This window comes from Acipenser ruthenus, chromosome 6, assembly GCF_902713425.1.
Source record: "Acipenser ruthenus chromosome 6, fAciRut3.2 maternal haplotype, whole genome shotgun sequence".
Classification (NCBI taxonomy): domain Eukaryota; kingdom Metazoa; phylum Chordata; class Actinopteri; order Acipenseriformes; family Acipenseridae; genus Acipenser; species Acipenser ruthenus.
Window position 1 is genome coordinate 59,276,225 of NC_081194.1, and position 72,089 is coordinate 59,348,313.

A 72,089-nucleotide genomic window follows, 5' to 3' on the forward strand; every position below is an offset into this window, starting at 1 on the left:
CTTGTAGCGTGAGTACCCTCCTATAAAAAAAATGCTTTCCTGTTAAAAATGTGCTGACAGTATAAAAGTTCAAAATTCTGCATGTGTCTGTCATTTATTATACACTACTGGGAATGATGGTGAGTTTCTCTGATGGCAATGTGGTAGTGTCCATGGAAAACCATCAATACGGCATTTAAAATTGAAAACATCTTTTTGTTTTTTAAATCTCAAGTCATGTCTACACAAAATAGAAATTTAAACAAGAGACAATTAAATTAAATCATTGTACAAAGCTAATCTTTGTACTAATCGGATTACATTTTTTACATTATTGTATTCTTTTTTTTTAATTTAAATGTAATAACCACTTATGGCCACTGTAGAGTGACAGGGCCCATATTTGTGACTCAAGACAGAAAATTGAGAAGACAGCATGACCTAGTGGTCTAAAGTACTGTGGTCAAGTCTCTGACACATCTGGGATCACATCTTCTAATCCCTGTTAAAATAGCAGGGTGATATATGTCCAAAAAGATTTACATGTACAAAAACAGTCAAGTTAGAATAAAGGGACTAGCCATATATAGATATGGTATCTACAAAGGATCAGCACTGTAAATATTTAATGTAAATTTAAAGGTTAAACAAGATACAATTGGGACAAACATGCACAGGGAGTCAAGTTTGACCCAATTGTGTCTTGGTTAACGTAGCCACTTATACATTAGCCCATTTATTCTAATATGATTGTTTTTGTACATATGAAATGAAATCTTTTCTGTCTAGTTTACCCAGGGTACTACAGATACTTCTCTTCATAGTCTTCAATATCCCTTACTGGAGATGCATGTACCCTCTGGGGAAATAGGGGCAGTGGGCATACCTACAGTACATATGTAGCATGTTTGCATATATCTTGAGCTTCTCTTGTCAAATTGTGATGGAACTTGCTAGGAATTTTTCTTTCACACAAATTATTTAGTATAAGAATCTGGAGTTACGGTATATGGAGGCACCCTGTTTTTTCTATCTGTCTCTCCATCGGTATGTTACACTAAGTTTTTACATACACAGTGTGGCAACTTTACTAGAATATATCATATTGGATTTGGCATTGAATTAGAATTGTAAATTAGGTATGATCATGTAATGTGACATTAAGTCTATAAAAAAATGCTTCACTTATATCCTGATGGTTATGCCTGCTTTCAAGATAATATTGCATCCACCATGCCAGAATTGTCTGTGAATGGTTTGAGGAGCATGACTGAGACCTCAGGTATTTTCCTTGGCCACCACAATCCCTGGATCTCAATCCAATTGCCAAGGGATGAACAACACATTTATCATCACAATCCTCTATCAGAACCAATTCCATATATAATTAATGACTGACTGGATTCATGAGACGCAGCCAACCAGGAAACTTACAGAAATAATTTGTAGACTTTATATGGAGTGGTAAGTAAAGTTTTGGACACAAACAAAACAGTAAACAATGCAGACAGATGGACACCATTGCTCGGAGTTCATTAACAGAGTGTTGTATTTGTACTTTCTTTGTTATCCTAAATATGGATATACTGTAACCATTGATATAAAAAGCAATATGTGAGCAGTTTGATCACAAAACAAAAAACCGTGTGAATTTGCAATACATATTTACTATTCTGATCTTTACATTTGTGGTTCAATAGATTGGAAGCAAGATATTTTTAGTTGTTACAATGAAACAACTCCTTCACAGGAAATATGTACACATTAATAAAAGATTCTTGGATCTAAATTACAATGATGTCACAAGACCTTGAAAGACAAATAGACAGACTGAGTAATGCATATATCTGTTCATTGCTGTAACACTAAAAGTTAGTCTATTGATAATTATGTATTTATTATTATTTTATACACAAAAAAATAAGCACCAGGTTCCATAATAATCGTGGAACAACTAATCAAGTCACACATAAGTGTTCATTGGTGACAGTGATTCTGCAATGCCATTGTATTATATAGTATACAATACAGTGTCCTGTCTGTATTTCAACCCCCTGATGTGTTTACATCTTCAGTTGGAATTACTATAGAAAGGAAAGAGGTAAGTTACAAACATGCAAGTTTCCAGCAGCAACACAGCCCTTTGCTAATTCATTGGCAAACGGTATCTATACATATTTATCATTTTAATCGCTGCTTTTTATACAGAACTGAGCAGAAAGACCACATGCACTTTTTTAATGCCTATATTTAACCATGGGCCAAACATTATGTCTAAATCTGTAAACATAAATCATGTGTAAATTATGTAGTTCAATTTTGACTATAATCCTTGTAAAACTCGAGTTCCCAGATCATATGCTGTACAAGGAAACTTGTGCTTTATGCATATTGCGACAGAAAAAGACCATCAAAAGAACATCAAACTGTATTTTTTATATATCTGTGTTTTGGGGAAATTATACTATTGGCGAATTTCTTTGTTCTGTTTGCGTTGACCCATATAAAGTAAACCTGTACGCTAAAATAAACGAAACTACTAGTAATTACCATAATTTAAAATACTCATCTTATTCTTTTAATCGTAAGCAGGTACTACTTTGATTATATATATATATATATATATATATATATATATATATGCATATGCATATGCGTGTGTGAGACCTACAGTATGTTTGCATATAATACACTATAGCTAACTTTTTATATGAAACATTTGACTGTATTGGACATTCCTTATAACACAACTAATCAGTAACTTTCGTGGGTTAATAAACCCTCACTGCATGTGAGTTGGTAATTTTTAAAGTGTGGTAGACACAGTTTACACTGCTGCCGGTTACACGATCGTATTAAAATTTACTGTCCCGAACCTTTATGTGACATTCACCCAGTGGCACGTTCAGACTGACAAAACGCACAACCATTCACGTGCACACAGTGACATCAGCAAGCCAGTGAGCACTCTCTGGAGGCGGGCTATCTGCAAAGCCACCCAAGTCAGTATACCTATTGATGAATGCTTTTCAAACCAGAGTGATAATATCAAAGGGTTCTCTCTGTTTCAAACAGGCATTATTTTAAAATGAATGTTATTTAGGGGAATACCGTAATTAGAAGACGTAATATAACTTTAAAGTTCCATTTGAGTAATGGCCAACAGATAGCACAAACGTATTTTATTCAAAGGACTGATATATTAATTATATTGTGTTTTAAACGGTTGGTTCTATAAGAGCACTCATATGTGTGTCGTAAATTTCCGCTCCTCGTATATGAAAACGTGTTGTTGAATTTTCTACAAAAAAACCCTAATATTTGAAAACCCGCAGCACATTATACAGTTCTGTGAGTCCTGAAACTTAAAACTAAAGGCGGGGATCGAAAACCCAGGTGTCCTTATCTTCTGCTATTGAATACAATTTGCATAGTGGTGTCAGAGAGACAGGGTGGTCTGTTGCTTAAAGGACGGCTATTGCACCAAAGGCAAGTGCTGAAACGTGGAGGTGCTGCCCTGTTTTCAAACCTTGGAGTGCAGCCAGTGGCTCTGCAGAGTGCCGGAGGAGCCAAAAATACCGGTGAATATTATGCATCTCGTTTACTGCTGGACACCAGAGCTGTCCAGGGTCCTGAAAGAACTGTGCGCATATTATCATTTCAAAAGTAGGTTTTAACCACCGCGATCTATTCATAGCGTTTTTGTTTGTTTTGCCAGTTGAATATAGTACACATAATTGGATTAAATTAGACTGATCTGCCTTGAAAGTGCAAATCTTTTTTTTTTTTTTTTTTTTTTTTTTTAGAATCACTGTGGAACTCATTCTTTGGAGAACAAAAAGTGCTAGAACTGCGCTGAAGCTACAATGAATATATGTGTTGCAGGACCGAAAAGATTTTAAAAGATTTTCACCATGCATTTATTATTTGTTTTGCTTTAAAACATCGAATTATTTAATTCAACGGTCCTACAATTATGAGACCGCCACAATCCCAAATTAAACTCTTAAATATTTTCTGACTGAAATACACTGTTGCGCCTGCTCCAATAGCTTTGCGTGTGCGGTTTTGAAAACCAAGTATCAGTAGTGAGAAAGGAAGATACGATTTATTTTAACTTACATTATTGCAGTTAAAAATGCATAATATGTAGGATGTTTTCACAACCAATGGTATAGGGCTGTTGGATCTTAGTTGTTACAACATTCTTTTATTTAAGAATAAGAAGAAACTGTTCTACAAGACGGCATGGCATATCTCCCTATTTATCTGAACTCTGCTATTCTGGTGCTGTTTCGTTGTGACATCTGTTTGGTGGGAGCAAGTAAGTACATCTATGAATTTTATCTTTAAATAATACAATGATAGCCTTGCAGAAACTACTTTATTGAGAAAAATTAATGTATAATGGTCTGTTTTTAATTGTGGTTTCCGAGCAATACTTTAAATGATAGTCGGTTTCATGTACTACTTTGGAAATTCACGTTAGGAAATAATTAATGCCATGTCAGCATTCACATGTAAGATACTTATAACGATGTTGAAGCTATATAAAGTTGGCTTCAATACTAGCTCCTAGGTTGTTTGTCTATTGATTAATTGTGTACTATACTTTTCGTGTTTCGTGTTTTATGTGTGTGGGTGGGGGGGGGGGGGGGGGGAGGTCTGTATATATGCATACAGTAGTGGCCCTATATATACTGTATGTGTGTGTGTGTGTGTCTGTGTGTGTGCGTGTGTGTGTGTCTAAGAAGACAAAAATGCTTGATCTTTAGAGATGGGGTTATTTAATATGACAGAATCATAAAGCAGACAGTATGCTGTATTGTCATTTCAGCTCATAACAGCTGGTAACTATTCTGCAGGGTGACAGGGGTGAACGCTTCATTTAGTATTGTGTAAAATATACACTTTGTTAATCCCATCATATGCAGAATCATCATGCATACAACCTGTCTTGGAAATAAAACAGGTCATATTTTTTGTAGATTCCAAATTAATGAGTGCATGTGGTTGAATTCTGGAGGAGAATCTATCTGCAGCAAAGCAGACACAGCCTATAGATTCTGCTACTCCATTCCTTTGATGGAGTGGAGTTAGGGTTGCAATAGCCCCTATTGCACTGACTTTGGACTCATGAAATGGTCACTGACATCACTGTGATACAACCATCTAAAATGTATGAAGCCACTCATCCCTTTGTGGTACTATCCCAGCTTATGTTGTACAGCACCCAGCTATATTCTGTATATATTGCTGATTTTATCCTTTAGAATCTGACTAACATACTTAATACTGTTAATTGTATGACAACACGTGACATCATATGAAGAGCTTATATCAGACTGTTTCCAGGTTTGTATGTATATTTTGTATCTGGGCATTTGCTGGTTTTTAATACTTATTGTTAGTACCCACTTTGTTTTAATAATTAATATGTATCATATGGTCATTTACTAAAGGTAACTACTTAGGCAGATTTCAGTGAAGGGTTTTATAGATTATAGTTGTGATTTGTCTGCAGTACATCAGTTTTGAACACCAAGGGCCTCATTTGCAAAGTGTTTACCATACACAAAACATGATTACTGTGTGCAGTTCTGTCCCCGGCCTATTTACTGTTCTGATTTATATGAGTAACGAAACTAACTAAACTAACAAATAAATAAATAAATAAATAAATAAATAAATACATAAAACCTCCTAAGATAAAGAAACACCTCCCCATAAACTTGAAGACATTTTTTATTTTCAAAATGTGAATATATTCTTAACCTCAAACAAAAAAAATGAAACAAACAAAAAATAGGTCTGACCTACAATTGAACTCGGATCTGGAGTTGTAGTCCTGAGAGCTACACATTATGCATGTGCGCGGTGTGGAGTAGTGGTTAGGACTCACTGTAGTCCTGAGAGCTACGCATTATACGTGTATGCGGGGTGGAGTAGTGGTTAGGACTGTGGACTGTTGACCAGAAGGTCCTGGGTTCAATACATATGTAAAATAACTAATTGCTTTGGAATAAAATAAAAACAGTATTTGCTTTATGTATTTATTTATTTACTATGGTTATTATTCTACTGTGTACACAGTACATAGTAAAGTATGATGATAGAAGACAAGAAATCTGCAAGACATACTGACCCATATTCATAAAAGATGGCAGTAATTTCCGACCATTAAAAAAATGACTGGGCAGTATTTTACACTAGATTTATAAAACTACGGTCTGGTTACTTTACTGGCCAGTAACTGGTTTAGATGGGATTTACCGTCACAGATAGTTACTGAGAGATTTTATCTAACCAGTTGTCAGAGGTATACAAATGAGCTGTGTCCTCTACTTAAGACGTGCTTGGGACATAACATGATGTTTTGCAAGCCAGCACTTGTGCGGATTGATTTTAAATTTGATTCACAGTTGGTCTACGGCTAGAACTGGAAGCTGACGGTACTGAATCAATTTAGAATCTGAAACTGAGGGGGCACTGGACCTAAACTGGGCGGGCCAGGCCCCCAAAGGCCCACCCATAACGCTGGCCCTGAGAAGGAGGGTAATTTGATTTGGTGTCAGATTTCGATGACTCGCCTCAGTCACGTTTATGACATAATCTCATGTGAGGGAAGTCAGGAAATATACCCACTAGACTTTCCTGATGAAAAACGAATGGTGCTTCATTGCACTAAATGACAAGTATACCAAGGTCAACTGTACATATTAACATTGCTTATATTAACATGGCAACAGTCCTATATATAGTGAATAGGTACACTACAAACACTATTTTATCTCCACACTTTATTATATAGACATAGCCAACATAACAAATCTAATGCTGAGTCCTTGGTATACAGTACACACAGGCAGCATGCATATACACCTCATTGAATACAATTATTATGTATTCTATCTATCTATTTAAATGAGGAACACAATCACATGTGAAAATAATATAGATTTCACAAGCTTAAACATATTCATATATGCATATTCTTTTAACACAATGTTAAGGTCTGTAGCAACTTATGAACAAAATGAATGGTTCTGAAATGTATATATTCAAAGCAAGCATACACTAGTTGCCTATTCAATACTTTCTTGCTTCACATTGTACTGTAGGCTATCATGCTTTCAGTGCATTTATTGAAAAACGAAAAAAAGAACTGCTACATAAACTGTGACATGCATTAAAAGATTTGTAATACAAACGAACCACTTTTTGACAGCATACCATTTTCGGATCTTACGCGAGTCATGTTTTGGTATGCGTACCACATTCTGATGATGTACCACTTTCTGGCCCTACACCGGTAACACAAGACAAATCATGCTGCTGCATTACTCATACTGTACAAAAAACATGATGTTAAATTGAAACTAATCGATTTTAACGTATTTTCTTATAGCCTACTTTGTACACAAAACAGATCATGGTGCTGCAGAAATAAATAATTTTGAAATGTACATATTATTATTATTATTATTATTATTTATTTCTTAGCAGACACCCTTATCCAGGGCGACTTACAATTGCAAGCAAATACAAATACATTCAAGTGTTACAATACAGGTCATACAATAAGAGCAAGAAATACAATAATTTTTTCAAGTGTGACAAAAAACAATTCAATAATACAGCAGATAATAGTGAAAGTTACATCAGGATATGACATAGAAAACTGTGCAGCAACAGGTGGCTACAAGTACCACATAGCCTACCTACTGATTTTGTTTTCTTTTGGAATGAGTCAAACTTTCTTTTCTTTGCAAAAAGTAATTAAAGACTTCAGAGTCACAATACTGTAGTCCACATCTTGCATTTCGAACCAGTGGAGTCCAGCAGTATTTCTGAAAGCTTCTTGCCCTTTTCGAACCGATCAATCACAGTTTGTTTAAACGCTGTAGAGTATGTTTATATACCCTCTTGTAATCATTTTATGTTGTTGGGTTTATTTTCCTCCATTCAGTATAACAGTCATTTTTTTTTTTTTTAAATGTATCTCTTTGGGATAATACAATTCCTAGTGTCATACTGAATTGATTATGATCAGCGATGCTGCACTGTCAGCTACTTCTGGAGGGAGTGGGGTATTGGGCTCCCCTGGTTGGCAGTGGCTGTGGCTGTGGCAGTGGCACTGTGCAGGGCGATGCAGCACTGTCAGCTGCTTCTGGGGGACATGGCCTGCAGCAAAGCTATGAGTTCCAGGAGCCAGGTGGGGGTGGACTGGCGAGCCTCCAGTAGATGAGGAAGGCTCGTCCAGGACTGTACCAGGATCTCCTCCAATTGACGTGGCTCGCTAATAGCATCCCACAGGTTCTTGGGCTCTTGAAGGAAGAGGTGGTGCTGCAAATCTATCCTGTCCACTGACGATAGCGTAAGGTCGCACTTCTGAGCTTCCCCTTCCAGCGCAGCAATCAGGTTTCCCCCCTCGTTGACCTCCGCAATCGCATCGAAGTTGGCCTAGAAGGCCTCCCTGTTGCCCCGTCCATCAAATTTGCCAGTTTTGATGAGTCCTACTATTTGAGAAAGCGGCACATATCCACATGTCTAATATATGCACGGTCTTGGATATTAGAAATACAACTGCATTAACAAAACAAGCAAAACAAAAAAGTGTCAAAATAGCCTGGTGTTTGTCTTTCGTCGCCACAGGCATGTCTGCAATATAGCTTTTGATACGCTGCAGGGTAGTGACCTTCTCCAGTACCTAGAAGGCTCTGTGTGACGACCCAACTTGATAAACTTAGTGCTGCTCTTGAAATGAACATTTTCAATCAAACTAAAAATATTTGTAAATGATATAAAACTCATATTTCATACTTGTGTGAAGTAATTCATTCCAAACTGATTCATTTTATTATAAACACATACTGTATCCATGGCACATGCATGAATTTTATTAGGAAGTATGAAGTGTATTTTTTTTTTTTCTTTTTTTTTTAAAGGTTTTGTTTCATACAAATCTACATTTGCACAGCACCATGTAGTAGAGATAGAGTTTCTGCACTCTGCCCAATATAGGCTCCCATGGTGTGCTGTTTACTATAATGGAAATAAAGAATGTTTATTTTGTTATTATCGGAATATTATAGAAAACACATTCACAGTAAGAAGTATTCCACATTAAAGAGGAAATCAGTTTTTCTTAATTAGCTAACCCTTTCTGTCTCCGACTTTCCATGGATTGGCCAGCGCTAACCATTCCATCCCTGCCAAATCCATCTGTTGAATGTGGCTAGGTCTTGGATTGAATCATTGAAGGGGATCTAAATCCTTTTTTGTTAGATGAGTTGGGAGATATTATTATTTATTATTATTTGTTTATTTAGCAGATGCCTTTATCCAAGGCGACTTACAGAGACTAGGGTGTGTGAACTATGCATCAGCTGCAGAGTCACTTACAATTACGTCTCACCCGAAAGACGGAGCACAAGGAGGTTAAGTGACTTGCTCAGGGTCACACAATGAGTCAGTGGCTGAGGTGGGATTTGAACCGGGGACCTTTTGGTTACAAGCCCTTTTCTTTAACCACTGGACCACACAGTTCAGTGAAGGTGACTGCCCAGCTGGAACACATACGGTATGTTCATTTGGAGTGTTTATTTAACTGTTTTGTTCAAACTTTCCATTTGTTCCTGTATTTTTTGTTTATTTTATTTAGTTGTAAATAAAAGTGTGCCACAGTGCTGGCAGTATTAAGATTCAGCACTTTTTAGATCAATTGAATACACCCCCATGTTTCTTGCTTGACTGCACGTGGCAGGACGGCTGAGTCATGATGTCCCCAGACCAGGAAGCTGACACAGAGGCAGACAGGCACTTGGTGGTGAAAGCGCTGGTGCGTGTGTATTTATTTAAACAAAAATAAACAAAGCACTTTCACAAAAAAACACTGCTCACAGAGCAAAATATATGGTCAAACAAAAACAAATCTCGAACACAAAACTGACACCAACAAGCTTTCCAGCACACGTAGCATTTGTTTACTTTTCTTTTTACTTTCATTTTAATTCTTCCCTGCTCCCTCACATACCTCCTCTCTGTACACCCCCACCCCGGCCAGCAAAAGCTGCTGGTTTTTATACAGGTGACCATCTCCAGATTAGCAATTAATTGATCAATAAACCTGGAGATGGTCACATTCTGCACATGGTTTTTATATCTGCGTGGTCGACAGTCAATCTGTTAATAATTAATTTGCTGCCGACCATGCATTTTCACGAGATGCCTGGCAGAGACGAGCTGCTAACAATCGCCCTGCCAGACCAAATTTAACTATACAATCATACATTAATAATGTCATGGGAGATATGTAGAGTTTGCCGTTATCTAATTGCTACTGTGCCCCTTGATCTGTGAATCCAGGGACGTACATAATGTCAGAATTATGGAGCACAAAAGGTATTTGGATGAGTTGGAAACGCTGGGAATTTTCACTCACTTTTCAAAAAAATGATACTCACTTGGAGCTGATATGATGACTGCTGTTCTGAATGAAATTCACTAATGAGGAGTGGACAGACTGTGACATCACTCAGCATGGAACGTGTCTTTTGCTTCCTAAGAGGGGTGTAAGCAGACTTGTGTGGGTGGTAACGCTCAGTTTTTGTTAGTAAGTAGCTGAGATAGAGTCCCTTTTTTCTTAAAATGAATCATTTGTTCAGCTCCAAACTCCAGTAATAGATTTGAATGCTATATACTTGGGGCTTTTAATGTCACTAGGACCTTATATGACACAGAAGGTTTCACCGTAGCATTATAATGTTGGGGTAGCTTTTTGTAATAGGATCGTGTTAAATAATCAGTTACATCTCCCAGGTTTACAGAGAGACTGGGAGTATAATGCAGATGGTGTTGGAATGGGAGCAGAGCAGGTTAAATTGAATGCCAGTCCTCTGTGTGTCAGCTTTAAAAATACCTAAATATAATAAATCCACTTTTGTTGAAATAATCTGTTTCCCAGTTTAATTACATTAGCTATGTGTAATGGTGGAAACTAGGAACAAACTGTTGTTTTGAACAGGTAGGTAATAGCTTGATTATACATAACAGATTATCAAAACAAAAGCAGGTCTTAATACTGCCCCTTTCAACTCAACAAGGCAATACATTATAGTTAAAGCTACCTTATTGGGCACTAAAAAAGCAAAAGACTATCCACTATAAAGTACACACTGTAGACTTAACTATTTAATAATATACTCTAGACAGGCATCATGGAATAAGATTTAAAAGCAAGATGAAATTACTACATGGTAATATGCTACATTCCTGCTGACTTGAAGCAAAGTGTTAACATGGAGCTGATTTCTTCAGCTTAATCTGGTAAAAAGTAAACTTTTTTATGGTGTTATAGTTCTTTTTTTCTCTGCTATGGGAGGCAGTACAGAGTTCAAATTATTTAGCTGCTGGGCACCTCTACCAGTATGACAAAGAGTGATGACATTATTTGTCAAGTGAATAAAAAGCAAAACAAAAATAAGAAAACTAAATAAATTGGCAGTGATGTTCAGGTTTCAAAAGTACTGTTGTATAAAAATGTGCACTCTCTGTCTGGCAACTGGTAATGAACACATATTTCTCAATAAGGGTGCCTGGCATGGTCTAGTTGAGATAATGAATAAAACTTGCACAATAAATAGCCTCCCTTTAATTAGTTAAAGCAGACTGTGCAAAATCTATCTCAACTGGATTTTGTCCTGTGTTTCATTTAAACACCACCTTTATTCAGTTGCACCCTTTCAATGGCTAGCCAATGGTAACATTAAAATAGCACTTTTTCATAAGGGTCAAACTGAATATCTGATACATATCTGGCCGTCACATCAAGCCTGTCCAAAATATTAGAGAATGTAAGTAAAATTGGATAATAATCAGCTTTTATTTAAATCTATATGGTCACGTGTCCTGTGACTCAAGCTTTGTGAGAGTTATGTACAACTATTCAGTAACAATCATGGGAAAGAAGGATCTCCTTGACTTCACAAAGGGCATAATAGTGGGAGCCCATGCAATTGGCTTGTCTTTTAATTCAGTGGCTGCATGTGTCCATCAATACAGTCTCCCAGGTGTTCATGGAAAAGCAACGTTTGCAGAAAACCTCCGGTGAAAAGCACAACTCCGGTCACAAGTAGGTTACGATGGTTCAAGCCTGAAGTATTGTGACAAACAATACATGCTACAGTGCTACAGTGACCCGAATCACAGACACCTTTAATACTGTACAATTAGAGTTCTTCGTTTTCGTTTTTTATTTTTGATCACGTGATGTCGTTTGTTTTGTTTCGTTCAATTAAATTCTTGGAAAAGTGTTTTTTTCTCCGGTAACTTGTTTGAGACTTGAATCTGTTTCATTGATGATGTAAAAAAAAGGCAGCTCCTTATTTTTATTTCAAACCGAATGCGACCAGCAAGTGAATTTAAATTGATTGAATTAAATTGTAATTAAGAGGAAATTATTATTTGCAAAAGTGATCTTGTTTCACACTAAACGCTTTCCCAAGAGTTTAATTAAGAAGTTGAGTTTAATTAAGAGTTGGCTCAATAGAACTTTAAATTGACATCACATGACCAAAAATTAATTTAAAAAAAACAAAAACAAAAAAACCTATATGAACATAATTTAGATATTTTATTTAACATTATGTAATCAAAGAAACAACAAAATGATATTGCAGATGTCTACCGGAAGCTATGATAGCAGTACAGTATTTTGAAATGTCAAATTTTTCAATTTCATTTTTCCATTAAGAATATGGAAAACTACAAAGTGGTATATAATTCAATAAGTTAATGTAACATTATTCAGCAGGATTCATTCGACTTTAGGAAGCTAAATAAATTAATTATATAGGGTTATGCAAAACTTGTAGAGTATTACATACAAAGTAGGTTTTATGGTTATAATATATAGGACCCAATCATTTTCCAGTACTCAATAGTATCAACAAATTTGGCAAACACTTAAAAAAACACATCTTTGCCTCTATTGTTTTTTTTTTGTTTTGTTTTGTTCTGTTTTTACAGAAAGAGACACATGTTATTAGTCTTTAAAATGAAGTTCTTGCTGTCCTTAAAGTAAGTAATGCACAATCAGGTGAACAGGGAATTCATAAGAATCCGAAGAAACATTTAGCTACAGCTCACTTCAGTTTAGGCTCCAACCTCATCTCTGTCTTTGATCACAAAATATAAATCCAATTTTTGCATTCATAATACAATGGATTTGTTTTATTACCATAAAAGATTTAGTAAAATAGACTTTTTAACTAAAACAAATGAGTGCTTGTTTCAAGATGTATTTTTGCTATGTATTCAGTTAGTCAAATTTGTATTATAAGAAAGTATTGTGTTTAAGGTATTCTCCAATAGATTCATAAACCAATAGGAATACAAAAACATGTATACACTACAAGTGGAAATAAAATAGTCTGATAATAAACACAAGCCATATTAATTATAAAATAACCAACACTGTTTCTGACTCTCACAACAGACCAATAAAGCCATTTTAATATCGATTTCTGCCATTCTCAATAAATGCTAATGTCACAAAAAATTACTGTCCTCCTAGTATTTGTATATTTAAAGATAATGATAGATCAGTGTAATGATATTCTTAACTAATAAATGAAGACATCCCATTTTAATTCCTAAACTGATTTCCTTTCAAATCAAACTGTTGTGAACCTCTGTATTGTGTCACACAGGCTTTCATTAACTAGGACTGTTAAAGTCATAATATTTATTGACTGCTTGTCAGTTCTGGGGGTTCATAGATCTAAATGTAAAATTCGTTACTAAAGATTTAAACATTTAAACATAAATTACTTAATTTCTGTGACTAGAGGTTATACTATTTTAAATGTAGGTTCCTTAGAAAAAGGAAAGATAAAACATATATATTAATTGAAGCCACTGGAGCTTTTAATTCTTTTAATTTCTGTTACTGTTAGGAAGTGGATTTGTTGTGAGCGGTCCAATGTTATAATCTGCAACTGAGAATCCGAAGCCTGTATTTCAAAGCAGAATGACCTCTAAGCAGTCAGGTTCCAGTAAGATGTGTTTGCTCTAGGCTCAGAATTGATCCTCACTGATGGGTTAAGCACCAGACTTTCAATGTGTTGCTATTGTTAGAGCCATACATTATTGCAGATACATCAAAAGGCCTGTTTGCAAAGAGAGAGAAAGACAAGTTATGCATTATGTATTAACACTGTAACAGCACTGCAGGAAGGCTAGCAGTGACAGACCAATCGCTCTGTAAGCATATAATATTTAATTTTTAAAGTGAATGATTGCCAGTTGAGGTTGTAACGTGAGCAAGTTGTCCCCTCCCCAGCCCTGGCTCTCTTCTGTGCTTCACTCGGCTCATACCAAACAGCGCACTGCTGAAAAGAAGTGGAAGAAAACCAATATTCCCTGCTGCCTCGCTTGATCTCTATCGTTCGCTCCTCGCTTCCTTCTCTTCTACACTCACCTGTCTCCCTCCTCCCGTTCCTCTCTAAAACCTTCAACTGCCAGCTCCCAGCTTTCCTGTCAACACATTTCCTGCTTGATCCCCTCCAATTTTGCTTTCGCCCGGCACACTCCACTGAAACTGCTTTTCTCTCAGTTTTCTCTCTGCTCGTGCCACCTCCCTCTCCTCTGTCCTAATTCTCCTCGACCTCTCTGCTGCCTTTGACACAGTTGAGCACTCTATTCTCCTGTCCTCCCTTGCTGACCTAGGACTCTCTGGCACTGCTCTTGCCTGGTTCTCCTCCTACCTCTCTGAGCGCATGTACTGGCTGTTCTGGCATGGCTCACCCTCTGCTTCTTGTTCTCTTTCGACAGGTGTTCCCCAAGGCTCAGTCCTGGGACCCCTCCTGTTTTCTTTCTACACCCGCTCCCTGGGTCCCCTCATCTCCCATGGATTCTCGCATCACTTCTATGCTGATGATGCCCAGATCTTCTTCTCCTTTCCCACCTCTGACTCTGACATTTCCTCCTGTATCTCTAACTGTCTCTCAGCCATCTCCTCCTGGATGCACTCGCATCATCTCAAACTCAACCTCTCCAAATCAGACCTGCTTTTCTTCCCTCCCTCATCCTCCCCCACCGCTGATCTCTCTATCTCTATTCCCCTTGAATCCACCACCCTCTCTCCCTCCTCATCCACTAAGAACCTTGGTGTCACCCTTGACCCCTCCCTCTCCTACTCTCAGCACATCTTGACTCTGGCATGCTCCTGTCGCTTCTTCCTCAGCAACATATACAGAATTCGCCCCTTCCTCACCGATTACTCCCAGCAGCTCCTAGTTCAGGCCCTGGTACTGTTCCACCTCAACTACTGCAACTCCCTCCTGGCTGGCCTTCCTACCTCTGCTCTACTGCTCATAAATATATCTGTATCTTGTATCTGACTTTACACTTATAGGTAACCGTACTCATGTTTTTTTGTATTTGCTGTCATTGGGAAATCATTCTCATCCATTTATCATACTACATGTTCTTACTGGACTTTACTTATATAAGCAAATGTTTACTATAAGTTTTAACTGCATTTACTCAAACTCACTCTTATAATGTACTGTATTCTTTATTTTGCTCTTACTTAAATTATGTAAATTGTAAAAGTAAATTGTACTTTCATAACTGCTCTTACCTGTATTATGATACTCTGTAATATGATATTGTATAATGTGATAACTTGTAATGTGATATTTTATAATGCGATACTTTGTACTGTGATAACTTGTAACAGTTGTAAGTCACCCTGGATAAGGGCATCTGCTAATAAATAATAATAATAATAATAATAATAATAATAATAATAATAATAATAATAATAATGCACAGCCTAGTATTCACCAAACAGCAGTGATACCTGCTGGGAGAGCCAAGAAGATCTGCAGGTATACACCCCACAGAAACCATGGGTGCTCTACAGGTTGCCTTTTTAACTAAAGCTATAATACAGTAATGACATGTACAGCTCTGGCCAAAAGTTTTGCATCGCCCTGTAGAATTAACAAATGTTGCTTCATAAAGTCAAATGAAACCTGGTGAATAATGTTACGTTAACATACTGAATGACATACCGCTTTGTAGTTTTCCATACACCTAACGAAAAATGGAAACAAATTAAAAAATGTGACATTTACTAATATTATGGTGTTTTTGCTGCATGCAGCTCTAACACAGTTTAAATACTGTAGGTCATGTGGATCACATCATGTGACCAGGCATTTGCAGCCATTGTGGAACAGAGACTTTTTTTCTAAAAGGACTTACATTCTCAGCTTTTTTGGGCATCAAATGTATAATTATAGAGATGGAATGCTCTGAATCTCTTGCCTGACTTCACCAGGTACTCCCTGTCATGAAAGCATTTAAATAATTAAATACATAAGAAAATAAATAAGTGCTTCTTTAACACAAAGCAGAATGTTTATGTTGTTCCTAAATGTTACAGCCAGATGATTAAGGATGTTGGATTAAATTATAATAATACAAACTAATTTTAATAGCAATAATTAAAACTGAGAATTGTTTGCTTATTAAAAGCTGCTTCCTAAATATATTCCCTCCAGTGGATGTATTGGGCTTTAATAAACTCAAGAGGTAATAATTATTATTATTTATTTCTTAGCAGATGCCCTTATCCAGGGTGACTTACAATTGTTACAATATATCACATTATACACTACTTCACATTATACAGATATCACATTATCATTATTATTATTTTTTTACATGCAATTACCCATTTATACAGTTGGGTTTTTACTGGAGCAATCTAGGTAAAGTACCTTGCTCAAGGGTGCAGCAGCAGTGTCCCCCACCTGGGACTGAACCCATGACCCTCCGGTCAAGTGTCCAGAGCCCTAACCACTACTCCACACTGCTGCCCTAAGTAATAGGTACTGTACTTTGAAAATCAAGAGCATTTTTTAATTCATCAACTGGAAAAGACCTTGAAAAAATATTAAATATGGAGGGAAAAAATACTTTATTATAATATATGGGAGTCCATTTTGAAAGAACTGTATAAGTCTGGTATGTATGATTTATTGTCATATATGTTGAAATACCGTCAGAGAAGACGCTCATAATTTCCACATCACGTTGTTCAATATTTACCAGTCTTGATCATAGTTTTGTCTATAGAAATGTGTAGTAGTGTAATAGATCTGTTAGTTTTCAAATTTGTTGCATTGTGTCTGTGTCGCTTCAGGTGTGTATGGTCATGTTGCTGTGAAGGTATCGCCTCTGGTGTGTAGCAGCCTTCGTGGAAGCGCAATACAAAATTGCCCCCGCTACTTGGGTTTGCTGGGGTTTCTCGCAGACCCAGAGGAGAGCTTCGAATGCTGGTTCCCCAGGGTCCCTATTATTTTGTGAATGGGGCTATGATTGTGGAGAAAATATGCTTACTGTTGTTATTTGTCATCAACCAATTAGGTTTCTTTTACATTGTATTGAATTGGTGGTATTTTGATATTTATGTTGTTTAAAAAGTAAGTCTGATGGCGAGTGCAAAGAGTTAAAGATTAAAGTAAATAGTACTGTTGACTAGAAATCAGTAGATCATAGTCTAGCCCACACATACACATAAACACAAATGCATTTTACTTCCATCAATAGTAATAAGAATGAATTTCTTACCTGTCCCAAGAGAAATTTCCCAATTAATGCTGCAGTGTAATTCTCTGGATGCATCAATCTGTGGACTATGGGTCATGTCATGCTATTAACTGTTCCCCTAATCTACCTTTGTGTGCATTATATTAATGGAAACACAGGAATAGAATGGTCTACTACAGCTATAGATTACCTGTTTGTCTGGCAGAATGTGAGTGTGAGGCAGAAACAGTGTAATTCAATTGATTACAGTTATTATTTTATAACACAGCCATATTCATGTAATAGTATATCACACAACAAAACTTTCTTGGTGTGTGAGAAAGCCAGCTTGGGGTGGTGGAGCTCTAATAATTTCAAGTAAACCCAAAAATGATATTATATCTTGAAACCCATTGGAAAAGCATAATGTATCAGGGAACCTGTGGTTGGTTGTGTCTGAATCCTGTGTGTATTTAACAGTTGCAGAAAGACTAGAAGTGAGGGAGACAGTCTTCAAAATAGCACAATGCTCTTAGTGTTCATTTCCTGGATTTTATACTGTGAAAATGCAACGTGCTATCTAAGTGTAACGTGCTATCTAAAAAATATGACAGATGACACTTATTTTGTATTATTAAAGACAAATTAAACTCAAGTGCCTAACATGTCTAGCATTAAACTATTATTTCTGAAATAATTTGTGTAACTTGATCTCTCCTGCAGTTTACTATGAAGGCATGTGAGGGACACAAACAGGCTGAGAAAAGATTGTGGTGAAAAATAGTGGAGTCTGTGTGGTCCAGTGGTTAAAGAAAAGGGCTTGTAAATAGAAGGTCCCTGGTTCAAATCCCAGCTCACTCACTGACTCACTGTGTGACCTTGAGCAAATCAATTAACCTCCTTATGCTTCATCTTTAAGGTGAGATGTTGTTGTAAGTGACTCTGCAGCTTATGTACAGTTCACACACCCTAGTCTCTGTACGTTGCCTTGAATAAAGACACCTGCTAAATAAACAAATAATAAAAAAATAGGCTACGTCGCAGGCAATGCTAAATACTTTTGAAAAAACTAAATGTAATCGGTAGGCATGACTTGGAAAGGCAAAGTAATGCTGATATCACAATATTTTTAATGTGGCATGAACAGATTTGAACATGGTATTTCATGTGCATTTAATTTAACTTCAACTCCGTGAAACTTCAAATACCTTTTTAGAATGCTTTAATATAACAGAGCAGCATTCAATTGTTACCACACATAGGGGTTTATTTTAATAATCTTTAGATTGTCAGATCTTCATACTACCACTCTTTTTATTGTATTAAGAAATGTTAATAAGTGGGTCAATAAATCACCCCTGGAGGAAAACATCAGCAGGACTAAATTAGGGTTAAAGGAGGCTGCCCTTACGGTAGACGGTATATTGAATCTTCAAATTGCTTTAGATTTAGGATCCTAAGCAGATGAACTCTCAACGGTAAGGTGTAATAACCCCAGGCTATAGCCAGTTCAGCATTAACTAAATTGCTAATAATTTTGTTATTGACTTTCTTAAAATCAACTTTAGACTCCCCTCTTTTATATATTATTCATGAAAAAATTTAAAACTAACAACTACAAAATACTTTAACATCCTACAATATAGTTAAGAATAGTAGTATCAGAATATGGAGATAAACAGAGGTTATCTGTCACTCTAAAAACTATAAAAACTGAATACTGTATCGAGTTATAATGAAACTTGAAAAATACATTCTTTAGAACGAGTATCAACATATGGAGGTAAATAGAGACATCTGTCCGTTTGTATGTCACACTTACATTTTTACATACTGCTTCTTTCAGAGGCAGGATTCAATCTCTATTTCAAAATATGAAACAGATAATTCTCCCAAAGGAAATTAGGTGCATTTTAAACATTCTGTAAAGTGAGACATTACCTTAGGCCTATCACTTAGGCTGCAGAGCTTCTAAAAGCAATGTCAGACAACAAAAAGCTTTCTCTGGTTTTACAGTATATGATGTCTTTATCTTATGTCTATTTGTAATGAATGATTATACAAAACAAACTGTTCTGACACCATTTTGTTTCAAATATAATACCAGCCTTTTTTTACTCAATATGTCAAAAACTCAAAAATCCTTATTAAAAACAGTTCCATATATTTTTTCCAGTATTTGACACTGATCTCCTAGTTTCCAAGGAGATTGTGACTTATCATTACCAGAGGGCTAGGTCATTTCTTGTTCAGCTGTAACAAGTGGGGTGAAAGCACAGATCGTGTCATCAAAACTTGGGAGCACCTTAGTAATGGGTTAGTAGGGTCTATGAATTTATATAGAATATAGAGTATGTACATGTAGATATACAATAGGAATTATTAAGATAATTTACAATAAAACATACATATAATACAACTGTATAATATACAACCGTAAGTACAACTACTAAAATATACTGCTTTGTTCAACAAATGTATTCAATATTTAAAATAACCAACTATACAGATTTAAATCAACAATGCATACACCATTCTAGAAACTATTGACTATCAATTTATAACAAACAGCTCTTTAAATCAAATACATTCTCAACTATTATTTCTAAATAAGAGAAGAACAGAGAGATACAATATACGCCTCACTGAAAAAAGAAATGCTTAATATCAAACATGAAACGGGAAAATGTATCAAACTCAAAAGATATATTTACACAATATTTGCAAATGCTCGGAATGAAAAGAATGAGAAAAGTAACAAAAACATGTATATGCTTTGAAACACAAAACCAGTAAAAAAATAACAGATTACTAGCAGATGAGTCAATTGTGAAAAGAACAACAACAACAACAATAATAATAAGAAGAAGAAGAAGAAGAAGAAGAAGAAGAAGAAGAAGAAGAAGAAGAAGAAGAAGAAGAAGAAGAAGAAGAAGAAGAAGAATAATAGTCCCGAAAATCAAAATACTGCATAAATCAGTCTTTGTTTAAACATCCTGAAATATCCAGTCCCCCAAAAATATATTTTTAATCCCAAAAATAACTGGGGGGAAAAAAAAGAAAAAGCCTGGTCTCACTGGTAATCCAAATCGAGAAGGATGATTCTTCAGAGATAATATTCTTGCTGATCAAGGCTTAGGAATGAAGATCCAACAGCAGAGCAAGGCGTACAGAGTAATAACACAGCTGCATTGTAGTTTTTTTAGTTGTTATTTATAGCTTTTTTGTGTCTTTCCATAAACTATACTGACTGAACTACAATGGATTACAAACTTTACAAGCATGACCCAGGACGTTAGCAAATTGTAAAATATTTATTATTATTATTATTATTATTATTATTATTATTATTATTATTATTATTATTATTATTATTATTATTATTATTTATTTATTTATTAGCAGACGCCCTTATCCAGGGCGACTTACAATCGTAAGCAAATACATTTCAAGTGTTATAATACAAGCAAATACATTTCAAGTGTTATTTATACACAATTTGAATACATATATGAGGTTTACACATTATAATAAAACAAGGTTGTGTATTAATAAACCACAGTAAATGTGCACTAGAATGAGCACTGTTTTTCTTGAAAGGCTTCACTGGCATATTGAAACAGGTCTAAATCCATTATACCCCATTTATGTGCTCAGTCACAAATAATAGCTGCCCAAAATACTACTGGCTCAGCAAAAACAAATATGGCACCTACAAATAGGGCACTTCCAAGTCTCTGATTCACTGCCACAAAACTTCCAATCCAAGTGGCAACGAAATCCCAAAAAGGAACTAAAATGAGAAATACAGTAGACATGGATGGTTAAAGCCGCAGTTTAAAACAGCTTTCGTTTTTCATACAGTCGATGCTTAGAGTGGTTACAGACACAGAAAGGATGTAGGTTAAAGCACGATTTTCAATTATTCTCCAATAAGTATTTAATCTTTTGATATTTAATGTTTAATTATTCACTGACTTTGTCACAGTTTAAGCTGGATGTCTGGCTTGTTAAAATAAGCCTACATCATAAATGATGGATCAGATTTCTCTATCAATGGTTTTTGAAATATCTCTGAATGTTGGCTTGCTGCATTTTTAATTATAATTTTTGCATAATGTTAAGGTTACTGGTAAGAAATATGGTGAATAGGGGGGATTTTTGTATTGTAATTGCATATGGAGTAGTATGGTGACACGTTGAGGCCAGCGAGAAAAGGCCAGTTGAGCGAGAAGTTGCCAGTCAGGATTCCAAGATAATGTATCCCAGGATCTCAACAGTACAAGTTATTTTGTCGTTTTGTCGAGAACACAAGATAAACTAAATTATCCCAGGAAAACGGAAGTAATGATGTGATGTACTGTAGCTGTCTGTTCTACAATGACTCATTGAGGCCATCGGGAAAAAAAAACAAAAAACACTTTGTTATGTCAGGATCACAAGATAATTTATCTCAGGATCTCGATATTACCATTCTGTTGTCTCAGTCCAATCGTACTTGAGGTTAAACAGTAATTACATTATAGATACAAAATCACAAGTCTAAATAGAGGGTATTTTAAAATAAGCTGGTGATTTTCCTGTAGTTTGTATAATAAATAAAAATGTTATAAAAAAGAAGAAAGCAGGAGTTTTTATTGAGAAATTTTGCTTCCTTAAAGTGTCTAAAGTTTTAAATAAGATGATGTTCAGTTGATGTATTAAAAGGATTGCCACTGACTCATCAGTGACTGTGTGATGGATGGGTATGTCAGGTCAGTGCTGGTGGCGCTAGAATTTACAGGGCCCAAGACTGTGAAGTAGACCTCTCCCAGCAGAGTAATCACATGACTTTAACATCGATCTATTGCCAGAGAGCTTGCTCTGCGTCCTGCCTCCAGATTGACAACATGTCAGCTGTGATTTGCGTATTTGTGTTTTGATTGACAGTCCGCCAAATCTACCTTGCTACGGTTTATTTTTCAAATCCAAGTAGAGTAGACGGCGCCAATATATATTTTTTATGTCTAGTCATTAAAGTGGGCTCAGCAAAAAGTCGAGGTTCTTGAGCAATGCATAGGGTGACAGGATGAACTTAACTCTGGTAATGTATCTCATCACATCTTTCCCACTACAGATAGGCCACCAGCTCCTGTCAACATTACTGTCACCCAGCTAAAAGCTAATGCTGCCACCGTATCCTGGGATGTTCCAGAGGGAGACATCATCATCGGCTACACCATCTCTCAGCAGGTAAGCCCTGTTGGAACAGCTCATTTCCTTTGCTGTTACAGTACAGTATATTTAAGTATAAACTATAGTTAAACAAAGGTACACTTGTGAGTATACAAGGTTTCCTGTAAGTCAGGCATCAGAGGCAATATAATATATTATGCCGATAAGGAAGTTATCTATTAAATTAAATCTTCATCACGCCTCACAATTATCTGATTTTTTGTATTCCTTATGTATTAAATATATTTAACACCTGAAAGAAACAGAGGGACAACCAATATTAAAAATATGCCTATGATACCTGACCTATGGGACACTCTGTATATTAATCAATAAAATGCAGTTAATAAGTATTGGTAAAACTAATTAGAAAAAATGAATACAAAAAAAACAGTAAATAAAATAATGGTATATCAGTATACATTTTAAAACTTCCCTTAAAATGTTTATGTACACTAAAAGCTTCCTTTAAACTATTTAAGCCTCCCAGACTTACACTATTGTAGGAGACAGTGTGGTTAGAGTAAGAAGAGTCTGGGGATCCTGGTTAGATTGCCACTTGACCCACCACATCATGGAAACAAAATTAACCTATCTGTGCTTCAGATGGGCAAGGTATCTTGTGCAAATAATTTCTAAAAGCGTGACTGGCATAGTATTTTGAAAGGTTCAATTCTACAGGTTGCTCAAGTCAGCGTTTTAAATTATTTTTCTAACTAACAAATTTAGTGGTGTTGGTATCAGTTTCCATGGGGAAATGAACTGCACAGAGTAGACTACAAACCTGATTATTGAGGTTGCAAGACCAGTAAAGATGGCATTAGGAGACTGCTTCACATTTATACATGGAACAGAAAGATATTTCAAGAACCCAAGAAAGAATACTTTCTTACATCTTTATTGCAATTAGACTTAGAAGGTCAAGATAGAGTTTATAATAGAGTGCCTCGTGAAATTTTTGAGTTTCAACTGGTTCAGATACGGCTTCAGGTCATTCAATAGGAAATATATGAATTCTGCATTTCTCAATTTATTATGACATTATGAGCCTGATTTTCAGAAGGGACATTTTAATAGAGAAAAATAGCTCTCATTGAGAGGAACGGTAGTTCCTCACACCAAGTTATCAGCAAGAACTGTCAGACTCTCTATACAGCAAGGATAGTTTACGTGTTTTCAGGGTATTGGCGCAGCAAAAGTAAATCAGCCAAAAGCACCATTGCACTTTTAATTTGTAGTTCCCAACACTCTTAGGTGAAATATAGAACAAAGTCAATACCTGTCATACAGTAAGATAAATAAGTCGCCAAAGTAAGGTAAAAATGTCCTTATTCTTCTTTTTCTTCATTTATCCATGCATATGTATATTACAGGACCTCCGAGTTTAATGGCAATTAACTTGTTTTGTCAACATGGAAATATACTAGGGGACATCCTTATTGTGATGTCTATATCATTTATATTAAATTATTTATTTTTGTTTTAAAATTGAACATTTGCCTGCCAAAAATATCATTTTTTATATAATATAAATATAAAAAAGGTCTAGCATGTGTGGGATTTGATGAAACAACAGCTTTCAGTTTGAAAGCATGTTGTGTTACTGTCATCAGTGCTACACGATCAGTTGAGAAAACAAGCAGTATTTTGAAAGATGAGCTTTTATATTTTGGAGATTTTTTTGGATTTTTTTTTTTTTCGAGTCATCTCATCATTCTGATATTCTGAATCCTGATCTCTGAAAAATGTTGGTTTCCTGTCAGTGTAATGCTAATTGTAGTCCCTATTGGTGCAAGGAAGTACAGTTTCCTCTCAATACTGGTTGATGAGAGTAACACTATTTGTGGTTCCCACTGGACAAAAAGGAACATTCATTCTGAGAATTAGTTATGCTGAAGGATAGCCTATATATTTGGTAAAAGTAAAACATAAATAAATAAATACATTAATAAATATTGAAATAAATGAATACATAAATCAATACATACACATTTCTTTCTTTATCTATCTTGATATTTATTTATTTATCACTATCAGATATAAACACTGCCATTTAATACTGAATGAAATGAAAATAAATACTCAATAGGTTGCCTCAATTGTTTCTACTAACTTGGCTTGTGTTTTTCAGGCACAATAAAAGTGGATCGAACTTGCATCAAAAACACAAGCCAAGTTATTAGAAACAATTGGGGCAACCTTGGCCCCCATCTGTTTTACAGTTGTGCCTATTTGCTTTGTGCTGGGCAAGGTTGCCCCAATGGTTTATTGAAACGTGTTTTTGATATCACCACTTTAAATGGCTGGGCACTTTTGATAACTTGGTGTTTTTTCACATTTCCAATGTGTTTTTGTTTCAAATAAGTAATACAGTATACTGTAGTGTCACCAGTAAAAGTTGCACATGTAGTATAACCTTTACAGCATACCAGAAAGTATACAGTAGTTGCTATAGTGATTCCCAAAGGGATTATCACCAATACTGTGTCGAATCGCGCCATAACTCGGACTGTACCATGGTGATCCTATGGTGTAGATATTATACTGTAAAGAAAAGGTACAGTACCTTATCAGTATACAAACATCTTACAGTATAAACACAAATACAACAGGCCTTCACAATTTTGATAACTAAAGTACCTATAATGAGTAACATATAAAATGGCTCAGTTGCAGTAACATTAAAAAATCTGACAAATTAACAAGCAGTTACATTGACCAAACATCAATAAAATCAAACAAGAAAAGGTACTATACATGCTGGAGGGGGGGGGGGGGGGGGGAGGGGATGGTGAAGTGAATTTCACTAGAAAAATCTGGAAGAAATATAATGGACGAATGGAGTTCATAATTGATAACTCCAGTGCTAATGAACAAATTGGTGTGTAAAATTGACTTTGGCATTTTCAAGCAGTCATTATGCCTATTTCATTATTAAATAATTGTGCTAATGTGATTACTGAAATTATGTTGATTTCCTAAATAATGTTAATATCTTAACGAGCAGTGCTTCTTGTGACTATTTCTCTTGTTTGCATGGGGATTTTAAAAGGAAATCCATGTGAATTGTGAACATTTATAAGGAGTTAATTGTCACTTGGAAAAGTTTTAATTGAAGTTTTAATTGACGAAAACGTATATAACCACCTTGGAACAGTATTTAGGTTCTTTGGTGTTAAGAAAAAATGGAATAAACAAACTACAGCATGGATTTTCTGGGAGTGGCAGTGTTGCAGCAGCAGTAGCAGCAAATTTAATTTTAGAGCTTGAGAGCGAGCCTGTGATTGACAGAGCCCGGCTGCGACGCCGATAATACAGAGAGAGGGTATACAGGACCAGGGTTCATTTCTTAGATTTACCAAATGACGATCTAAAAATTCTACTGCATCTGTTTAGGGCAGACTGCGGGAGGACCTTGAATTGCCTACAAAAAGGGGCCGTGTCATACCACAACATATGCAGGTGTTGGCTTGGCAGCATTGTCCTTCTAAGTCTCTGGGTCACGAGTGACTTGATAAAGAGGGTTAACGATTATATTAGTATTCCACTTAATCAGGAGCAGCAGCAAAATATTAAAAGGGAGTTTTATGACATTGCTGGATTTCCCAGAGTAATGGGGGCCTTTGATTGCACACACATTGCATTCAAATCACCGCAGCACCATGCTTATGTGAACAGGAAAGGTTCCAACATTCACTAAACATTCAGGTGATTTGTGATGCATCCTGTAACATCTGGACTACCTAGACAATTCAATATTTGTAGTTATGAAAATATTTTAGCCTTTTCTATACTTGTGTTTATGAATGAGATTTATTCACTTGTAACCTTACGGAATGTTTGTTGTATTGCTAAAATGATATACCGTTATTTGCACCCAGTGTAATGTTACTACCAAGACATTATCAATGCAACTGTAGCCTTTCTGAACTCTGGGTACATACATTATATGACAACTGACCTCTACTGTAGATTTTATTAATGAAATCTTGGCAAAGAAAATGGCATACTATTACAATAAAGCTCCCTTACAGGTGATTGCTGATTTGTAATATGTCCTTGTTAGGGAGTTCTATCGTAATTTTAAAAGCTTAATAAATATATAATCAAATGTTACACATATGGTATACATCTATAATAACTAACAACTACAAACACAAATGGCACTTCAAACATATTTATTTACAGCCTACAATCATACATACTAAAATATGTACAAACCTAGATGTCACCATAAGAAAATGCATTTCAACCAAGCCTACATATATGCATCTTTACCAGTTAATGTAATTTATAAATTAATTTGTAGAGGCAAGATGGACAGATGCAAAGGTTCATCAGGGAAGTCAACACAACAAATCGTGCCTGTGTCCTCTGGGATCTGGATGAAGATGCAGATTACATCATCCAGGTCCAGTCTATCGGGCTGTATGGGGAGAGTCAAGCCAGCAAGCGGATTCATTTTCGAACCCTGAAAGAAACTGACCGCTTCCCATCCAACAGCTCAAACCAAGGTAATGTTTCTTACAACTTTCTCAAACACAGTAGCAGGAAGGTTGGTGGGATGGGTATACTGTATTTCTGTGCAGCGGTTAAGCTGTTTGGAACAACGACAATGATGAGGTTTGCACCTACAACTACAATGAGAATAGTGTAACTCATTGTAACAGTAGGGCAGGCAGTGGTTATTGCATGGTAAACAAAGTGGACCAGGAACAAAGCCTGCCTGCTGTTGAGAACCTGAGAAAGGACTGCAGGGAGCTGATAAAAGCTGGCAAGTAACAGGTTAAAAATAAATGTGTTCAGATTAATTGGTAATTGGTTAATTGGGTAAATGATTAATTGTACATTCCGGAAATTGCATGATTTCAGTAGGAAAGGTGGGGAATTCAATGATCAGGTGGGAGGATATAAAAAGTTTGAGGCTATAAACATATTTGGGGGCCATTTTGTTGCATGGAGTAGGTGACTCTGGCCATGGTGAGAAAATTAAAACTGACCTTATTGTTAAGGTTATAGCAAAAAGCTTAGTTTTTTAAGATAGTTTTTTAAGATAAAAGTATAGTGAGGGAAATAGCAATATTTATTGTGTGGGGCGGTTACCGTGTTTAAACCAAGCCACATTTACCTTTGTTTTATAGTGTTTTTCACAGTTATTATTTCCTGTTCTTTTTGTTGGTTAAAGAGAAAAAAAACATTCCTTTGTTGTTGTAAACCAAAAGTAGGAAAAAGATAAAACAAAGAAAATCACCTAGTTGAGCTGGAACACTTCTAATAGTGTCTAAAATTGTGCCAAACTGGCATTTCAGGCCAAAACCCTTGGTCTTCTGTGTCTTCTTACTCTCCTGTCACACTCCTAATCTCCTTTCTGGACAATGTTAGGAGTCAAAGGGTCATATGTGATTGGAATGAGCAATGTATACTATATTCTATCTTAAGAAAAAATACTGCTCTTGGGGGGCCCCAAAGGAAGGCAGTTCAACAGAAAGAGCAATTTGTTCATAATGTTGGTGCATTATGTGTAAGGATCTGAGGAGAGTCATATAATCACAACCATCTCATACAAATAAACCATGTACAATTGTGGGTGGAGGTTGCTCCACTAATACACAGTTAAAGAGTAAAACAAACAAACAAAAAATAAAAAAAAACAAGCAAACAATGTGACATGGCTTAAGTGATATGAAAACATGATGGAAAGAAATTTAAACCAACTAAATGCATTTGTACATATTATTATTATTATTATTATTATTATTTATTATTTATTTCTTAGCAGACGCCCTTATCCAGGGCGACTCACAGTCGTAAACAAAAATACATTTCAAGAATCACAGTATAAGTATTAATACAATTAAGAGCAAGATAAAATTCAGTGACTTTGGTTCTAACAAGTTATGGTTCTTGATTAATTATTAATTAACACAAATAACTGTCTGATGTTTATGTTGTGGGTATTATTTATTATCTTTAATATATTTTCATGCATCTACTGCATAATAAGCAATAACTGCAGGGCACACCAATTGTTGAAGGAGATTAAGTGTGTCTCAGATTTTATACTAGCGTCTGCACTAGATTAAGCTTGTTAAGCTATTATATGACAAATGCTTTGGTTGTTCCTTTTTGTAACTTACTGTTTTTAATTTTAAAAAAGTAATCTATTACTGTTTCTGCACTCATGGATGTCTGTCATGTTTAATAAATAAACTTTGGGGGTAGAAGATCAATGTTAACAACATTTACAGAAAGTCCTCTTACTCACGCAATGTCCAACTCATTTATCTGATGACAAATCAACAAAATTGGCTTGTTTTCTGTGTTTTTCTAAGATCCCGGCATTTCCTATCAAGCAGTCAGTTCTGGAAAGTGTGTCACAGCAAGGGGTGGGGTCCCAGTGGTATTTGAATGGAATTATGTAAATGAATAAAAAAAAAATTCCTAGAATTCAGACTATGTTGTATCTCATTAATTTCCCCCCAATTTAAATACAGTAGAGTTTTTTTTTTAATCAGGAGAATTAGATTGAATTGACCAATTAAAGAAAAAAGCCATACTGTTTTGCATAGGACTCCGAAGAGACTGAAACTAGAATCATGTATTCCAGTATTTGCAGTCATTGCCTCATATGAAAACCAGTGCAAGCACATACTGTACAGGGGGTAATAAGCGCACAGTATGTGAAATGTATTATATATAAATACATGTGAAAAAATGCTGTAAAGTAAGAATGCTTTCAAAAATAGACATGTTAATAGTTTATATTTATCAATTAACAAAATGCAAAGTGAGTGAACAGAAGAAAAATCTACATCAAATCAATATTTGGTGTGACCACCCTTTGCCTTCAAAACAGCATCAATTCTTCTAGGTACACTTGCACACAGTTTTTGAAGGAACTCGGCAGGTAGGTTGGCCCAAACATCTTGGAGAACTAACCACAGTTCTTCTGTGGATTTAGGCAGCCTCAGTTGCTTCTCTCTCTTCATGTAATCCCAGAAAGACTCGATGATGTTGAGATCAGGGCTCTGTGGGGGCCATACCATCACTTCCAGGACTCCTTGTTCTTCTTTACGCTGAAGATAGTTCTTAATGACTTTCGCTGTATGTTTGGGGTCGTTGTCATGCTGCAGAATAAATTTGGGGCCAATCAGATGCCTCCCTGATGGTATTGCATGATGGATAAGTATCTGTACTTCTCAGCATTGAGGAGACCATTACTTCTGACCAAATCCCCAACTCCATTTGCAGAAATGCAGCCCCAAACTTGCAAGGAACCTCCACCATGCTTCACTGTTGCCTGCAGACACTCATTCGTGTACCGCTCTCCAGCCCTTCGGCGAACAAACTGCCTTCTGCTACAGCCAAATATTTCAAATTTTGACTCATCAGTCCAGAGCACCTGCTGCCATTTTTTCTGCACCCCAGTTCCTGTGTTTTCGTGCATAGTTGAGTCGTTTGGCCTTGTTTCCACGTTGGAGGTATGGCTTTTTTGCCGCAAGTCTTCCATGAAGGCCACTTCTGACCAGACTTCTCCGGACAGTAGATGGGTGTACCAGGGTCCCACTGTTTTCTGCCAATTCTGAGCTGATGGCACGGCTGGACATCTTCCGATTGCGAAGGGAAGTAAGCATGATGTGACTTTCATCTGCTGCAGTAAGTTTCCTTGGCCGACCACTGCGTCTACGGTCCTCAACGTTGCCCGTTTCTTTGTGCTTCTTCAAAAGAGCTTGGACAGCACATCTGGAAACCCCTGTCTGCCTTGAAATTTCTGCCTGGGAGAGACCTTGCTGATGCAGTAAAACTACCTTGTGTCTTGTTGCTGTGCTCAGTCTTGCCATGGTGTATAACTTTTGACAGTAAACTGTCTTCAGCAACCTCACCTTGTTAGCTGAGTTTGGCTGTTCCTCACCCAGTTTTATTCCTCCTACACAGCTGTTTCTGTTTCAGTTAATGATTGTGTTTCAACCCACATATTGAATTGATGATCATTAGCACCTGTTTGGTATAATTGTTTAATCATACACCTGACTATATGCCTACAAAATCCCTGACTTTGTGCAAGTGTACCTAGAAGAATTTATGCTGTTTTGAAGGCAAAGGGTGGTCACACCAAATATGGATTTGATTTAGATTTTTCTTCTGTTCACTCACTTTGCATTTAGTTAATTGATAAATATAATCTATTAACATGTCTATTTTTGAAAGCATTCTTACTTTACAGCATTTTTTTCACACCTGCCTAAAACTTTTGCACAGTACTGTGTATATATATATATATATATATATATATATATATATATATATATATATATATATATATATATATATATATATATATATATATATATTATTGCACCACGACTGAGAAAATTATTATTATTATTATTATTATTATTATTATTATATTTTCCATTTCGGTTTTGTTTACAGTGTAGCTGGTACAGTATAGTAGAGGGCTACATTGCAGACAGGAATCAATTTTAGAAATCATAGACTTTAAATATTTTAAATGTTCTGACTTCAGCATATGAACGCTACAAACATCTGAGTATGTATTGGTACTGAGAACAGCATCCCCACATGTAACATGGTTGGACATGAAAATAATGTACTTTTCAATAACAAACAAAAAATTATTAAACAAAATTATACTAAATATCCAACTACTTGCCATTCATCTTGTATCATCATAGGGGAATTATACTGAGGGCATGACTAGATAATTTATGCTAGATGTTTAGGTCCTTACATCGATATAAAGCATGAGGTGACTTTTAGAAAAGTCTCAAAATTTACTGTTTTATTTTTAAATTAATTTTGCGATCATGTTTAAATATTTTTATTCAATGTCAAAAGTTACAAACCTCTCACAATTATTAGGTACATTATGTAGATAGATAGATAGATAGATGGATAGATGGATAGATGGATAGATGGATAGATGGATAGATGGATAGATGGATAGATGGATGGGTTACGATTTTAGGCTGCCACAGAACACTGACCCTGGCCACAAACAACTGCAGATCTCTTTCAGGTGAAGCAAGACTTCAAGAGTTGGAAGAAGAACTTGGAAGAATCAAGTGGGACATCATAGGACTAAGCTAAATATGGCAAAAAGACGAAGGACTACTAGAACTCAAGAGTGGGCATCTTCTCTTCTACCAAGGCACTACGGATGGACGAACAGGAGGCATTAGATTCACTGTCCACAAGAGAATCAAGAATAACGTAGTAGAGTATTGTGAAAGAAGGTGTGAAGAAGTGACAAAAATCCTGTTGCGTATTTTTACAGATTGTATTAAGCAAAAGAAAGTGTCAAACAACTGGATCAATACTTTTACATAAGAATGGATATAAAGAAGACCTCAAGAACTACAGACCTATTAGCTTATTTCCTATAATCTACAAAATTTTTATCAAGATACTCACTAACAGACTTCAAGATAAATTTAACTCTTCAAGTTGTACGACAAGTGATTCAAACCAGCAAAGAGTACGAACTACCACTTTGCTTGGGATTAATAGACTATGAAAAAGCCTTTGACTCTGTTTACACAAGATCTGTATTAAGTTCTCTGAAAAAAACAAGGAATTGAGAAAAATATACCACTCCACAGGCAATTGAAGTCAATGGGATCAAGCTTGAAGAAGTCAATAACTACATATACTTAGGACAGTTAGTTTCAGTAACGGAGAACAAAATGTGCAAAATCAACAGAAGAGTGCCTTTGGAAGATTAAGCATGGTTCTGAAAGGGAAACTACCCTTATGTAGCAAGAGGAGTCTTCGACCAATGGGTGCTGCCAGTGCTAACTTACGGATGCAAGACCTGGACCCTCAATGCAAAAATGACTCAAAAATGACAAACGACTCAACAGAGTATGGAAAGATGCATGCTGGGAATAAGAAGAAAACACAGGAAAAGGAAGGAATGGATAAGAGCACAAACAAAAGTATGCAATGTTATTATAAGAGCGAAAAAACTGAAATGGCAGTGGGCCGGACATGTAGCAAGAAGAACAGACCATCACTGGACCAAGGAGATACTAGACTGAATCCCAAGAGATATAAAGTGACCAAGAAGAAGACTTCTAGGAAGATGGCAAGATGAAATTAGGAAACACGCTGGAGCAACATGGATGAGGGGCTCAGCAAATAGACTTTTGTGGAAGAATCTAGGGGAAGCCTTCATCCAGCAGTGGACTGAAAAAGGCTGAAGATGATGATATATAATCATTAATAAAAAAACTAATATCTTTTAATTATGTTTTTTGTATATAGAAAGCAGATCCCACATATTTAAAATACTATATAGAAAAGTTAGATATGAAAATAATGAATTAACTTAACACAAAAGCACTTCAAGATGACTGTTGATTTTTCCTGTAAATTTCTAGTCTAGTTTCATTATTGTAAAGTGGGCTACAGTAGTCCCTTGCTAATACAGACACCATTATACCGTACATTCGGATCTGACGGACACAACGCATATCCCCCAATAACAGGGAACTTTGCATTGGGTGATCCAGAGACACGCTGAACAAAATGACACCAAAGCCAAAAATAAATGAAAGAACAGATACTAGTAAATCGCTACAATTAAGTACACGATTAAGAGGGCATATCTACTCATACTGTACAGAGATTAAACTAACTGCAATCAATTGGTTGGGAAAAAAAGCAAGAAGCTTTCAAATAGTGATGGACTCCAGTGGTTTGAAACACAAGATGTGAACTACAATAATACAAATTCAGAATTTTAAATCTTTAACTGCTTTTGCAAAGAAAGTATGACTCATATCAGCAAAAACCAAAAGTGTCAGGTAGGCTGTGTGTTTTACTTGCTGCCACATGCACACTGTAACATTTTCTATGTACATTTAAAAATGATTTATTTCTGTAACGTGTGTGCAGTATATGCATTGTACTGTGTAGTAACATAACGTGTCAATGCGGCACCATGATCAATTTTGTGTTAATTGTGTACTAAGTAGACTAAGGTATAAAAGAAAATGTGCTCAAATCATTTAGTTTCAATTAAAAATAATCTTTTATTACTTTATTATTCCTCCCCCCCCCCCCCCCCACCACACACACACACACACACACACACACACACACACACACACACACACACACACACACACACACACTCTGAGTCTCTTTATGGGATGTAAGAGGTATATCTGTATATTAATAAATGGATCACAGATTTCCTTCAACCTGAAAAATACATATATACACTGTTGTTTTATATATTTGACCTTTTCCTGCTTCTAGTGCACACCCTCTGAATGTTGTCTGTCAATGTCAGCAGTAATACAGCGAGCCCAACAGGAATACCAACTGGTCTCCGGTTTAAATGACATATTGTAGCAATCAAACTGAATGCAGACTGATTACTTTGAATAAACTTTATGAACACACTCTGAACAAGTTACTGAACAAACAGCACAATTAGCACTAATACATTTTAGCACCTTTAGCACAAACATTCACTCAACTCCTAATTAAAAAATTAAAAGTTACCCATACTTTTATTCTTTTACCTGTTTTAAAAACAGTTCTCAAACTGTGTTCGCTTTTATGTAGGAGGTACCCGAACTTAAGTAAAGAACAGTTTTCTGATACAGCCCTAGGGAATGCTTATGAGACCACATTTGTTCCTGAACAGACAGTAAAGAATTCAAGCAAAAAGAAAGTCTGCAACAGTTTCAAAAAAAGGTATGCTTGTCAGTGCTATAGACCATGCTTGGCAGTATCTGAAAAATATAGCGAGCACATTTTTGTTTGAAATTGAATGCCTGTAAACTGTAAACATACAGGTATGTATGGGAAAGGCGAAAACAGAGGAATTTTGACCTACTTGCGATTCAGGTATTTTCATGAAATACAATGGGAACCAAGTTTGTCCTAACTTTTTAAATCTAGCAAACCATTATTCAAATCGGACCAACGGTTCTACTCCTATCGTGAGAACGTAAAAAAAAAACAAAAAGAGTATTCTGTGACCTTGATCTAGAGGTAAAAAAAAATCCCACATTCATTGTATATGACATAGTCTACCTGTGTGACAATGACATCCATAGCCTACTTGGTTCTTGTGTTATGGAATGTGAAAGACTGTCGGCCGGATGGATGGAACATCATTTTAGTATTCTGTTTCCCGCTTTGTGGACTGCAGATAATGAGCTTCAAGGACTAACCTGGCTTGCAATATCAGACCTAGAAGTAAAAGCTGGCCGTCAGCCAGTCCGCAGGTAAATTCTATTTTCTTAGAGAACATATCACCATGGAGACTAGAGTTCAGCACCTGGATTCATACATCCTGATGGGGAGGAGGCAGGAATTATCCCATGGAATCTGTAAATCCTACAGTGAGAGGCTGAACATAGAATGATTGCAGGTGAAATAATTCAATGTAAAAAATAAAATTTGTAAAAGGATGCAAGTTACACTCAAAAAATATGGTAGTTGTGGGATGTAAGCTTCTTTATTTGTGTTTGCTGGAAGTTGTCAGTGCCAGAACACCTTGACATCTCAAACCATGATCAGCATAATGCAGTAGGTGAGCAATGTGCTTCAGTGTGCTTTGGTGCATAAAGTACCAGTAGTTCTCCAGTGAGTTACAGTAAATGACAAAGACTCCCTTGAATGACACTGAGTTTAATATTTGTTGTGAAAGGGACACCTTCTAATACTGTACCACATTTCCATCTGCCTCATTCAACCAGTCTGTAAGCCTCTATCACATCCCATTCCAATATCAAATTGTGCCTCCCTCCAATAGTTCCCAGATTGTATATTGAATTGAGAGTATTATGTGCTATACACTGTAGATATACAGTTGCAGACACAAGTATTTGGGGCAGTTGAAAAAAATGAGGAAAAAATACAAAGAAAGTGATTTCTATAATTTCTAATTGTTCTATTGAAAGATATAAAGTAGAGATTCAGCTTTATAATAAAACAACACATTATTACATAACATGCACAGATAATTGAGTGGTATAGTGAACAGAAAGAAGTAGTACTCAGACATAATAGGATGGAGCTATGGCTTCTGCAGACTCCGACCTTGATGCAACTATGGCACTGGCCAAAAGAAAAGGAAAACTAATTACCACAAAGACGAAATTTACCTGTTAGTGAAATAGAACAAAATCAATAAATATTATTTAACACTACGCATGGCCAAAACACATTAAGAAAAGAAACATGGAAAGAAATAACTAACAAAATAAATTCACTGGGACACTGTAAGCGACAGACACTTGACATTAAAAAAAATGGCATGACCTTAGGAGGATTACAAAAAAGAAAACAGCAGAAAATAAAATACAAACAAGATAAACTGAATGTGCTGTGATAAACGTAGCACTGACCCTGGGCACAGCGAAAACAAACCAAAATGTAGATCTAAAAGTTAAGGGTCCCCCAAAATGTATACCATACATAAAACTAAGCTTGTTTCTATATATGGAAGTTTACCATGGTAAATTTGCACAGGAATTCTCTAGTTTACCATGTTTGTACTCATCTGTACCATAATCATGCTTCCCTATGCTTTCAGTGCTTTAGTTTAAGAATATCACTGGAAACTTTTGTTTGAGTCTATGTATATTTTAGTTGTGTAAAGGAAGAAAGTAAAGTACATACAGTAAGCTATGCAAGTAAATACATCGAACATCGTATTTTTGTCTATGCACTAAATAATTAATTACTGAGAAGAAAAGATTTCAGTTTGTGTTTAACTAAAGCACTTTGCAATGATTTGATTCCCTGTTTCCCTTCCATTATTAATGTGAAGTTTAAAATAAAGTAACTTAAAATATAAAGGAAACCAAAACAAAATGTATTTATTGCCATTGTTATTTAATTTAGACTATTAGTAAATACATTTTGGGGGGGTTATTTTATATTTGATGGTGCTTTATTATAGGTTGAAAAAGTGCTGAGCTAAATTAAAAGGTTTTATTTGCACAAGCTATTGAGGTTTAAACCTTTTATTACATTATAATGTGGATTGCTTTTTTTTTGGTCAGGTACTTAAAAATACTTCTTGATTTCTGTGGCTTTATATATTTTATGGGATTTTGTAACAAACCTAATGAATAAGACAAAGATGAAAATACTGTCATATACAGCAGTAAATAGGGAGAGATTGTTGACTTTTTTATTGTGTCTATATTCAGTTACAGCAAAACCTTGCATTAGGCCACTTAAGTAAAAAGACCACCTACAATCCTGATTTACACCTATTGACAGCAATGTAGTGCCGCCATCAACAGCCCCAAACAAACGAAACCCGTGTTAAATTACCTCTTTAATAAAATCTAAATGCTGTAAACTGTGAACTACCAAATGTGGCTAAAGTTTACTGTAAAATTCTACGGTATTAATTTGTTACAATGTACCTGTAGTAGTAAGGCCATCCCCATATTAAGGTTACATTTTGCTGGTCTCTTAAATGACCTTAATAGCGAAATTTCACTGCAGTCATTTACAAAACAGTATTCATTATTTAAAGGTGTACTAGCTAGGCTTTTAAAACACCATGCTCCTATAGTCTCCTGTAGTCTTAAATGGTGATCCCATTGTAGTGTAAATTGTGTAATTGTGTGGCCTTTGTAGCTGCCTGCTCAATGGGTCTCAATTCTATTGCTTTTACCACTTCACCACTGTTGTTATTACCCCTTTGACTCTGATGTCCTCATTAGTTCCCCCTTCCTGTAGCTTATATTATCCTCTACATCCCATGCAAGTGAAATACTGCAACTTCTGATTTGAGACTAGCTGTGAAATGAGACCCGGGAGACAGGAACTAGTGGTTTATGATCCCAGATCAGTCACTGCTCCAGGCAAGACTTCACCTCAGTTGCCCTAGCATTAAAACTAAATTCAAAACAGAATGATTAATATCACCTGCTGTTTGTGATCTAAAACAGTTGATGGACAGATGCTCTTTGAGTTGTCTGTCAATCCCAAATACTATTGAGAAAGACAGGAAACAAAATACAGGTTATTTGCAGGAGAGATTTGAATATGTAGAAACAATAGGCTAAAATGTAGGGAGTTTTTTTTTATTTTTATTTTTTTATTAAATATAAAAAAGCTCCATAATGAAATAATGAAAAAAAAATGTACAAATGGCACTACGGTATTGTCATCTATAACTTCAAAAACACTCAATCACCTGCAACCTAACCCGGAGCCATATTTATTTGTATTTTGTATTATAGGGAAGTATTTTATATTTAATTATTATAGGGAAGTATTATATATTTAATATATAATTTATATCACAACAGTTAGGGACTGACAGACTGCTGGTTTAGGACAGAATACCAATTAGCAATTCTTAAAACTTTGAATTACAAGTCTTTAGGTGCACAGAATCAAAAGTCAGTATTTGGGAATCTCTTAGAAACACATGTATTCGCTTTATATTTGGTCAGGGGTGAAATTCACAAACAAGTGCAGGTACTCATATGCACAGCCAGGTGTAAACATTTTCAAAATGGAGACAATTTCAGTTCCAATGAATAAATACTTTAAAAAATATCTACATATCAGTACACGATACATTTATGAATACAAAATAAGCCTTAAAAAATAACTGATCAATTATAACCAATTCACCATAAACAAGGAAGCTGAAAATACTGAAAGCATTGTATCCTCTGCATATATCACTCAGTCATCTACTGTAATATAGCACTTAAATGAAACCTTAACTGCTGTAGAGAGCGAGTTTTGTTTCAAGATATCCTAAAAAAGGGATGATTTTATAAAAAATGGTATAAAATGCACAATAGGGGCTTGTGACTCATGCCAAAATGAAATCTGATCAGAATGAAAGCTCAGCCAATCAACATGCGTGATTATACTGATGTTAATGGTGGCCAATAGCACCTATATGAAACAGAAGCAGTATTTTTTGGAAACAGAATGCAAGCAGCATGAACTGTGCTGAATGAAAGCGCATTTGAGAAACGTTGCGCTAGTGGACTGTGTGAATGGATGGAATGCATCCGCGTTGTATGAAAAGCAGATTAAATAAATCCCGAACCCAGTACCCGCATCAACATAAGTCCTGGTACAGAGTACCGGTGAGTACCGGCAGAATTTCACTCCTGGGTAAAATAGTCTGCATGTTACCATTTACTTCCCATCTCAGCATAATTATGTGTGCCATTTAAGATGTTTACATCAAAAACATTAACCTCAAGATAAAACTATAATAACTAACTTATAAACTGTTTATTAAAGCCAGCATAGAAATGATCCAAAGGGACTCTATAACTTTGTTGCTTTGCACGTTCTGAACTCTTTTGTGTTTTCTTCATTCGTTTTTCTTTTGCAAGTAAGAAATGTGTCAATTTTTTACTAAAAAACAAATTCAACCAGCTGCTATTGCTGTTGAATAAAACAAAAAAACATCAAAGTGTGAGTATAGTGAATATTAGTGATTATTATTTGTGTTTACTGGAAAATTTATACTTAAAAAAATCCAGAAAGATTGTGCTTTACAGATTATACGACGAGTTGAAAACTGCAAAGTTCATGAACAGCACAGAGCAAAGCTCCCCATAGGTAGTATCGCCAGATATTACCAGTCATTATTTTCTTTTACTTTCATTTTTATTTTTATATTTCTGGGTCATCCTGTGTACCTCCATGACCCTTAGAACTACCCCCAGCAGCTGAAAAGCCCTGATTTAGACTAATCAGCCCAGACAGTCAGAATCATGCATGAGTAGCCAACGTTCCTTAAAATGATGTAAAATGTATAATTTATTAAAATGGGCATTAAAAAATAAATAAATAAATACAAGTAATGCCAGATAAATTATCCCCCCTGCTGAACAGAGAACATATATTGGAAACAAATACTTGAAATAAATGGTTGATTAACATATCTAAAAGTAATCCTTTTCCCCAAATACCAGAAATCCAGATGAGAAACTATCTGAGATATCCTTACACAAACGGTAAAAACAATGCAGTGAGTCAGCCTTTCAGCAATCTTGATATCTCCAGCACAGCATTGCAGGCTAGTTCAATACTCTTGTCAACAACCAGTAGGAAGAAAGCAGTTATTAAATAGAGCGAGTCCTGGAACAATTGCAGGCCCTTGGATAGTGACCAGCAGGAGCTGCTGACAGCATAAGTTAATGTGGATTATTATTATTTGTTTATTTAGCAGACGCCTTTATCCAAGGCTACTTACAGAGACTAGGGTGAGTGAACTATCCATCAGCTGCAGAGTCACTTACAATTAAGTCTCACCCGAAAGACGGAGCACAAGGAGGTTAAGTGACTTGCTCAGGGTCACACAATGAGTCAGTGGCTGAGGTGGGATTTGAACCGGGGACCTCCTGGTTACAAGCCCCTTTTCTTTAATGACTGGACCACACAGCCTCCTGCAGCAACCAGCCCAATCAATCAATTTCCTTCAAAACAGACACAGTATACAGTCGTCACTCACCCCAATAAAGTGCCACCACTGAAATCCACCAGGTTTTAGACATTTATAAAATTCCTGAGTTTAGTGTTTTAACCACCAACACACTTAATGGTTACCGGTAATTATTTGTATTATGTTTTTAAAATAAACATGACATAAGTTACGATTTATATAGCAAAAAAACTACATCCCACAATGACAAGACTATTCAACATATATATATATATATATATATATATATATATATATATATATATATATATATATATATATATATCAGTATATATTTAAAATCAATCTCCTTGTTCAACACAAGGCAATTACACGTGCAAATCATTTGGCAAAATGTACATTAATGGTTTCCATATTTTATAAAAACAGCTCAGTTTTCTACAAAAAGGAGAGAGACCCAGGTTGTAAATATTGAATTGACAAAGCCTTGATTGTATTATATTCAGTTTCTGTTCCGTAAAACTGTTACACATACAGTACAGTTTGTCCTTGGTGGTCTTTCATACTTGAATATTTTCTTACCTTCGGTTTTCATGGATATGCTGCTAAAGTAAAGGTTACAGGAATAATCACTTAATGCTGACAGAAATACACCAGATACATTACAATTTAAAAGACGTTAAAGTAAGTATCATCTCTCTGTATGTAAATATTGTTAATTAATTTACTACCTGTAAATACTATCCTTATGCGAGTTATTTTGGGGCTATTTAAAAAGGTGCACAGTGGTGTCTCAGCTGTGGATTTTGTTTAATTCCTATAAATATATGGCCCAGGGTTACAACCAAAGGAGAGCACTTGTAACAGCACAGCATCTAGGGTACACAATGCTGAGGTGATGACTATGTAACACAATTTTTGTTCCTGGGTAGTAAGTGTTATTTCCTAATTGCTTATGCCTCAAAAGTATAGAAAATGGCTATTATTCCCCACAAACTTTGCTTTTGTGACCAGGACAGTGATATTTTGAAATTTACCTATTTCCAATGAGAAGACGGGCGAATTTGTGTCTTTTCGTTCACATAAAGTCAGATAAAAACAACATATGAATCCAAATTAACATGTATTTATACTAAAGTAATACAAAAATGACTACAAAAGATTTAGAAGTGAGTAGTTTTTCGAGATTTACGATTATACTGTAAATCACTTTCACGAATCAGCCCCCAAATGTAGTCTCCCATCATGTTCTCGTTATACTGTCCTTGGTAGCGGCGTTCATACTGAATAAAAGTCCAGTATATCCTGGTGGAAGCGCTCGCCTTGCTCCTCCGAGTATGCTCCCATGTTCTCCTTGAATTTATCAAGATGAGCATCAAGGATATGGACTTTGAGGGACATCCTACAGCCCATTGTGCCGTAGTTCTTCACCAGAGTCTCAACCAGCTCCACATAGTTTTCGGCCTTGTGATTGCCCAGGAAGCCCCGAACCACTGCGACAAAGCTGTTCCAAGCCGCTTTCTCCTTACTAGTGAGCTTCTTGGGGAATTCATTGCACTCCAGGATCTTCTTTATCTGTGGTCCGACGAAGACACCGGCTTTGACCTTTGCCTCAGACAGCTTAGGGAAGAAGTCTTGAAGGTACTTGAAGGCTGCCGACTCCTTATCTAGAGCTCTGACAAATTGTTTCATAAGGCCCAATTTGATGTGCAGTGGTGGCATCAGCACCTTCTGGGGGTCCACCAGTGGCTCCCACTTGACGTTGTTCCTCCCCACAGAGAACTCAGTCCGCTGCGGCCAGTCCCGCCTGTGGTAGTGCGCCTTGGTGTCCCTGCTGTCCCAAAGGCAAAGATAGCAGGGAAACTTGGTAAAACCGCCTTGGAGACCCATCAGGAATGCCACCATTTTGAAGTCTCCTATGACCTCCCAGCCATACTCATCATACTTCAAGGCGTCCAGCAAGGTCTTGATACTGTTGTAATCCTCTTTGAGGTGCACCGAGTGAGCCAGGGGAAGAGACGGGTACTTGTTACCATTATGGAGCAGCACGGCTTTGAGGCTCCTGGATGAGCTGTCAATGAAGAGGCGCCACTCATTCTGGTTACAGGCGATTCCGATTGCCTCGAACAGACTGGTTACATTGTGGCAGAAGCAGAGCCCATCTTGACGGGTGAAGAAGCTGGAAAAAGGTTGGTGACACTTCCTCTGATCTGCGACTTGCACACTTTCATCCAACAAGTTCCACTGCTTGAGCCTAGACGTCAAAAGCTCAGCATTGGACTTGGTGAGACCAAGATCTCTAATCAAGTCCTTGAGGTCTTTTTGGTTGGGGTAGTATGGGTTTCTCTCCTCAGCTCCACCTCTGAAATTGTCATCTGGATCTACAACGTCTTCCTCGCTCTCTGACTTGCTGCTCTCTTCTAAAGACGGCTGCTCTCTCCGGAGGAGTGGGTACGGGGAGCTCATGGCAGTGTGGCACCGGGGCGATGGATGAAGGAAGGTCCGGATACGTGATAGCAGGTGCATTCTTGCCAGTCCGACGTTTGGAAGGGTCCATGTAACAGGCGGAGACCTGTGCTGACTCTTCTGATGTGTTCATAGTGCTGCAGGGAGAGGGCAGCAGCCCGTCAATATCCTCCTGTCAGTCATGGCAGTGACACGGAGAGGTGGGAGAGTGGGTGTGCGGGCTTTCCTTCTCTCTGAGTGGCTGAGAGGCGGGTCTTGGGGGAATTGCTGGCCCTATAAGTTAACATTCTGCTGTTCCCTCAGGTCTGCCCTCTGAGACGTAAAAGGTGTGCGGAAGCGCTGGAGAAAAAACTGCGGGGACGGAAATCCCAACAAGAAAAATAAATAAATAAATAAATAAAAGAATTAGAGGTAGCGGGGAAAAACCTTGGGCAGCCCCGGTAAACAGTGTATAGCAGGCTGAGGGAGCCGCTAGTGTAGGACGGAGACCCGGGCCGTGCGGGTAGCGATGGTTGGGGTGAAGCTGCCGAGCGCAGCACCTTTTGTTTGTAGTTTTGTTTACTGTGTTTTATTTTCCCTGTTCCTTTCGCCTTTTGATTATTGTTTTGTTTGAAACTCTGTATCCTGTACCGCCCCCGGTATAGTTGTGGCTCTGTCGCTACCATAGTTGGTACGGCAGACCACAGACAACAGCGCCCTCTGCGGGCTGAAAAGAAATTAAGCTCCCATAATAAAACTGGGCACCTGTGCGGTGTTCCTAAATTACTTCTCTGAGTCCTGTATGTCAGTGAATTACCCACCACCCTTCCACAGTCCACCATGCAGAAGTGGTCAGTGGGTTCCCGCCAAATTCTTGGGATAGCGAACTTCATGGCTCTCTTTTCCCCTCTGTACCATCCTACAAAAATACATTTATTTCACCCATGACTAATGTGTAAGAGATTCTCGCAACATTTTTCATATATGATATATTTTTTCAATAACATTGAAAATTGTGGAACATTATAAAATTAAAAATTTTTACAATTTAAAAAATTAACAAATTTTATAACATAAAATTCCAAGCAACAATTGTCCATCTTACCTTCCAGAGTTTTTTTGCAGTGCTCGAAGGTGAAATGAGGTGCCCAGGGTTTGTCTTGATCCCCGACAGGCATGCCGAAATATGTCTTGTAGGCCTCACACATCTTAGCAGATGCTTCCACGGAGTACTTTTTCGCTCTTGTCTTGATAAATTGGCCGCAGACATAGCAAAATGCGTCTGCCGGATGCTTGCAGCCTCTTGATGCCATCTCAGAAAAATGCAGATATGTATCCACTTAGGCAGCTGGAACCAAACTGAACTGGTGGGCTTAAGGCCCCTGTATTTATACTACTATTTATATTACTGGAAAGTTCTAGAAAGTTCTAGAAGTTACTCCAAGTTTACTCAGCACTGAATCTATCTGGAATGTTCTGGAAAATAGGTAAATTTCAAAATATCACTGTCCTGGTCACAGAAGCAAAGTTTGTGGGGAATAATAGCCATTTTCTATACTTTTGAGGCATAAGCAATTAGGAAATAACACTTACTACCCAGGAACAAAAAAAAAAAAAAAAATTGTTACACGGTGAGCAGAAATGTAGCCTCCTGACATTGACCAGAGGTTCCAATACTGAGCCACTGTTCAGCTGAAGTAATTAAGTGTAATAACATGGCATGAGTTGGTAGAGATACACCATGCTCTTTAGTTTATAAGATTTTTATAGAGTAGCTTCAATGTTTAATTCAAGAAGCAAATCCCAGCGTTTCATCTGTCCTTGAATTAGGATGATTAAAATGTCCTAATAAAGCCTTTTCAATCTTGCTTTCTGGTCAACATAAGAAAGCTGTGAAACTGCTGAAATTAACTGAGCTTGTGCTAGGAATGTGTTATGGTACAGAACAATCCATCATGAAAATCAAATGATCTGTCTTTTTATTTTACAATAGATCTATCACAACAAAAAGTTTGTGACCACTGGACTATAGAATGTAAATGCAACTGACTGTGATGTCATTCTAGTCATAGGAACTGGAAACAATAAACTATGAAATGGTTTGCATTGATTTTGTAAAACAAGCATATTATATACATGTACAGCATTAGCTTCTTGGCGAAAGCGGGGGCTGCAGGGAAACGAAACACACACCCAAGCAACACCCAGGGCAGAGTACTCTATTTCAGGAGCCCTCCTCAATACGGCCAGCTAGTATTCACTAAAGTGGAATAAAAACCTTTCAGTTGCAACTCCACCAACACATTTGGCACACAGCAACTGGTTTAATATAAGATGTAATGTGTTAGTGAATTCCAGCAGGGAATAACAGTTGCATTCAAAGAGTTTAAGTTTTCCAGGTGTAGTTTTGCAATTGCTGATGCACACATGATTGCTGTCAGCCTAATGTCCAAAACATTTAATCATAGCACTCCATCAGTTTGAAGTACATCTTCATATAAAAACCTGTACCGAATGCTAAGCAGCTCAGTATGAAGCTTTGTGAACTTTATCTGAAAGAATATATGACTTTAATAGTTTGATGTGGTACATCAAGTTACTTCTGTGATTGTTTAAAAAACATTGGCTTAATGACTTCAGTTTAAGCTCATCCAAATTGCTTTTTTTTCTTTTTTTTTTTTACTCGAGACATTTCATGTTACACAATTATGAAACAGAAGTTTACTTGAATCCTTGCTAACACATTGATTTATTGCAAAAGTGTAATTTGGGGGTATACGTAGGATGTCTGTCTTACCATACTGTACAATATTTCAGAATTAAAATTTAGAGAGAACAGTCTATCCAGTTATGATGAACTTGAAAGGCACATTCTTTAGCACAGCTTTTAAAAAAGTGATCTGGTGCTTTTACATCATTATTTTATTTGCTAAATCCATTTTAATAGCTGTGTTTGAAAAACAAACCTGTGAATATTTGTGAATGTACTTAACCAGGGAACCATCTCCAGTATAGACACAGCTTGTGGTTTTATTACTATAATGTAACTGTACAGTGCTCTATTGAGATATTTTGGGTAACATGGATTTCTCTAAGAAGAAGGAGAAGAAAATGTGTCAGTCCCTTGAATTGTGTGTTTACAGGTCTATCTCATATGCCAGGCAATGCAGAGCTGTCCAAAGCTCATAGGAGTTGCCTTTGATCGATTAGCCTCACACAACTTGGATAATTATAATCTCAACACGAAAAACTTGCCAAGTGTGTGCTACAGAAGTCCCATGAAAAGAGGGTTTGGTTTCTGACATCATGTATGAAAATGGCTCAGGACACCTAATTTCATTAACAACACATCTTTCATTTTTGAAAAGCACTTTCCAAGCAATAAACATCCTAAGGAACATAGTTGTATGGGAGGAACACACCATTTTGAAATATTTCTGTAGCTTTTGAAAAACATTTGTAATCCACTGGAATTTTAAATAAAATGCATTATAATGTTGATTACGAAAAGCTTCATTACCTACAGTAGGACTATGTATTTAAACTGGAAAATAAATTAGTTGAAAAGTACATTTCAGATCAGATGCTTTCCTGTGGTATTTTTCTAGTTTTCTGACAGTGCTGTAGAGCAGAGTATGCACACTAAATACACATTCCGACCTTTGAATGTATTTGCTGATTAATATTTACCTGCAGTAGAGCCAACATATGTTCCTTGTGTCTATTTAAAGGCCAATCTCATCATAATATCAACCTGTGGGCTATTAAAAAAAAAAAAAAAAAAAACACTTATGTCAATACAAATTGGTTTTATGGCAACATCAGTGTTTCAGCTGCCATATAACAATAACAATATTACCCATTTGGTTGACAATTTTATGACCAATTCTTCTCAATTGGTCAATTTCAATTTATTTAGGCATTGTATACATTAGAAACAATGTAATACTGACATTTACATTATCTGTCACAACCAATTACATTTTAAGACCGCACATGAAAGGCAGAATGATGCAACGTTCCTTCCTAAATACATAACCATGTGTACAATTTACCCAATGAATGATTAGCATGCATTTTAGTTATTAAAAATAAACCAAATGCCATACCTAAATGATATCCCTTACCCATTACTAGAGCAGCATTTGTGGCAATTAAGTGCTTCAGCACATGGAAGCGTGTCCATTTTGGCCAAAATTCATTTTGAAGTGCTTTTCCTGCAAATTTAGTGCAGGGAAGCCATATTATTAAATGCCTGCAGCTATGATCTAACAGCTTGAACTGGTTTGATATTTTCATTAACTTAATTTACAACCTTTTTAGATCAATAATTATTGGGTTGAAAGAGACATTTTCTTCTTTATGGAGAATTCCTTTACAGCCTTTAGAAAGCAAATTGAAATATTATGTTATAGCCCCTATGGCTTTTTTATTCATGTATTTATAACTAACAATTCAATTAGCATATTGGTAGGTGAAGGGGTTTCTAAAAGCAGTCGGGCTCCTCAGTAGTCAGACAGACCACCACACGTATAATAAAATATAAAGGGGACCAGTTTATTTTTGTTATGAACCCAATGGAACATTGGGCACTGATTGAGCATATAAATAGTGTAAATGCCCACTACAGTAAACAAAAACTTTAAATCTAATTGTAATGCATTAGTCTGGCACTTCTGTACATGTTTGTGAAACTGTATACCAGGGATTGTAAAGTTAAAAGGGACTGAATTTTACATAATAAGACTAGTTCAACAAAAATGGTTGAACATTTTTTATAGCTTGGCATGATATCCTTCTTTTTTTTTTTTTTTTTAAGTGAGCATTCATGTTGCTAGGAGACTCCAGTCAAGAGGACTCTGTAAGATAGATGGAGATTACAGCTACATCAAGCAACATAAAGCAGTACAATCCACACAGAGCAGATGGTGTTGTGTTATTTTTATTTTTTTTAGTAAGGTAGTGCATTTCTACTCTGTAATATACTATGTATCACAAGTAATATAAAGTTATTTCAGCTAAAGACATTGGTTAATTGATTGGGCTTCAAACCCCAGAGGCACCTCCACTTTGGTCAATAACTCTTAATTACAGTAAATGCACAAGAGTAGAAGAATAGGACCTACATGGTATGTGTTCAAGCGCACTGTCCTCTCTGACAACACTGAAAAATTGCTATCCACCCGATACAACTGGAGGTAAAAATCAATTTGCAAACTGCCTTACAAATGTACCAAAGTTTGACACATTTTTAGACCTATTTCTATCAGTTTATGAGTCTGCATTGTGCTGTGTTGGAGCACTTAAAAGTGTTATGAAACTGAAATACTATGCTGTGGCATAGCATTGTGCTTTAATGTATTACCTTCACCTAATTTCTTGTCAAAACTGACAATTAAGGAGCCTTAAGGTTCAGCTGTGTGCTCTGCTTAATTTGCCATGGGGTCATTAGCACAATCTATTAGTCAGAGAAAGAAAATATTTTATGCTTTTTCAATGTCTGCACTGTCAGCTCCTGTGGCTGTGCTTTGAATACTAAACAGGTATTTATTATTTTGTGTCCCTAGTATGTTAAATACCTACAGAAAACCATGCAGTGGATGTGCTTGCTCAGATTTTTCTTTTGGAGAAGGAAAGCATTATTAACTTATCAACCCTTTGAATATCAAATTATGAAAAGGCAGAGATACAAACGGTGTTGTCTTGCCACGAGAGTTGAAGAGCATATTTCTATTTAAAATCCCAGAATTTGAAACAGCTGATATGAAACAAAAGTTGAAGTGAACTTAAAACTTACTTTTGTTAACTACAATATAGCCGGCTGGCTTGCTTTTGTTTGTTTTCAACATCGTTTTTGTTGTATTTTGTGACAACTGGAAAATAAAGGTGCAGAAAAGCTCTTGAAACCATCTCTTGCGAAGTGTGATTCCTGCCTGCTTGCTGTGTATCGTTCCCCAGAATCACACCAACACAATAAGAGAGCCAAATCTATGTTAAAGTGATTGGAGCTAACACAAAATGCCATAATTCCCACCATGTACATCAATCCATGCATTGAAGACAGTACAGTCCCACCACATTCTGTCTGTAAGTGCTTTACAAGCTATATTTGTTGTTGGCAAAAGAAAAGTTTAGTGTTTGCAGCCAAAAGCTTCCATGACTCAATTTTGAACTGCATCCACACTGGGTAACATGATTTGTGAAAGAAAGAATTTAAAGAAAGAAAACAGACCCACCATTTAATTCCAGTCGTACTGAAATCATTTGTGCTAGGTGTAGATGGAGTATGCAGTTGTGTATCAGTAAAGTAACTTAGTTTTTCATTGCTCTGCAGTATCACCAATCGTAGTCTTTAGCAGCCAAGCATGATACTGGCAACATCACTGTATTTAAATATAAATGGCAACATTTCTTAACCCCACAGCCCCCATAGCTGTTAGCAAAATCTGTAGCATGTAGAACTACAAACTAAGTAAGGATATATATATATATATATATATATATATATATATATATATATATATATATATATATATATATATATATATATATCATACCAACTGGACACAAATGCATTTATATTCCAAATACATTTACTTTCTTAAATCCTCAATGTAAAAGCCTTGAGAAAATGTTCTAACACTAAATTAGGAAAATGTCAGAATAACTCCTCATTGGTCTCAGTTTCTTTTGCCCCTTTGAAGTCAGAGTTGGCTCTTGAAAGCAGATGCCAGAGAGCTGTGCTGCCTTAGTTAAAGAATGAAAAAAGGAATAGAGTTGCAGGGATAACTAACAGCGTTTTCTTGACTGTGTATTTACAGATGACCCGACGGTGCAGGGAATCAAAAACCGCCAGCTTCAAACTGGGGAGATGATCATTATAGTGGTGGTGCTCATCATGTGGGCAGGTGGGTGTCTTATTCTAGACAAAGGCAATATTACCCTGTGTGAAATATTGAAACACGTCAAATGACCTCACAGATCGTATAATCTACACAAGCCCCGCCCCGTCTATTTATAGATATCGCACACCTGGTATAACGCTCATCCCTTGTAAAACACTCATAATAGTAGGGTTACTTAGCATAAATAGATTTTTTACAGTTCACTATCAAAAAATGTGAATTATTATTGGTACACAATTTTGCAAAGGAAGTGATAGCATTTCATATATCATCATTATTGTTTTTATTTGTTAAAAAAATTATATTTCCCCTGAATCAAATATGAATTCCTAAAAGGGTTGACCCACCATGCACAGTTTATTAAAAAGGCTGAGTGTCATTGTGGAATCTGTGAAAACAGCATGGAAATATGCAATATTTAAACTACATCTGTGTAACTAATAAGAGAATATTTACATCACTGATATTAATACACCCCTAATCATTTTTCATGTTATTACCCTTATCCTAGCCCAGACCAACTTGACCTTTCATTATTAACAGTTTGTCAAGGGAAACCAAAAACTTCTCACCCTAACCTAATGTAATCTTTATTACCAGTTATTACTGGCAAATACATTATAATGAGATTGATATATACTGGTGTAAAATAGGGAAGAAGTAATACAGTATATATTAGTTTAAATTGTCAATATATCTTTTCACTTAGAGAAAGGGGATGATTTAGGACCTTTATTATTATTATTTTTTACAAAACTAAAAACGTTTACTGTACGTCCCTTAAACAGAGATATATTGCTCACCAACCAGATAGCTAAATTCCAGAAATCTATTGGAAAATCTGTATTTTCTATTTACAGGACCTCCTGTTGGTGACAGGGATGCTCATGTGCAGTTCCCAGAAATGGGTAGGCAGCATTTCTAAGGGAGAAAGTAGAACACACCCAATGTGTATTGTCAAGTGTAGAATGGCAACCAAACACACAATATAAATTAATGATAATCAGAAAAATAATAAGGACCTACTTTTTACATCACCACCACAGATTTAAAAAAAAAAAGAATACATAAATAAACAGTTCAGAATCCAACTATAAAATAATTTCACAGACCGCAGCAACTGTAAACAAAAGAATACTTGTCCTCTGTAGTTAATGAGAACACATAGAAGCTCCACAGAAGACTTCCTGCTGTTATACATTTCATTAGAGCCTCACCCCATGAAACTCAGATTGTAAGAGCTGTCATTTCCTGCGACCTGCTTGTTGATGGGGCTTCTGAGCAGAAACAGCTCCTCCTGTCAGACTTTATAAAGAGAGGCCCAGAGCTGACAGTTTATACCTGCCCATATCAATCTAAGATCTCACTCTTTTTCACTGCCTGCCTAATAGGGACCTTCTACAGCATTCCTTCTTTCTAATAATATGGCTATAATCAATGTGTTTCAATCCAAGCTAGAGGTGACTAGCTCACTCTCTTTCTCTGCAGCCATAATAATTACCTAGTAAGATAGTGTACAGAAAGTTGTGAATTCTTCCTTACACAAGCCTTTCAACCTTACAAAAGGGGTTATTGTCCCCAACAATGCTTCGGTGCATTATTAATTAAATCAATCTGGAATAAACGTGCTTCTTAGGTTACATTGACTTTGTTTTTGTTTATTTTTGCAGCTGTGATTGTTCTGTTCTGCAGACAGTATGACATCATTAAAGACAACGATTCAAACAATAACAAGGAAAAGGCCAAGCCTTCCTCCGAGCACAGCACGCCTGAGCGACCTACAGGAGGGCTGCTGCGCAGTAAGGTGAGTGTGGTGTCTCTGGCATTAAACACCCACAGAAACAAATACAGCCAGGGCTTGTTTATCCACTGGGATGGTTAGATCAGGTCAAACCAGGAGACAGTAGGGGTGCGCGATAATACCGATATACCGGGCAATACAATAACCGGTATATGAACAACTATACCAGTATTTTTTTGTTTAATTGATTCAGGGAAACTGGAAAATGTCTGCTGTTATCTCGCAAGATAATTACTTCCCGCGAGAACTCGTGATGTGAGCAGTGTTAACACAAAATTCACTGGGCATGATCGAGAGCTGCATGGAGTAAGGGACCTCAGGAATTAATGGAAGATATGTGCTTATAACTTAAATAGTAAGGAGATTCACCTTGGCTCGCGGAGAGCCGTACTCCTGGAGCTGAGACCAAACCAATCAGTCTCCAAGGCTGGGAAGCAACCAGTACTTCCCCCAAGGGGGATCTAGGTTAGAGAAATGGGAGATGTCAGTGATAGATAAATTTGACAGGGGTCCCCCATGACTTGTGGAGAACCTTCCTCGCGGAGAACAAAGCCAGCAGGTTGGGAAGTGAGCTTCACTTATCCCCAAGAGGGAGACCGTTGCAGAGGATGGTGCAGTTGCAAGGTGGAGTAGCCAAATAGCAGAGGAAGCTTAGTGGGGGAGGGGAGGGTGGTGGAAAACAAAAACGCAAGACGGAGAGTAACTCAAGCTTGGGGTTTAAATAGGGGATTAGCAGATGTTATTGGCAGGAAGGAAGTAGGGGAAGGAACCCTCATTCATGCCCACTGAATAACACACATGTTTACAAGAAAATATGGCAGAAGCACACTGAGATTTTCAGGTGCTTAAATTCTGCAAAGCAAAGTCACATGTGGGGAATAATTTCCTAATAAAAAAATCTAAAAAGGATGGCTGTATAGCATCGAATATTGAGGTATGTTGTTTATGCAAGGCTGAAGTAAAATATGCTGGTGGTACCATCAACCTTACATACAGCGGTGTAGTCCTACATCTTAAAGTATCAGAACGCCAATTACAATATTGATTTTTCTAAAACAAATTATACAAATTCACATTTTATTTGTACATTGAACTTTAGGTAACAAGATTTAATAGGTAATGCATGCGTCTCACATGCAGACTTTTAGGCTACAGCCCCTTGATCAATGCTGCCAGATTGGCAGTTTTCCAGCCAAATTTGACTTTTTTTGAAAGCATCTGTTCATCACCAATTTAAGAACTGTATCAGTGCAATTTTAATTATTTTTACATTTATTTATAAATACTTATCTGCTGACAGTTCTGGACAGTGTAATTTAACACTATATTCTGAATATCTTTTTATTCCCCTGGACCTACCGCATTTTATCTCATCAAATAAAAAACAGCGGTTCTGGTACTGTAAGTTCTGAGAAAAAAACAAGCAAAGCAGATACATAAATAAATAGTTGATAACATTACTTACCAGTATTTTTTTAAAATAAATGTGTAGCACATATTTATGCTTTTGTAATGTATATTAAATCTTAAAAGCAAGGTCAGTTGTTTATTCCAAAACCCAGGTCTCTGCACTGACCGATATATAAAGCAGCTTTAAACCCATGTTTATGACCACAGTCATAGGATGCACTTTTGAAAAACAAGTTTAATATAAAATTAAAATAAAGATATTATTTATAATAAAAATTAAAAATTACATTTAAAATCAATGTTTTTACAGAATTTCAAATAGCTTTCAAACCAGCACTGTTTTTGTATTTTTCAAATTGGGAGCACATGCACGTACTTAAGGGGATCCAACAAAAATGAGATAGTGGGCATTTTATACAAGAGTTTAATTTGTCATATTACATTCTAACACTTTAAATTCCATAAAAATTACAAAAATCAAAGTTTATATATGTAGATTTATTTTACTAGCAAAAAATCAACATAATATTGTCTTCAGTATTGCAGTATATTGCAATACAGATCCTCAGTCCCAACACCCACCCGTATGAGTCCATTCAGCATCTAAATGCTCACCATACAATCATTCTACTGAGAAATCAAATAAGACAAAACTAATAGAACCAATAACTCATGTATCTGTTAATATTCTAATTAACTTGTTCAGTGCCCATGACAAAGTACTAAGATGACAGACCAGGAAACACACAGTTTTGGACAGTACTATGGTATTTTAAAATCCCCTTCACTGGTGTTTTTGGGGTTTTTTTTTGTATTCATGAGGACAAATCACAACCACATTGGTGGCCCCAGGGGACCTGAAAGATTTTCGAAACTGAAACTGAATCTACTGTACAAAAATTGTCCAGTTTTTATTCTTCAAAATTACTGTATTACAAGATTGCATTAAGGGCAGAGTTTTGCAGATGTATTTCAGAGTTCAAAATTGATTTTGAGAGTACCTGAGAGCCACCAGGATGTAAATACTGAAGCAGAAATGGAACTACATTAAGTGAACCTAAACAAGAAATACTCATACCAAAATTCCCTTAACATAATAATAAATAACATAATGTTTATAACTTGTTCGTTCTTGTTAGAAAGTGGTGTAGACAGTAAATCTAGAAGAAACCTTATTCAAAATATGTTTGTTTTAGTTGCATTAATTCAAAGTGATCAGAAGAGTTCCAACCCCTGCACTGAAAGCAAGCCCCCACCTTTCTCTCCTGTGGAGATGTTGTGGGCATATTGTCCTTCAAAAGCAGAGGTCTGTTTAAAGCCCATTAGGTCTGTTTAAAGCCCATTATGAAACGTCAATTGCTACTGTTCCACGCAGCCTCATGTCTGATTCACTTTGTGGATGGTGAATAATAATAAACATTCATACAAAGGGACTATGACAGAGATCGAATGATTCTTGGTGTTAGATCTCCCTCCCGACCTGTGAGGGCATAGTATAAAAGGAACAGAGTACCCTTAACTAAATGGCACAACAATTTATTCCTATGGGTAGGTGGAAGTCGGTCATTTAGGAAGGAGACGGAGTTACGGTACCCAAACTCAATGACTCAGACGGGAAACGGCGTGGCATCCGAGGATTGGAGGAGCGGATGCGCTCGTTAACTTAGGGGTCATAAGCGAGGTTATAAATAGAGGGGCATAGTGTAAGTGATCTGTTCCTTGGTAAATGGTTAGTGTTTTAAACCTACAAGGAGTCTGTTTTGCAGTATCGTGAACCGTGAGTTTGTTTTTTAATAGACTACCAGTAGCACGATCCGGAGCTGTAGCGAAAGCCAGCATAAACCCGGACATCACTTTCACCCCTGCATTTCACGGAGAACTGTATTACACCACTTGCACTTATTCACTGTCACTAGGAACTGTGTTTGTGTTTTGTGTTTAGTGTTGGTGTGTAAAACGGGACTTTTGGTTACAGGTCAAACCCGGGGATTTACAAATACCGAGTGATACACACCACTGTATCACACCATCATTATTATTTACAGGTGTTTGCCATAAGGCTCTGGACATTGTTAATTAAATCAATAAACACCCTTGCACCTGGAAATCATTGTCTGTCTGTTTTGAATCCACTCTGCACTGCATGCACCTGTATTCACTCACCACTTTGCCACAGGGACGTATGAATTAAATCGTAGTCAGATGCTTGATATAGCTGTCATTATTGTGGGTTTAGTGATAACCATGATGGGAAGACAAAGTGAACGAAGCAACAATGAGAATCTGAAGTAGATCAATGTGATTACCCCATTATGATACAATTAGATTGTCCAGTGTACTGTTTTTTTGGCAAAAATTGCAAAAATAAGGGATAAAGAACAGTGGCTGTTTGTGAAAGAGTGAATTGAAAAGAATAATAGAGAAAATACAACATTTTGAAACATTTGCATTGCATCTATTACATAAAACATTAATGTGTTACATTGGATAAGTCAACAGACTACTGGGTGTTAGGATCATAATTCTGTGTATAGGGATTTATGGTTTTGCCAGTAGTTGATGATTTATCAGTTTAACAAATGTGCAATCTTCATGATGGCCCAAGGGTTCAATCATGACACATCTTCTAAAAAAATTGCAACACATCAAAATAGTAATTTAGTGGTGAATATGATCCATCCTCACCCCATTGAATCTACCACAGCTGGATTTTATTGTATCATTTTATATTTTTGTGGTATCATTCATTACTAAACATCCAACCCAATTGAGCACAGAGAAGCAGACGGACAGGACTGGTGAGTGAAATGTGATGGTGCGCTGGTTTATTGTAAATAAAAGATTTAGCAAAACAGAACACAGAACAAACAAAACAAAATGGCAAGTTGGCCAAAACAAATAGATAAACAAAACACAGCGAACACTAAACAAACAAGTATCGTGCTGAGATATTTCAGCAATTATCTTTTGTGTGGTTTTTATTTCCTCTCTCTCCCGTACCTCCTCGCTGTACACCCAACCCAGTGTGCCTGAAACACTCACCCTTTTATGCAGCTGTACCAAGACTCGATTGCTAATCAATCATTCAATTGAATCTCAGCACAGTCTGCACGTGGACTAATTGTGCACTCCCCGTGCCCCCATACAAATGCCCACTTTAATCTGCAAGTAGAGTGATCATGCAATCCCCGTGCCTAAATACAAATATACATTTTACATCACCTGTGCTACATAACCCACACTCCATGCACCATTACAATAATACTTATAACAGACAACATAAAACACAAAATACGCACAGGGGCGGGGTAGCCCGCCACAGCCTGCCTTTTTAAGGTTATGCATTATTGTATAATAAAATATGGACTTTTGTCAAAATAACATCATTCATAGGAAACCTCTTGCTGACAAAATGTTGCTATATTGCTATATAGTTATTATAATGGCAAAGGATACCTACTTGTAAATTCTTCATGTAAAAATGGTTCATCCCAACTTAATTACTGTAAACCCACTTAACAAATTCTGAAAATACATATCAATAAACAAATAAAATAACAGCTCAGAGAACATAACTTGCCTTCACCTTAGTATTGCTTTTTTGATAAAGCAACTGAAATGGGGCAAGCCAGTACAGTAATTGACTGGAGAAATGAACTGTATTCCAAGAGACTTCAATTAAGTGCTAAAATAAATACATAAGTTAAACGTGTTTCCAAGCAATCTATTTGCGCTGTGTGCATTACGTATGAGAGCAATCAGTTTCTAACCCTGCAAAATGACAGTGTAATAAAAATGTGCTGGAGAAGCTTTTAATGTAATTGATTTCTATTTTGTTTTCTTTCTGTATTGTCTATTACAGTGCTGCTCTCTTGCTCTGATTTATGGTAGTATTGGGAAGCAGAAATGGGTCACAGGGTCATTGAATTAGTTACACTTTGATTTGTAGGCCAAGAAGGATTGGAATTGGGTCATCCTGTCCTGTAGCAGTACCAGTCTTCCCTTGTTAACCATTTCCCTTTCATTTATGGTTAAATCACATAATGGAGAGGAAGCCCAATAGTCAAATGCCTGCTAATCATGGTAAAATCCCTCATGCAGAATTAGATGCTCAACTCATCTTTAAAGGCACACCAGGATTTATAGTGTTCCAAACAGTGTCATCATTACCAGCCTCTTGAGTGCCAGGTGATAGACAGTACATCTCCAGCCTAACCCTGGCTATAAAAATTGTCCCTTTTCTAATGTTAGGTCAATCAGGTAACAAGCTTCATTAGAGCATATCAAGGGGTGTGCTTGAAGCAGAAACTCAGACTCTGTCCTGTATCATAGTCTGTGGTTATTCAGTTCCCCACACCAAAGGAGGTCTGCGTCAAGCAAATGGAAACCTAGTTAGTTGACTTTTTTTGTCAGAATAAGAGAAACTTTTACGCTGTATAGACAACAAAGAGATGAGTTTTCTTGAACTGAAAAACAACCTGTAAATCTGGATCCCATGCACACCCCTACATGTGCACAAATCAGTTGCAGGTTAGGGGTTTAAAATTGGAATGTACCTTAAGCTAATTAATTTTTTTAACCATGGCTTTTTTTGTAATTTCCAGTCAGCAGCGAGCAGACAGTGGCATTCAAGCTTCCTGTTATGGGCTTGGGAATTTCCTACCCATAAATATATTCGAAAAGTATTTAGCAACTGAAAAAAAAAACAGAGTATTAAGATCTGAATAGGCCAAGTGACTTTTGTGAAATTGCAGGGAGACCTCCAACAATGTGAAGATAATTGAATCCGGAGGGGGCTTCTCTACTTAGGCAATATATTATGTATGCTCATCAGTTCCCTGGCACCTGGTCAATTATACATATTGCAGCACACTTAACATAAAACTGACATTTTAAATTATGATAATAAAAGTTAAAAAGTGTGCTGTTCTGGTATTTATATTTTCAGGGTATTGGACCCATTTTAATTATGAAAGTTACTAAAAGATATTCTAAAGAGAAGATAAAATGGGATGTAGAGAATACATATGTTCACATACCTGCAGAACCTGTGAGCTGTGCTAAATAATAGATGAATTTTCAACAAAATGTGCTTGAAACTATGGACTAACGTCCATTTTTGCAAATGATGATGGTGATTTTTGTAACGTGGACATTATAAATCACATACAGTACAATACAAGAAATACATCTGTCATAGCTGTCAGAATTCCAGTACAGTGCATCCCACCATATGTAGCAATTTTATTCAGTGTACTGAACACTAAGTTAAAAACCCCTCATGTTTTATGTTAAATAGTTAATTCTCAATGTGATATTAATTTCTAAGTTGTGTATTGTGTCTCTTTATGTATGCTATGTTATTTCACACAGCTGGAGCAGCCAGAACCACTTGCTTGTAAATGCCTGTATAATGTTAGAGGAACAAAACACACACCACTGAAGTATGTTATAACAAAGCATACTCCCAAAACAATAAAAAAAAACACCTATCCACTGTAAATAAATGCAAATGTTTATAACTGGCATTTCTTTCTTACAGTTTCAGAAAGCACCATCAATCAACATCATTGAAGTCTGACCCAAGAATACAGTATGTTGGCCTAAAGACAAACCATCGTCAGAGGTTTTTGTGAGACAGTGAGGCAGTGGAACGGTTCCCAGGTGGGAGGCCTTTAACCCAAACACATGTCACTTTCCAAGCCATTCAGCCCTGTTAGAAATGTTAACGAGGTCTAAAACACAACGTATGACAAATGCAAAGAAGCACCCAATTTATATTGATGATTGATCATTTGGAAACAGAGCCATTTGATCTTGGATGACCACTCATAGGTGTCAACAGCACAGCGAAGGCCAAGAAGATAAGGTTCACACTTTGCATTATCTTAACATTGTGCATTCTCTGGACTTTTTAGCAGGAATGAAATGTAAGAATACAGTCATGATCTGTCTATTTTTTGCCAACCTCACTGAGACATGTTTTAGGAGCAGCCATCAATGACAGGCAATGGGACACAAAGATATCTAATCTGGAAGTTCTCCAGATACAAACATCTGATTCTATTGAAGAACATGTCATACTCGGAGGCTTGGGTTTGGGTAAAACTTCCATTCCCTTTTTTGAGCCTATTTGATGAACACTGATGTATGAGCCTACAGTATATGACAGGTTATGATGTTCAGGCAACATTTATCCAACTAATATTAACTTGCCACAGAAATATCAAAAAATATTTTCTTTCACAGAGTCAGCATATAATTGATAGGGACTGGACTATTTTGAGTGAAAAAATGTTTCTAATTGTTCCTACAGAAGATGCTTCATAATGGTAACAATTAAAGCAATATATGTTTAAGTGCCTAGCGCCCTTGAAAACACGTTGCATGTGAATCAATCATGTCATTGACATTTGCTATAAATCTGTGTTCTCTGTCAAACTAAATTACACATGAGCAGTTGTCATTCAAACATTCTGTTAATTTCCCAGGGGCCTAGGTGCGATGCTGTGTTCAATTCATTTTTGTAAATCAATAATAAAAAAAAACACTACATAGAATAAAATAATTAAATATATTTTTGAAGCCGACACAACATCATATTCAAGACGCAATGAGGAGGATTTTAAAAAATCTGCGTTATTGTCTCAAACTCGTGGTATAGTAACGACAGCTTTAGTAACAAGTGATTTTCAAATGGAATTTGTTAATAAAATCAATCCGGTAATGCTTTGAAACTGAGTCGATGAGGTCGTTAATGACGGATTTCTCAGTAAAAAGCTTAATTGTCGCAGGTCACGTACATCACTTCCTTTCTCAACGACTGCAAAAGGGGAGCTCGTTAATCAAAATGCATGCTAACGAGATCAAGAAAAATAATGTGCTGTTATCACCGGCTGGAAGTGTACAGGGACAATGCGGGGGAGGGGAATAATATTTTTAATTAAAAATTATTATTGTTTTTTTTTTTGGGTGGGTCGGGGGGAGGGGGGGTAAGCCATCTATCTATATTGGTTGGAATTAATTTTCTTATGTTGACATCTACATTTGTGTGTATTTTAGTATATATGTTTGTAGGCTATAAATAAATAAGTAAATACGTTTCATTTGTGTTTGTAGTTGTTACTTATTATACATGTATACAGTTTATGTAACACTTCATTATATTATTATTATTATTTATTTATTTCTTAGCAGATGCCCTTATCCAGGGCGACTTACAATTGTTACAAGATTTCACATTATACAGATATCACATTATTTTTACATACAATTACCCATTTATACAGTTGGGTTTTTACTGGAGCAATCTAGGTAAAGTACCTTATTCAAGGGTACAACAGCAGTGTCCCCCACTGGGGATTGAACCCACAACCCTCTGGTCAAGAGTCCAGAGCCCTAACCACTACTCCACACTGCTCCCCTATATATTTATTAAGATTTTAAAATGACGATAGAACTCCCTAACCCAATAAACAATTTGTTTATAATTGTTCAGTGAATTCCTCTATCATGTTGAATGCATTTTCTCTGGCACTCTTTGCTTGCCTCTGCGATAAATAAACTCAACATGATTAGAAGCAGCCACCAAACATTTGCAGTATTGTAAGAACATTTTATATGCATGCAAACGTGTGAAGATGGAAGTGTATATTGTACATACAGTAAGTGTATACTTACAAATAAGTTTAGGAAAAATACATGTCAGTGATCTGTTTCCTGACAGCCCTGGCCCTGGCGGCTTCTCCAGGAGGCTCCAGTGGTTCAAGATGAGCCGTTTCTTACTCTTCACCTTCCTCAAGTGCGTCGAGCATTTCTAGGTCGCCCAGCAATTGTTGACGTATATGTTGTGCAGGCACCGAAACAACATTTTTTGAAAACCAAAGGTCCGCTTGATCACATTCGCCAGTTCTTCATTCGTGTGTGGATTAGATACAGGTGTTAAAAGCCAAGGATGCAATGCAAATACGCAATCACCTGCGAGGAAAAATTTATTGTAATACCTAATATGCTGTTTTCTATACCAAGATTTCTTTATTTACTCTTAGGTTTTTATTTGTATAATTCAAATAAAATATACAGTAGTCAGCTGTCATATAATGTATGTATCCAGAGTTTAGATTTGATAATATCTTGGTAGTAACATTGCACTGGGTGCAAATAACAATCTATCATTTTAGCAATACAACAAATGTTCCATAATGTTACAAATGGCTAAAACAAGTGGCTAAATCTAATTCATACCACAAGTATAGAAAAGGCTAAAATATTTATATAACCAGCTATGAGGCACTCGTACAATCAGGCACAAATCATACTAGTAATTATTTATTTAGGCCCTTTTACACGTTGCTTTGCCGCAAAATAAAATGCATTTCCTCCCTCATTGTGTGCATGCATTAATTCCCCAAGCCCTGCTGATATCTATAGCCTCTGTGCTCTTCAAAATCTTTACTGTCATTGGAGACTACAGCTACACCATACGCCTCAGTTCATGCCTCCATAGCCATGTGAAACGATCAAGGCTCATTAGTGACTTTTTTTTACAATTTGAGGTAAAGTAATAATGTTGATTGGAACGAAGTACATATCAACCTAATAATAAGGAATACTAAATTCCCGTGGTAGTCCACAGTTTAGCAAACCCATCTTATTAATATTCAAATTCTAAACTGCTTAGTGGAAGCAGCTTGTAAACTGCAGTTTAGCAGACCCAGTTTCTGCACATTTTAACAATTCTATACAATAGTTTAAAGTACCTAGGTTGTGAATATTATTACATCATTTTAGGTAGGGGTATGGAGCTTGCCCCCATAGACACAGTAACTTACTATGCATAAATGAATATGCCTGATCTCTAATGTTGTATTGATTTGGACTCTGATTTCCTTGAGAACGGGGTTAATCAAGTTACCAATCTGCCTGTGTCTGACTTATCAAAACAGCCTGTACTTCATTAATACCAAATTAACACGGCAAATAAAAACCGTGTACCACAAACGATCAATCAGTATCCTCTTTAAATACATATTAAAATCAGATGAATAATATGTTGAGGAATAATCTATTGATTACACATACACTACAGGGCCTGTGTATATTACTTCTTTAATTACAAGCACAGTATTTGTTACAAATATGGCCAGTTTAATTTGATTTTATAAACATTTTTGTCAATATAGTTTTGTTTTATACTTTTAATATGCCAACAATCTACAGGGCTCTTGGCTCACAGCAGACAATTAAACATGTTGCAGTTATATATATATCAACTAATGAGACTTCGCATTTAATCTATTAAAAGGAGACTTTAATTAATCCTGACACGACTAACAAAATATGTAAAACATATTAATATATAATTTAATCAGCTGTAATTTAACCTAATACTGTAATCAAATGACAGTATTAGGCAGTAGAGCAAGAGATGTTGTGGACTGTTACAATGTAAGCAAACTGTAACTTGTCAATGTCATTTTCTATGGTCCTCCATTTCCTCCAATATTGGTAAAGTCTACCAGAAGACATAATAGTATTACAGTATGTCACGTTAGATTTCAAAATGTCAAATTTTTCCATTTTTGTTCAGTTTTTTGTTAAGTATGTGGAAAACTACAAAGCCGTATGTAATTCAATATGTTAACGTATCATTATTCAGCAGGTTTCATTCGAATTTATGAAGCAAAAATAGTTAATTCTATAGGGTGATGCAAAACTTTTGTCCATAGCTGTATACATTATTGCTTGTCTGTTTACTCAGGTGAGCAGGGGATTTGCAGATTCACAGTTCTGGCGGTTGATTCACAGTTTTGGCTGTTGAATGATTTGGTTGGTTATGATAAATGTGCCTCAGGCTTTATAATTCTGTTGCAACCATTTGAATTGGAACATAATCTTAACCAGGGGGTTTTCATTTGGCTGTTAAAAAGTCAAACTTTTAAAAGGAATGTAACTAAATCTTATTTTATGCAGATTTAATTCAATATAACAGACATTTCACGTTAAAAATGTACAGGACTCTTCAGCCTCTAAATACACAGAGAAAAGGCTGTTGCCTACATAAATTAATGCATAGTAACCATTAAAACAAAACAAAAAAAACCCTGCCTTATATTTCCCATGGAGAACATGATTTTAATGAATTTTCTTCATACCAAAGGCTGTAACAAGGATAATTTATGATGAGATTACCCAATCTTGCATCCTAGGGGGCCACATTTGCTTTAGTAACCACTAAGATTGATGCAGATTATTAGCTGAAGAGTTACTGGTCTTACCTTTACTACAAATACTTAATAATATGCTGTTCATATATATATATATTAAACGATTGAGTGCGAAGAGCCAGTCAGCTTCCAGATCTAGCTGGCTTCTATTTTGCATAGATGCCTGCTCGAACGTTCAAGTGCTTAACTGTGAATTAAATTTTAAATCAATCAGCGCATAAATACCAGCTTTTTCACTTAACATTCTAATCTACAACTAATCTAATAACATAAAAATCTACAAGTTTCAAGTCCAACTCAATACTACACGGACTATTAAACAATTGTACATGTCCAGATAAATTATAATAAGAAAGAGTAAGACCCCAATAAATAAATATGTTTGCCAAATAATGATAACATTTTATCTATGTGTATGTCGTTTTTCTATTCGAATTATCTTAGGGACTATTCCTCAGCGGAAGGTTACCCGGCAAAATATCAGAAGTTCAAGGTAAATATAGGTTTTAAAGTTTGTTTTAAAGAGAAAATAAATAAATCATTTTCTAATAGCAATAGAGCCCTCTCGATGCGAGCTCTACCGTGTGGTAGATGACCTTGACTTTCATTAGCGCCCTCGCCTACGGCTCGGGATGCATACCTCCAGTCGCTGTCATCTACCACATGGTAGAGCCTGCATCAACAGATATGAAGATAGCTGACTTTGAGTGATTCAAACCCAAAGTGATCCATAGGGAAACCATATGAATTTGATTTGTTTGCCGAGATGGCTGGTAAACTATATACTCAATACAATGAAACCTTACAAACAAAAAAATACACACTGCTGTAGTTTCTAACCATTGGTAGACCACAATATTACTGGCTATGGCAACACAATATCATATCAGTGGCTAGCAGTTCATGTTGTTGTGATACCAGTGTTACAGTATGTCAAAATATGGAAATGCTACCACAATGTATCATACCAATGGTTGATTATACTTTGCTTCACTTGTTCCTTAATTAAGAACTATTGTAAGATTGTTCCACTGTCCTGCCTTTGAAAATATATTGGGTACCAGTTAAGGAAAGGGATACATTTAATACAGTTGGTACTGTTTAGTACTCCTCCGATTACAGGGGTGAGGTGACAGTTGTGCATTTCAAATCGGCCAGAAAAACAGAAATAAATCAAATAGAGCAACCAAAATTAAGGACAAATAAATAAAAACAAGGAGAGATAAAAGTTGCACCCAACATGAACAAATGCACAAATCGGGCTAATCATTCCCACCCGCTAGGTGGTCAGTTATCAACATACCTCTGTTACACCACAGGTCTCTCAGGCCTTAGCCTTAACACAGACCCAGATCACAGGATTTCTCCTACTTTTATCTATGTCTTAATCAGCCTCAGGTTTTTTTTATTGCTGACCCACTAACTCAGCGCAGTCAGTGTCTCTTGGGTAATGTAGTCCTGATTCCCCCCTGGTTAGGACCGGACTACATTTTCTTCTGCCAGCAGTTACAGGTAAATGAATCTAGCCCTTATATACCCTCCTTCCACAATCTCTCCCTGTGCTTCACCACAATATATATATATATATATATATATATATATATATATATATATATATATATATATATACAGTGCCTTGCGAAAGTATTCGGCCCCCTTGAACTTTGCGACCTTTTGCCACATTTCAGGCTTCAAACATAAAGATATGAAACTGTAATTTTTTGTGAAGAATCAACAACAAGTGGGACACAATCATGAAGTGGAACGAAATTTATTGGATATTTCAAACTTTTTTAACAAATAAAAAACTGAAAAATTGGGCGTGCAAAATTATTCAGCCCCTTTACTTTCAGTGCAGCAAACTCTCTCCAGAAGTTCAGTGAGGATCTCTGAATGATCCAATGTTGACCTAAATGACTAATGATGATAAATAGAATCCACCTGTGTGTAATCAAGTCTCCGTATAAATGCACCTGCACTGTGATAGTCTCAGAGGTCCGTTTAAAGCGCAGAGAGCATCATGAAGAACAAGGAACACACCAGGCAGGTCCGAGATACTGTTGTGGAGAAGTTTAAAGCCGGATTTGGATACAAAAAGATTTCCCAAGCTTTAAACATCCCAAGGAGCACTGTGCAAGCGATAATATTGAAATGGAAGGAGTATCAGACCACTGCAAATCTACCAAGACCTGGCCGTCCCTCTAAACTTTCAGCTCATACAAGGAGAAGACTGATCAGAGATGCAGCCAAGAGGCCCATGATCACTCTGGATGAACTGCAGAGATCTACAGCTGAGGTGGGAGACTCTGTCCATAGGACAACAATCAGTCGTATACTGCACAAATCTGGCCTTTATGGAAGAGTGGCAAGAAGAAAGCCATTTCTTAAAGATATCCATAAAAAGTGTCGTTTACAGTTTGCCACAAGCCACCTGGGAGACACACCAAACATGTGGAAGAAGGTGCTCTGGTCAGATGAAACCAAAATCGAACTTTTTGGCAACAATGCAAAACGTTATGTTTGGCGTAAAAGCAACACAGCTCATCACCCTGAACACACCATCCCCACTGTCAAACATGGTGGTGGCAGCATCATGGTTTGGGCCTGCTTTTCTTCAGCAGGGACAGGGGAGATGGTTAAAATTGATGGGAAGATGGATGGAGCCAAATACAGGACCATTCTGGAAGAAAACCTGATGGAGTCTGCAAAAGACCTGAGACTGGGACGGAGATTTGTCTTCCAACAAGACAATGATCCAAAACATAAAGCAAAATCTACAATGGAATGGTTCACAAATAAACATATCCAGGTGTTAGAATGGCCAAGTCAAAGTCCAGACCTGAATCCAATCGAGAATCTGTGGAAAGAACTGAAAACTGCTGTTCACAAATGCTCTCCATCCAACCTCACTGAGCTCGAGCTGTTTTGCAAGGAGGAATGGGCAAAAATTTCAGTCTCTCGATGTGCAAAACTGATAGAGACATACCCCAAGCGACTTACAGCTGTAATTGCAGCAAAAGGTGGCGCTACAAAGTATTAACTTAAGGGGGCTGAATAATTTTGCACGCCCAATTTTTCAGTTTTTTATTTGTTAAAAAAGTTTGAAATATCCAATAAATTTCGTTCCACTTCATGATTGTGTCCCACTTGTTGTTGATTCTTCACAAAAAATTACAGTTTCATATCTTTATGTTTGAAGCCTGAAATGTGGCAAAAGGTCGCAAAGTTCAAGGGGGCCGAATACTTTCACAAGGCACTGTATATATAGTAACAAAGCCTCCCGGCTCAGGTTCATTTGCACCCTTTTAAAGTAGACCCAGACCTGTAAGCTTTAGCGCAGTTGCATACTTTTATATACAAAAAACTAAATAAACAAAAACTTAACTAAACTTTTGGTTTTCCTAAACTTAAGGGTTGGGATGAACTAAAGTCGTTTTCCTCTTTTTAAATTTAACCAGGCTGGGCAAAAGCCTTCAATGGTTTTCGTCTCCTAAACCGTACACTTAAGCTGTTTAACGGTCACATACTTTTTCTTCAGGTATAAACACCCCATACCTTCATGCTTCAAGACACAGCACTTCTTCTGTTCCCAGCTCTCTAATGGAGCTTCAAGCTCCCTTTTTATTCTGTGTGGCTGTTCCTAATCAACATCAATTACCTCGTTTGAGACCAGCCACATTCTCACATGCATTGCTGTTGTCAGCATTGCCGCTGCCTACGTTGCCCAGGGCAGCATTGCCACTGCCGGGATTGCCCCGGCTGGAGGAGCCAGCCTTGGTGCTGTCAGCATGTCTGCTAACAGGATGGCCGTTGTCAGCACCTTTGACCATTGTTCTATAGTCCAATTTATGTGTTGTTGTGCATATTTTAGCCTTTTATTCTTGTTCCCCTTTAACAGAGGTATTATTCCTGCAACACAACGACAACGACACCTGTACCTTCTGCCAGTTGTGTTGTCAATTCAACACTTGTCTTCTTTCTATTCCTTAAGGATATTATCTTCAAGTATTGTTCATCCTTGTTAGACAGTTTTTTGGGTCTTCCAGTCCTGGGTTTGTCAATTACAGATGATGTTTCTCTGTACTTGTTGATTATGCTGCGGATACCACACCTTGGAAATCGAGTGATGCGAGCTATTTCACTCAATGTTTTTCCTTCTTTATGCAAGTCAAGGTTGTTATAATAGTAGAAAACACTAGTAGAGGCTTTGAGTAAATTGTTAATGCTCATAATACATCAGAGTAGAAAAATGCAACATGTCTAAGACTTTTGCAAAAGATATACATACATATATATATATATATATATATATATATATATATATATATATATATATACAGTGCCTTACATAAGTATTCACCCCCCAGATCCAGATGTGCAAAGCTGGTAGAGACTTACCCAAAAAGACTCACAGCTGTAATTGCTGCCAAAGGTGCTTCTACCAAGTATTGACTCAGGGGGGTGAATACTTATGCAACCAACAAATGTCTTTTTTTTTTGTTTAACTTTTGTGTCACAATAACAAATATTTTGCACCTTCAAAGTGTTAAGTATGTTGTGTAAATCAAATGGTAAAAATCCCAATTAAATCAATTTTAATTCCAGGTTGTAACACTACAAAATGTGGAAAAGTCCAAGGGGGGTGAATACTTATGCAAGGCACTGTATATATATCCTTTCATATGTGGGACACTGTCCAAAGGCTTCTATTGACAGAATAGCATAAGTGTCTGAACCTGTACCTTAACATAGGAAAGACAAAAGCACTTGTCAACTAGTTAACACGTCTAATGTACTTGGAAAACAGTCTCTGTTACTAGTAAATAATCCTTTCTCCATCTCAGATTTATCCAGTCAGAAGGATATTATCTCCTCAGAAACAGAATGTGCCCTATACAGTAATTATATATCGCTTTACAACACAGAGAATTGTTCAGCACTGGAAAGATTATTTTCCCTTCATTTAATGAAGTTTGTTTATTTTCACCATCGACCTGGATGGCTTGAAAGCAAGTGCTTTACTATTATAAGTAAAACATTTTATACATATCAAAACAAAGCATATTATAAAATATTGCATCTGTACAGTCTGCAGTATTCTTCTTCTTCACATAACAAATACATGTGCTGGTATATTAACAGGTTGTAAATATTTAATCTGCCATTGCATGTGCATGAGTAAGCATTTTTACAGCATTTACTCTCTAAATAATTCAGAGATTTCCTTTGCCCTGGTGTGTTGTGTTCTTTTCCGAAGTGCCAAAAGACAGTTGTTTTAAAGCAAGGAGCTTACGGGGAATGCAGATCTGACTCTAATGGTTCCTTGTATTTCTTTTATTTTCTTTAGTAAAGTATTAGTCCATTGGGCCTGCCATTTGTCATGTCTCATTCTAATAAATTACTGACATTTACTAGAAGGACTAGGCTGTGGTTTGTTTGCATTTCCCATTGCTCATAATTTGAATGAACTCTACACTTAGTAGTTGGGGGTTATCCTCCTTCTATGTACTGTATATGGACTTTCAATACCTTACTGAAATACAATTTATATATTAACATTAGGAAACTTACATTGTAGTAGTCTTTTCTTTTTTCACATTTAAAGAGCAGTAAAAGGTAGTTAAAAATCAATGTATTATATTTATTTTTTGCAAGTGTTGGATCATCATCTATTTCAGTCCAATTTTTTTCTTTTCTAATCTTATGAAGAAACATGTCAATACACACAATACTTACTGTATTTTCACAATTCTGATGACAGTCTTTAAATCTTTAAATTTTATGATTTAATAAGTTTTACTTCTTTTTAAGCGAGTGCTTAAACAGTGAATGAGAAATGAAACCCGCACAAGCCCAAAGGAGTAAATGTATTTCAGATTGATGCAAATAAGTCAAGCTGTGAGTATCTAAGGAGCAATACTTCCAATACTAATCTGGTGTGACCATATGGTCACATGTAGCACTGTCTCATATGACGGCCATTAGGTCGGCCAATATTGCCAACATTTGTCCAATTTTGTATTCAGCACTTAGTATGGACATCGTTATTTGATATTCCATCATTTGAATCCAGTGGCCCAATCACACTGACATTCTCAGTTGCTGCTTGGTCACCAAACATGGCAGTATGATTTCGGTAAGTCTGAAAAAATGTTGTCATTATATTGAAAATATCTTTGTGTAATGTTTTTATTTGCTTTAGAATTTGTTTAGAAATATAACTTGAATTAATCGTTTTCAAATTTGCAGTTGTTGTTCTTTTCCTGATAGTGTAAACATATGTGTTGCCATATGTTCATTCCAACACAACATACGCTGCTTAACACCGTCACTGTAAGTAATTTGCACAAATCCTGTGTGCACGTGTATGTAACCATACGGAAACCTGTGTGCTCATGAAAATGTTTGTTTACATTGTGTATAACTGCTTGTGTCTATTGTGGCAGGATAGCTTGGGTGGATGATGTCAGACCAGAAATAAAACCATGACAGGCAAGTACTGCGGTGCAAGACACACACACGCTTATTTCTTTATTAAATAAAAAGGTTGAACAAAAACACAAACACTGATACAAAGCAAAAGGCACGATGACCAAAACAAACAAACAGAACACAGAACAAACAAACAAGTGTCGTGCTGGTTTATAACCAGCAGACGTAGCAATTGTTTATATTTAGTTGTAGTTTTACTTTTACTTTTACTCCTTTCTCACCCATGATCACCCTATTTATACACCTGTGGCTTCCCATTTTTCCCATGTGTTTTTACAGGGAGGATTTTACCTGCTTCCCTGTCACCACTATTTCACACACACACACAAACACACAAACACACAAACCCACATCCCCAGGCTCACATACATTAACTCTCCAGTGATACACAACCCAAAATAAACCAAAAATACACCCAGGGGCGGGGGTACCCCTTAAAACATCACCCCCTTCTGCGCAGCACACATGGCCTCAAAGGCCACCTCCCCTTTAAAACCCCAAAAGTCTTGCCTATAGTCCTGTGCCAAGAACAGAGGCATCAAGGGCGGCAATGTTGCCAGTAGCAATGCTGTCAGCAGAAAATGCTGACAGCTCCAACACGTGCTCCTCCAGCCTAGGCGACTCTTGCAGCAGAAATGCTGGCAGTTGCAGGGCTGACAGTGGCAATGCTGGCACATTCCAGCAGCAAAAATGCTGCAATGGGCAACGTTGGCAGCGGAACTGCTGACAATGGCCATGCTGTCAGCAGACAATCCCGGCAGTGGCAATGCTGCCCTGGGCAACGTAGGCAGCGGCAATGCTGATAACGGCAATGCTGCCAGCGGAAATGCTGACAGCACCAAGGCTGGCTCCTCCAGCCGAAGCAATCCTGGCAACACCAATGCTGCCAGGTGCAACGTTGGCAGCGGCAATGCTGACAATAGCAATCCTGTCAGCAGACGTGCTGACAGCACCAAGGCTGGCTCCTCCACCCAAGACAGTTCTGACAGTGGACATGTTGCCAGTGACAATGCTGGCAGCTGCAAGGCTGACAGCGGGGTGGCACACTCCAGCCATGGTCTCCTCACCTCTCCCCCCTTCTCTGTAGCCGGCGGCTCCCTTCTCTTTGGCTGCGGCCCCAGAATTTCCAGCAGCGCAACTGCTGCTGCTGCACACAACAAAGCTCCAGGTGATGACAAGCAGGCAACCCCGGGTGGTGTTGCGCAAGCCTCTTCTCCAGTCGCTGGGGACTGGTGCGGCTCTCCTCTGGTCACTGGGGACTGGTGCAGCTCTCCTCTGGTCACTGGGGACTGGTGCGGCTCCCCACTAGTCACTGGGGACTGGTGCGGCTCTTCTCCGGTCATTGGGGACTGGTGTGGCTCTCCTCTAGTCACTGGGGACTGGTGCGGCTCTCTTCTGGGCCCTGGCGTGGACGTGCTTAGTGCCTGTGGAGGTGGAGTAGGCGTGGTTCCTCCCAATGGGAATTGAACCTGTGGGGGCATTCCCATCTCTGCAGCCAAGTAATTGATTACTACAGCTGCCATATCTGAGAAAGACGCTGGGTGGTGTTGTCATTCCTAGGCCTCCCATTGCTCCCCATCTCTGGCCCACAGCAGGTCGACCGCCAACTGGAGGGCCTTCTTAAAGTTCCTCTCAGGGTCCATCAGCCAGTCCCACATCTCCTCAGAGGGTGGGGGATGCTCAGGCTCCTCCTTCTTGGGCACTGGAGCTGGCATCTGCTTCTTCCCTTTCTTCCAGGAACCACCGCTCCTCCCCTTCTTTTCCTTCAGGGCTTGCAGTTGTTCCTCCAACAGCTCCCCGGAGAACCCATCAGGTTGCAGGCACTTCTGCCATAAATGGCCGTGCCATGTACATAGTCCACACCAATCTTGGACCTCTGGGCAGTCCTTCCACTGGTGGTGGTTCTCCTTGCCACAGTACTCACAATAGTACCACTCCGCCTTTATTTCCCCATCCATTTTCTCCAAAAACAATAACAAAAAAAATATATATTTTTCCAAAAAAAACATGTATCTGCAGTAATGTTCCTGGCCTGCGTCTTGGAGGCGCTGTTATCCAGGTCTGACAACACGTATGGCAGGATAGCTTGGGTGGATGATGTCAGACCAGATATGAAACCATAACAGGCAAGTACTACGGTGCGAAATGCAAATGTGGTCGTTTCTTTATTAAATAAAAAGGTTGAACAAAAACACAAACACTGTGTGGCAAAGTGGTTTGCAGTGCGCAGGTGTAGAGGTGATGCAATGCTCAAACAGATGACAAACAACAAAGTTCACAGTCCAAAATCCTTTATTGTTTTTATAACCTGGTCCCTTTACACAGCACCCTCACAAGTTGGGAGGGAGATTTATAACCAAGATTCATTCTTTCTCTTTCACACACTGATACAAAGCAAAAGGCATGATGACCGAAACAAACAAACAGAACACGGAACAAACAACTATCGTGCTGGTTGATAACCAGCATGCGTAGCAATTGTTTATATTTAGTTTTAGTTTTACTCCTCCTCACGACCCTTTCTCACCCATGATCACCCTATTTATACACCTGTGGCTGGAGCCTTAATTAATCATTTAATCATT

The 72,089-nt window shown here is 36.9% G+C and overlaps 1 protein-coding gene across 1 annotated transcript; it reads left to right on the top strand.

Moving 5' to 3' along the window:
* The first annotated feature begins 3,804 nt into the window (after positions 1 to 3,804).
* On the top strand, positions 3,805 to 59,708 carry LOC117411592 (fibronectin type III domain-containing protein 4-like). The gene is made up of 6 exons (XM_034019253.3): positions 3,805 to 4,303; positions 22,700 to 22,815; positions 27,107 to 27,311; positions 49,492 to 49,578; positions 51,246 to 51,379; positions 58,329 to 59,708. The coding sequence occupies exons 1-6, from the start codon at positions 4,228 to 4,230 to the stop codon at positions 58,365 to 58,367; spliced, it is 657 nt and encodes a 218-aa protein (XP_033875144.1). The 5' UTR covers positions 3,805 to 4,227; the 3' UTR covers positions 58,368 to 59,708.
* Positions 59,709 to 72,089: the final 12,381 nt, after the last annotated feature.

What these genes read in the sequence shown, in the direction of transcription:
- LOC117411592 (XM_034019253.3), top strand. Translation starts at nt 4,228, where the DNA reads ATGGCATATCTCCCTATTTATCTGAACTCTGCTATTCTGGTGCTGTTT. An exon ending in GCTACACCATCTCTCAGCAG is followed by an intron (nt 22,816 to 27,106) that starts GTAAGCCCTGTT and finishes ATTAATTTGTAG; the next exon opens with AGGCAAGATGGACAGATGCA. An exon ending in ATCCAACAGCTCAAACCAAG is followed by an intron (nt 27,312 to 49,491) that starts GTAATGTTTCTT and finishes GTGTATTTACAG; the next exon opens with ATGACCCGACGGTGCAGGGA.